The 72,089-nt window shown below is 39.6% G+C and overlaps 2 protein-coding genes across 6 annotated transcripts; one reads left to right on the top strand and one right to left on the bottom strand.

The window, feature by feature from the left end:
- Positions 1 to 2,720: 2,720 nt before the first annotated feature.
- LOC123019811 (mesotocin receptor-like) lies at positions 2,721 to 4,718 on the bottom strand. Its single transcript, XM_044422870.1, has 2 exons — positions 3,803 to 4,718; positions 2,721 to 2,920 (listed from the first exon to the last, which is right to left on the bottom strand). Exons 1-2 carry the CDS (start codon positions 4,716 to 4,718, stop codon positions 2,721 to 2,723), a joined length of 1,116 nt encoding a protein of 371 aa, XP_044278805.1.
- Positions 4,719 to 17,088: 12,370 nt separating this feature from the next.
- On the top strand, positions 17,089 to 47,989 carry PNPLA8 (patatin like phospholipase domain containing 8). Of its 5 annotated transcripts, none has more exons than XM_044422972.1 (10): positions 17,089 to 17,219; positions 19,235 to 20,402; positions 22,775 to 22,924; positions 24,867 to 25,018; positions 27,519 to 27,613; positions 28,231 to 28,402; positions 29,592 to 29,649; positions 31,301 to 31,495; positions 44,344 to 44,539; positions 46,636 to 47,989. In XM_044422972.1, the coding sequence occupies exons 2-10, from the start codon at positions 19,320 to 19,322 to the stop codon at positions 46,908 to 46,910; spliced, it is 2,376 nt and encodes a 791-aa protein (XP_044278907.1). In that variant the 5' UTR covers positions 17,089 to 17,219; positions 19,235 to 19,319; the 3' UTR covers positions 46,911 to 47,989. The 5 variants fall into 5 exon arrangements, 4 of the variants coding, with proteins under 4 accessions (XP_044278907.1, XP_044278906.1, XP_044278910.1 ...); XM_044422971.1 differs by having other exon boundaries at positions 17,099 to 17,219; positions 18,847 to 20,402; XR_006413972.1 differs by adding an exon at positions 45,611 to 45,935 and having other exon boundaries at positions 17,100 to 20,402; positions 46,636 to 46,768.
- The last annotated feature ends 24,100 nt before the right edge of the window (positions 47,990 to 72,089 follow it).

Raw genomic sequence — 72,089 nt, 5'->3', positions numbered from 1 at the left:
AGAGATCAGCCATTTTCTGCTTTAAGAGCACCCTAATTACAGACAGGACAGCAGTGGCACCAAGTTATGGTCATTTGGACCAAGATGATAAAGTATGGGTCCCTCAGGAAAAAAGAAATTTTTCCAAGCAAGAATAAGTAAAAACCCGAATAAATGCTTATTTTCTCCATGAAAAAGGTAGCCACTGAAGCGTTCTTAAAGTGTGTGTGTGTGTGTGTGTGTGTGTGTATATATATATAGTACTTTTGTGGAGATGGTACTGGTATTTAATATGTTAAAGCTTTAACAACACATGGCATTAAAACTAAATATATGATACATTAAATTTTGTAAAGATTAGAATATTATCTTTAATATAGTTGTGTATATTTAGTAAAGGTCACATTTCAAACACTAAAAGTTCATAACCCTAATTTGGTGTTGGCATAATATAGCTGGTCAGCATCCAACACTCAAAAGAAGCATCCCTCATTATATGTCCATAAGAGGAAAAGATTCATATAAGCCGAAGCCATCACCAGTTCAGGGGCCATATTTTGGCAGATGAGCATATGCTCTGTATACAGAAGCCCCCATGTTTTATCCCTAGCAACTTCAGGTAGGACTATCAGAAGCAGTCCAAAGGATTGGATTATACTGTCCTTTCTGTGAACAGAAATGATGCTTTCTTACCCTCTTGTCTCTCTGCAGTTCTTTTAATCCATGAAAACCTGTTATTACAACTCTTCACAATGTAGTTCAGCTATGTAGATTTTTTAAAGTGTGTATATGCTTCAAATGTTATAGGGTTTAATAGATATAAAACATAAATCTATAATATATCTATTAGAGCTAAAATGCAATATACATTTTCCTGAGAATACCCACTTAATTCAATGAGCTGACTTCTGAATAGACAGTGTAATTTTTACAGTGAAAAGAAATAATGGGTGATAATATATGAGGTACCCACCTCATTCTGGTCCCCCAAATAAGGTTTTTATCAACACCACACAAGGCAGAGGATTAATAACATGGATATAATTGCATACCTGGAGAGAGTTGCAGTTGCTGCACAATATATGCAAGAGAAATTGCCAACACAGCTTAGACAGATCATGAGATCAGCATGGACCATGCCAACCAGTACATATAGAATCTCAGATGGAAATGCTCAATGACTAGTATGGTCAAAGCTTGCTCCACAATTGTTGAGCCTTATGCGAGCTGGTAGAAATTAGCTCTAAGGAATGGTGCTAAGTAGTATTTATTAATATTTAAGATGTTTCTATCACATTTCTCTTTTAAAATATTATTCATTCATTCATTCATTCATTCAACTTCTGTCCCACCGGACAACTGAGCTTTCAAAATCATTCCTAAACAGGAACCATGTGATAAGTTTATCATTCTAGATTTATCTCACTACTACAGCATTAAAATCAGAGCATCTTACATATTGGCTCACATCATGGAAAATGTCTTGGATTTAACTAATAGAAGCAAAGGTGTTGCTCAGTGCTAAAGGTGTTATTCAGAAAAGGTTAATAATATTTGCTACATATACAAAGTAAATTGTAAAGTCCGATTTCCCTTGATGTAAACTGAAACAAGGAAAACAAGAGTTCCTTTTGCCCCCTTTCCTTGTTCTGTTACACCCTTGTACTCAAATGTTTTGTTTTCCCTCTTTCACTGGCATGCACACAAGGATCATACATGACAAGGTGTGCTAACTAGAATGTTTGTTGCCATGAATTTATTTCTTCAAATTTTCTTAGAAATGACTCCGAGTACTGCATTGGAATTCTTGCATTTGTTAAACTACATTCTGAAATGGTGTCTGTCTTTCCAACATAATTATCTGCAAAATGTGGTTTCAGATCTATCCAGCAATGATGTTGCACATCTGAACACTCTAAAGCAGAGATGGGAAGGTGGTAGATCTCTACAGACTATTAAGTCACCAGATGACTTACAGTAAACCAGCAGACGTTCCTGGCTCCCAGTTAACAGCAGCAAAAGTTTCCTCACCTTCACACCCCCCTCATTAATCTGTTAGAATCTCTGATGTATAGTATTCAGATGCAGATTAGAGCATTTATATATTGTACAGATATTATACAGTATCATGAATACTGTAGGTGATCATTTCCTGTAGGCACCATTTTACCTGGCTCCCCACCCCTTCCTGCTATTATCTTGCACCTGGATCAGGTTGGTAGACGTTCTTAGGCTGCCTGCACTTGCCGTTCTAGAGAAAAAATCTACAGGAGGAATTGTCTCTTACTGTCTTCCTATGGGCTTTAATTGAAGTGCAGGAAGCCCAGGAGACTGCAGGCTGTCAGAAAGACAGTTGTATAATGACAGATGGAACACTCATACACTCCTTGGCCACCTCATAAGTAAGGTTGGTACAAAAACTCTGAACTCAAATATGAGATAGTTATCTAAAATTTTTGTCTCCCTTGAACTTCTGTTCCAAAGCAGTTTCTTTTCTGTCAAATTAAATGAGAATAGTTAGAAAACTGTGGAAGAAATGTTTGGAATAGCCCTAGCTTGTCTCTTACATTTTGCTGGGATATTTTTTAAATCCACATATTTGCTTCAAAATTAAAGAAAATATGGATATACTGAAAACAACATGCACTTATTTCCCACTTCATGCACTTATCCAATTAGAAAAACTGTTCAAAGAAGTTTGCATGGTATGAATAAACATAAGCAATAAAGCTAGTTACTAGTTACACAGCTGTGATATTGTCTTCAGCTTCTTTATCTCCCATGTTAACACTGTCGGTCATTGTAGACTCTTCATGAGCTGCAGTGTTGTCCAATTTGTTTTTTGAACAATGCGGAATTTGACCACAAAAGTACATATAAATCCATGGATTTACACAACTATTAAGATTCCCTAGGAGCATAAGAATAGCTATTACTGGACCTGAAAGGAAAAGAATTTACAAGTCATTCATAGATGTATAAATACATTAAAAATACTTTCCTGATTCTATGAATCTTAAATTATTAACTGTGGGCTGGATGTTTTGCTAGTAATGGAGGGTTTTCCAAATGTCTTTAACATTTTCTCATATTTTCAAAATTCATTTAAAATATTCTAGAATCAGATCAATGTAGCTTTTCATATGCATTATACATCGTATTTTAAAATTAACTGGGACTGTCTTAAATTGTTAGTGCATTAAGACATAAGTGCTTCCATCTACTCCTGTTGTTCATAACATATAATACTTATCAGCTGTAAGATACAGCAGTTATCTAGATGTACTTCAAGGCTGGTTAATGACATGTTTTCAACAAAATACCTATTAGGTTAAAGAAAACAATACTTAAAAAAAAATAAACATAGAAATACTGTTATATTGATATAAAGTCCAGATCAAGTAGAGTGGCTCCTGTGAATTTTAAGAATGTATTCCATACATGCATTGTTTTTAAGTTTTAAACTTAATGATAGTGATCTTTTGGACTTGCATTTCCTGATTTCCTGTGTTGCTTATTAAAAACAAAATACTGTTTTTCTCTTAAGGAACACTTCTTTTGAACTCAAGTTTAAATGTTTCCCCATATAATATCATGCCCATATTATGCTCACACATACAGGAACAGTTGCAAACATATTACTTGACAAAGATAAAACAGAGTTATACAAAACAAAACACTATAGCTTGTATCACTATACATGTATTTTATTTTACTTTAAATGTATTAATGATTTCTGATATAATGTAAATTCATCCAACTGCAGAGGAGTAGCAATGTGATTACTGGGTTTGAAATAATTCAGAAAAAGGTGTTGACTTACCTTCAGTCCTAGCATCACTTGGATGCCATGCAGTCCACAACTGTGCAATGAAGAAAGGTGACCAGCAAAGTACATAAGCAACAACTATCACAACTGTCATCTTTATTGTTTTGATCACAGCCTTTGACATACATTTTGTATTGCTTATTTGAGATGGCAGCATTTGCTTTTGATTTGTTACTTCAAAATCATTGTAGCTTTTCAAATGCATATGCATGTAGATTGCTCTGCAAATCCAGACATGGCATATGATGAGGATAACTGCAGGAAGGAAGAAAATAGCTACAGAAATCCAAGTCACATAAACCTTTGTACCCCAGGGTTTGATAAAGTCAGCTTGGCAGTCAAATACACCTGGAGATATTTCATTCTTCTGAAATATAAATACTTGAGGAACGCTAAAGACTATAGAGATAAACCAGCTGGTGCAGACAGAAGCATTCCAAAGAGCGCCTTTCCTTTGAAAAGATGCCATGGGGGAGCATACGGCTTGGAATCTGTCCATTGCCATAACAACTATCATATAAGTGGAAGCAAACATGCTCAGTAACTGGAGATAACTGATGGCTCTGCACAAGATGTCTGGACCCATGAAAACATCTGTAATTTTCCAAAAGAGTTGAGGAAGCACTTGAAAGAATGCAACCATCTGGTCTGCAATGCCCAGGTGAAGCAGAAACACATATATCCTAGACAGCTTCATTCTCCTCCTCCATAACACCAGTATGAGAATAAAGTTACCTACAGATGCCGCCATAAATATTATTCCCAGGACAGCAATTTCTACTTGAGCTAATTGTTCATCTCTTGGTTGTCTTTCAGGAAAATTGGATGCATTAGTTGAGTTGAAAAAACTCTGAAAGAAAGGAATTGCAGGCTCATAGGCACCATCTTGAAAAAATGAGAAATTCTCCATAGCAGGCAGGAGTTATTTTCTGAGCGTGCTGGCTGCTGCAGAAGACAAGCTTGTAACAGACTGACAGTTAATCAAGTTCTGATATGTCTTGAAACAAATGGATTCATGCATCAGTGAACTTGAACCCTGTCTTAGCCTCCAAGTGGTGGTCATGGGAGGAACCCTCTATTCTCAACAAGTAGAGCTTTATGTAACTTGAGAGGCTGTAGCTGCTTTAGCCAAGAGGAAATTTGGGGGTGGGGGGAATAATACAGTTCAATGTATACACTTAAAGAAACTTGTTGGCTTAAAGGAATGCCCCTCCCACATTTCCATCAAAATCCAAAAATAATAGCAACAACATCCATGCTAATATATTTACTCATGGGATTGTTGCCAAGTATTTATACGTGACAACTGTGTTCTTAAAAATTTATGGCTGCCTGATGAGAAATGTTTCTACATACGTACGTGGAAAAGCTGCACCCTTGGGAATGACTTTTTCAGCATTCTTGGACCCCTGGACAATGAACATGGACTAAATTAAGGGTAGGCAAAGAGGCAACCATCGTTTCTTATCAACAGAGCTTTCCCAAAACTAAATGCATTTAAAATCAATCTTATCTCTATCCCAGTCATTCTCATTCCCAAAATACAAGTCATACTTTGGATACCTCTGTTAACACAAAGCAAATGCATGTGAAATAGATTGTATATCCTAAAGTTACGCATCTGTTCGTTATTATTTTCACACAGGAAAAGCAAAAATACAGCATTGTCCTGTCTTTTTTTTACTTAGTAGGTCTACATTAGTGAAACTGTTACTTGCTTCTGGAAGGGCACTTTAGCCACTCACATTTTCAAGATGAGCTCATCAAATATTTGAGCCATTCACATTTTCAAGATGAGCTCATCAAATATTTGAGTCATTCACATTTTCTAGATGAGCTCATAAAATATTTGAGTTTACATGTTAAGACTGTAATGTGTGAATACAAGAACAACATGCTGGCAAGTGTATATTTAATATACTTAGTCATTAGGCCTGTGTGAATTTATTTTCAGTGAAAGAGTAGTCAGGAGCAACCACTTGGCTGTTTTATAAAGCAGTCCATAACATGGCTGAAATCCTAAACATGCAGATTGATTATCAGATATCTTATCTGTAAGATTTTGGTGTATATTTCTTAGCTCCTTTTGTCTCACTGCCATGAGCGTCACACAGAATGACAGAATATACAGGGTTCCTTCTTTCTTATTTTCATCAACGTAAGTTATGCGGTGCATAGAAGCCTGACACCAATGCCTCAGATATTATTCCCATATTTATTAGAAGAGACTATAATACTTACTTATCTGCAGGTGTTGCTTTATCCAGTTGATCAGTGTGTATAACAAAAGAAGTAACCAAATTCTCATAAATAATCACACCCCCCCCCACCAGCTTAAAGCAGCATAGCAGTAACTTGGTGACAGAAAATGATTACTCCAGCTTCCACTGGGCCAGGGCCAGGAAGAAGCGGGGATGTCTTTGCACCAGTTGTCAGGATACCCCTATTTCTCTTTGGCTCTTGTTAGGCCAAAATGATTCCACAGCTAACATTTCCTTTGTATCTGTGTTATTTTTAAGAGCAATTATTAAAGTACATGGTAATCCTGCAAATTCAACAGCTTCTTTCCTTCATCATGAAGCATAGCACTGTATCTTCCACTGAAATAAAGGGTTCAGCAAATTTACCGTAAACAAGACAGTATGTTTTACACCTCTGTTTTATGGTGTGTTCTATATTAATGCTGTTTAGACAAAAAGTAAACTTGATTTCCTGTAACAGGATAAGACTGACTGCTATCCAACAGCAAACTGCTATCTGACAGGAGAATGCCACACCATATCGAGCCTTTCTACACAAGGCATTTATTGTGTGCTCCTGATGCCTCACTCCCATAGTTTGCACACACTTTATACAACATCCTCATATTTCATGGTGCCTCCCGTTCCATGCAACCATTCTAACATTCTTTTTTTCTCTAAAAAGAAAAAACTGGTATTTTGTGAATGGCAATATGAGATCGTGGTGTATTTATGCAATTCTGTGATACTACAGAGCCACCTAGTGCTTGTGTAATGAACAAATTAAGAAGGCAAGAAAGAGAAAAACACAAGGAAAGGAGTTGATCTTAATCCACAAAGAATCTAGAAGTGGGAGCCTTGGGTAAAGTGACAGGTCAAAAGCTTCATGTAGAAATGCTCATAGTATCTTAAATGGTTCATGTCTACAGATGGTGGTGCTATCAATACCTTTTAAGTAAACTTTTCCGGAAATATTCCAAGGAAGCACATCGGCCTTCCAGTTTCTGTTTCCAAGGCTTCGCAGTAATTAAAAATAAGTCTCACTTATCTATGAATTATGTAGCATTGCATCTGTTTCCAGAGTACAGACTGTTGCCTATGTACCCACAACTGCACACCCAAACACCAAAGGGAAGTATCAGAAGGCTTGGGGAACACCATGCCTTGTAGAAATGAAAAAACAAACTAACTTTGGGGGGAAAGTCCCCTTTAGGAACAATGAGGTTGTGGCCTGCTTATATTTTGCATTTTAAATTCTGTTAACAAAATGTAGTTCTGGGTGCCTAGGACCAAGGCAATCTTTGAACTTAGAAGTTAGGAGTACATCCTGAACATATATACCACACCGTTCTGATATTCCAACAGAATTGTCATGTTAAACAGAAACATACAATCAAACTAAAAATGCTAAACTGGTGTATTAGAATAAAGTCTTTATATCTTTCAACTAATAAAAAGTATAATTGGGGGCTGCTGCCATTGTGTCCCTTGATTTGTGACACAAGGCACATCTTGCACCATTATGGTGTTTTTCTTGAGGAGTTCCGCCTCCGTTTCTGGCTCTGTTAAGCAGAGTTTGTGCAGGCTCTGGGAGGCTGGAAGAAATCCAGAAGGTCTTTGCTTAGTTTGGATGGACATTTGATATTCCCTGATGGGAGAAAGGAATTCTGTTTATCTTGAGGAAAAAGAGCAAAATCTTGAAAGTTTACTTTAGAGAAGACAATAAAATTGCACATATCTGACTCCTATTTTGTGCTGTAGTGAGAGAGGGGTTATCAGCCAGTTAAAGATATTTTGAGTCAACTGCAATACATATATTGGAATCTATGGTTATTTTATTTATTTAAAACATTTTATCCTGTTTTGTATCCAAATACATATTTATTAGGTAAATTTGCTCAGTTAAGCTTTATATGGAGGGATATTTTTCTCTAATTTGATTTTGTGAACTGTCTTTTTAAAGTTATAATCTTTTTGAAATACCTTTTGTGTTATGAAAACCAAGACAGCAAAAACAGATAAAACTTCATTTCATTGTTTAACTAAAATAGGCTATGAGTTATCTGGTATTATGGTACTTATGGTAACGTACACATCAATTGAGCTTCTTTACTAACAGAATGAGGGTTAGCAGAAGGCTAAGATTTACAACCTCAGTGGGCAGAGATATGAAAAGAAAATACTGTTCTGTAACTTTTCACAGAATTATGGGTTTCTCACTTAGTAGCTACACTATCTTTGATAAAGCTAAGATAGCTTCATGATGTATTTTTGCGATTAGTTAATTTTTCATCCATTATTAAAATAGATGCTTGATATTCTTGCAGCTGCTTACCCTAAAATATGGTGTCTGTTGTAATGTTCTAAAGTTCACACATATGAAATGCAGATTGGCAAAGTAATTAACAGTGCAATATTATACATGCCTACTTAGGGTACGTCCTGTTATTGTTAATAGGACTGCATCTCAGGTAAGAGTGTATAGGATTGTAGACCAGAATCTTATTGTATATGCTTTTTCACATGGTCATGTAACTAATAGGTATATATTTCTACTGACCAATGGTGGTCTCAGGGGACATTTTAACCAAACATATGATGTTTATGCATTGTACTTTTACCAAAACAGGGAATAGTTTGGCTAATGGAACAGGTTAAAAGTCCAATAAGCAAATAAATACTACTCACATGGGGAAATTAGCTCAAATACTCATAAAAAGTCAAAACTCATCAATGTTATTTTTGTTGCATTTTGGCCTCAAAACCACACACAGAAATGCACATTCATTATAGAAAGAAAAGCTGTCTTGGTTAGTATATGCACCATACTGGCACAGGTAAGTATGAAATAGACATAATTTGAAAAGATACAGATGAGAGAAAAATCCAAAATCCACAGTTGGGCAATGAGTTTATTAGGACCAATGAAAATTCCACAGTCATATGCAAACTTTCAAATTTGCCTTCAGGCTAGATGGCACAAAAAGCAGAAGGGAGGATGGGAGAGAATCAGAAAAGTCCAGAAATGTAACCATAACTGCTAGCCATGAATTCTGGAGTTTAGATAGACCTATGACACAAACCACAGTGGTTTCTTCCACACGATAGTCCATCATTTCATCCCTGTCATGGACTTTCAACATAGTTTGGTTTTTAGAAGCCTCAGTAACAAACAATGCCCTGTTCTATGGTATCCATGCCTTATCACAGTTTCCATGGTGCTACCACAGAGACTCTTGGAAAGAGTGGCAGCTACTGCAAGAGCTGCTCCAGTCATCCAACATGGGATTGAAACTCAGGCATGGTAGCTGTGGGAATGAATACCAACAATGAGGGAACTGAGTGAGGAAGGCTAAAACCACACTAGCACAGAAACGACTTAATCATCTGTCAGGCAAATCCACCCCTCCCCCCCCCAAATCATGCAGCATGGAAACCACACAGGGTTGCTTGCGATGACATGTGAACCCAGCCCCAATCTTAAAAGGGAGAGTGCAGACTAAATGACCTGGTCTGTGTTAGATGTCGCTGGTATTAGATAACACCTAGCAATACATTTTGGGAGAAAAAAAACTGGAATGGATAATCTGCATTTCATAAAACAAAACACTTGCAATTCTGATACCTCTCATGCCTTGGATGAAACACAGTTTCCTGAAATGTATAGAGCAGGAGTGAAGAGAAACATGTCTGTCTTTATATTAACAAATATATATATTAAGTGTTTTTAAATCAACTAAGGCCTAGTTGTGAGAGTTACCTATGGGAAGAAACCTTCAATTCAAGCTCACTTTACAGGTGGCAGAAAGTGGTCTTCCTCTCACGGTTTTCCAATAAGCTATGCTGACTGAAGAATGCTGGGAGCTGTAGGAGTATTTTTCTACCTAAGCATTTCTAGCACTACCTTTAAAAAGAAAAAATAGTGTATTGTTACTATGCAGTGAGGAGAATCCAATTTCTCCATTTCCCAGTACATTATTCAGTAGGGCCAACTGAAATTCCACAAAGGTATGCAAGCTTTTAAGATCTTTAGGACTTCGTCCAGCACAAAAGCACGGTGTGTACTTCAGGTAGTGCTTTTTGACCTAACTGACCTATCTGCAGGTATACTTGCTTCTGTGCGGCACCATTTTTCTTTGACAGGCCTGTGAAAAGGCTACTTTAACATACTAATACTTCCCTTCAGAAAATTGAGGAAATGACATTCACATTCCTTTAATGAAGGAAAGGTCAACTTCTGAGGTTTGGGGAGCCACATTGTTCCCATGTACCCTACCATGCCTTGCAGCTCTGCCACACTTCCAGCTGAATTTGCTGCTTAATTTAGCAGTGAGGCAACAGGGGAAGGCTTGAAGATAGTCCTATTTAAAGGATAAAATGGCAGTTCATTGCTAAAATTCAATGGTATAGTGAAGGCAAAAGGGGGCTCTTTCCCACCATTGTGGTTGTGGGGGCGGGGAGGGTCCAAAAAAGACCATGAAAGCCACATGCAGCAGTGGGTGTATCAGGTCACAAACACAAATGCATGTGCAGAAACTGTAAAAGATAGTAATTTGGAGTTCTGGATAAGAGAGACAGAGGTAGAGAAAACTGAGTGTTTCTAGCTAGAGTTAGCAAGATCTGGAGTGCAGCTTGGGGCGGGCACAGGAGTTCTCTGGGGATTTACTGTCTACTTCAATAAGCTGTTTGCCTTCACTTATTTTCAACATGGATATTTGTAATTAAAGCAGATTTAACAAAGAAACCATATGTGTCCAGTGTTCCAAAGAAACAAAACCCTGCAGTGCTTCCCCAGGAACACACCTCCTCTCTTCTTGCAGGTCACAACCTTAAAATAGAGTCATTGAACTTGAACCTGAGTCTAATAAAGGAGAAGGGCTGACGGCACAACAGGAGATTAGTACATGCCTCCTTTTATCCCCTGGGAGATCCTATCTGTAATAGTAATCTTTTAACTTGCTTTCAGTGAACCTGCAGTGTTATTGTACATTGGGGTTATAGGTTAACGTTGGATTCTTATTTATGTGAACACTTTCCACTTCCTACAAAAGCATCACTTGCTTCAGAAGAAGCCCTGTTTGAACTGGGACTTTGCCCTGAGACTCTAACTATCCTTCCAACTGAATTCCAGTTACTGAATTTTTCAGTATCAATCTTATTCATAGGTTTTATGTGATAAATGAAAAAAAAATCTTGAAATTGCTTCTGGAAATAGAAAAAGGTGCATAGACTTCACACATGTTCTAGAAATATCCCTGTTAAACTGCCTAGGCATAAATATGTCTTCATTAAATATCATCCTTGATTTTGACATTTTCATTTCTAAAGCTAAAGTAGAAGTTTAGTTTCCTTATATATTCATGTTTTCTTCTGCTTTTCATGAATAAACTTTCCAAGCTTACCTGGATAGTCACATAAGAGATAGCTTTAAGAATAACCTAATGTTAAACTTGAATGTCATAATTATCTTCATATGAGACAATGGGCTGCGTGAACAAGACTTGCCAAACAAGTTTTCCACAGCTCATGGAGTTTTGCCTGAATTTACTAATCCGACAATCACATGATTACCCAAGTGGCACTTTCTGTGGTCCCTGCTCTCTCCATGCTTGGCAGTCCCTGTGAGCAGAATTCCCATCCTTTCCCTATTCTGGTCTATAGACCATAGCAGCCTCCTCCTGGTCGGTCCACTCCAAACCTAGACAGGTTCCCCCTTCCCCTTCCTAGGTGTACCTGCGTGTCCATGTTGCTCCCCACCCACTCCAGCCCCCACCGATTTTTATTAAATGAAAATGAACAGTTTTTCCACAATTGCTTCCTTCTCCCTCCATGTATTTCTGTACTGTCTCTGTTTCCAGAAGTAAACAGGAAGATGCACACATCACTTGGGCAACAGGGATAAAATGAACAATTATGCCTTTGTTGTTAGGAAGCTGAGAGCAATAATGATACAATGGCAATTCCAGGTATGGGTGACTGGGCAAACCACTGGAAAGCATGCAAACCTTGCAACAGACCATTGATTCTTTCCATGATTTCAGGAAACCAACCCTACCATGTAGAAATTCAGGAACTAGGCCCAGATGGCACAATAGACGCACCATAGTAAAGACTGAAATATGGATTCTCGTGTTGTGTGAATCTACTCACTAAGTGCATCATGTACACACTTACCTGGAATAAACCCTATTTAATTCAAAAGTTCTTGCTTTTGATTAAACTTATTTAAGATTTCACTGGAATCTGCCTTTAAAAAAGATCTTTTATTTACACCTACTTGTTTTCACAGGAAAAGTCAAAATCTGTGGAATTTCAAAGGCAGATTTCCATATGAACCTACTGAAGTATAATTCATCAAGAGATTCAAATATTTTCCCCTATGGTTTGAACAAAAGTTGGTTTAAAATGGTAAATGTATTAAGCAGTGCACCAAAACAAGAATGTGTAGGTTACACCCAACAATTCTTTCATAAATGGCATATATTAAGATAATTGTCACTGTTTGAACTTTCTGCATTTAGGTTTCTCACTGTTTTCTATGTGCTTTCCCCAATGATATGCATATTAATTGCCAGCTGAGAATAACACTTCACGTATATGATAAAATGGACCATGTCCACAAACATTTATGCTATAATAAATTTGTTGTTTTTGCTGCAGCAGACCAACATGGATATCCCCTCTGGAAGATGTAATACAAATGTCAAGGCATTAGTAAGCTGATTAACAGCATCTGAGATAAGTAAGTACACCCCATATACTCACCGCTGCTCTTTACTGCCACCTATGTACCCCCACTCCCTCTATCCTGTGCTGCATTTATCTCCTTCCCTCCTTTTTCTCCTGCCCTCTGTCACATTAATCTCCCCCCACCCCCACCCCACGTGTCTGTTTTTACTTTCTTCTGCCCATGTCCACCCACCTTCTCAACTATTTTTTACCATGGCCCTCTCAGAATGATCAGCAGTTAGGTGAAGAGCTGCATCAGCCAGAAAAGCTGGTCTACAGCTGATCTCCAGGGCACCCTTCCCTTGTTCTAAGAGAGGATCCCTCTTCAAAGTTTTTCTGCCCATCATTCACTCTGAAAGAATCCACAGAACAGGCAGTGATGACAGCGGGATAGGGAAGCAGTGAGAAATGTGGCGGTGGCAAAAGTCTGGGTGAGCTAATGGCATATGTGGCAGATCATCTTAGCTGGTGGGTGGAGGAGAAAATGCACATATTTGCTGCTCTTCCTGCTCTGTCACCTGAAGCAGAGAATTTACCCTGTCGTATGAGAGGAACAGCCCTATTAGTAGTTGTAAAAGTTTAGCTTATTCCTGTTGCATAATACTGGAAGTTAAGCCAGAGTTTGAACTAGGAATGAGACATACTGACTCAGCTGGATCAGCTACTACATGTATGACACCATTCTATGCTGGGAAAACAGAAGTCCTCCATTACCAAAATCAGCTGCTTGATCTCACAAGCATTCTAGCCTTAATCTGCCTGTAAGCCTTTCTTTTCTTCTTTTTTTCAAATGTCATTAACACTTGTACAAGGTTCCATAACTTCTCTCTCAGCACTGTGGCCCAGCTACTTGGTTTAGGACAGGCTCCTAACACTGGCTTAATGATGTGCTCCCAGTTGTATCACAGCCATACTTGGTTAAAGTTTCATTTCATCATTAAGCCAATGTTCATGGAAGGGCATTTGAAAGGTACATGAGTTCCTTATTTATCGACCAGCTCAGTTTATCATGCTTTGCCATATGAGGAAAACTGAACTAGTATCAGACTTGTAAGCTTTACAGAGCAGTATTGCCATCCCAAATTAATACAAGGTCCTTAGAGCTGGAAAAGGCCATCGGTCTTATACATATCTGGAGGAAGATAGAAAAACATGACAAACTGACAAGTTTTGCATGGGTAAATGGTCACGAATCTATACATACCAAGCCATGAAGTTTCTGTGATTAACATGGCCAAAGTGATGAGGCAACAGCTGAAAGTATATTTAAAATTATGGTGAAAGTATAGAGTGATACTAGTCATGAGATGCATGCATAACAAATAATGTTATTTTCTGGTTAGTACTTTTTATTCCTAAATGTTGGATATTTGGGCTGCCATCTAGTGTTTGAATGTTATAGGATTATTGTCTTCAACTGTTTCTACCACAAGGAACAAATATTTCCACACAATTTTGTAGTCATGTAGTGAGAGGATAAAAAATCTTAGCTGTATTGATTCAAAGAATAAAAAAACTCTCTTGATTTAAAAGACTTTGTAGCATATGGAGTAGTTAAGCCTTACTGATTAATTCTTTCAAAATGCAAGTTTAATGTACAGGAATGTATTTTCCATTCTGTTCACAAAATGTTTCGGCTACATATACCATGTGAAAACTTCTTGTGCTAATAGGAAACCAAAATTCAGAGTCAAGAAAGGCCAATATAAATCATGCACATCAAACAAATGCCCATAATCTTACTCATTTTGCATAATTTATTCTGCAATATTAAGTATTTTACATAATTTATTACTGTTAATCAAGGACAGGAGCAACCTACTGTGAAAGACACTGATGTCTTTTCTCCTAGAAGTTTTTTCCACCAATTCATCTTATTTCTGATATTACACAAGGTCTTGCCTTTAACCCTTTGTAGCATTTTTAACAAGCATGAAAGGAAGAAAATGGTTGTAAAAAACTGAGAGAGAGAAATGGTTTTCAGAAAACTGAAATCTGTGCTTGCAACCAGATTTTCCCCCCCTGTAGGATGTATGTATTTATTTTTCGATTTATATCCTGCCTTTTTCCTACAAAGGGCACAAGGCAGCTTACATCATCTCTTCTCCTCCATCTTATCCCCACAACAACAACCTGTGAGGTAGGTTGGGCTGAGAGTCTGTGACTGGCCCAAAGTCACCCAGTTGGATCCATGGCTGAGAAGGGGCTAGAACCCAGATCGTCTGAGTCCCAGTCCCATGCTCTTAACCACTACACCACACTGGATTAAGCAATGTTTTTCATGTAACTGGCAAGACTGTATTTAAATATTTTAGTAAAGAGCACCAGACTGCAGTACCAACCTTTAGTAGTTACTCCTTAGCCATGAAATTCAACATATAGCACAGCTCTACTCATGGTTTACACAAACAGAAGATTTGTTAGTGGCATTTATTTCCAAATAAGTACGCACAAGATTGCAACCTTGGACATATTATCAGATTTTTCATATGAGCATTGCTTACGTATTGAACAGAGGATTGGAGCTGGGAGAAAGTCTGACTGTGCAATACTGGCAACAATAAAAACATCATAAAATTTACCATACAAAATTTAAAAGCCAAATTCACACCAAATGTAAAAAAAGACAAAATAGCCTATATAAATGAAATCACAAGACCTGTTTAGCAGCTAATGTAAGCCAAATATATTATTAAAGGAATAAACTGCCCTGTGGTAGAGCACAGTCTTATGCAGGCATCCAAGGGACATTAATCCGGCACCAGTTGGGAAGTGTGACTGTAACTGTGAGACCTCCACTGAAAAGGCCTGGCTGTTGCCACCAGCCCAGCCTCCCTTGCTGTCAAGGCAGATCCCACTTCTTGGTCATAGTATCTGAACAGACTGTGGGTGGAAGAGGCATTCCAGTATGTATTGTGATCCTAAGCCACATAGAGCTTTATTAAGTTAAAACTAGAAACTTGACTTGAATATGGAAGCATGCAGGTGGCTGATGCAAAGGGCCAGAGTTGGGCTTATGTGTTTGGATTCTCTGGTTGCTGTTACTAACCTGGCCGCTGCAGGTAACAGCTACTGCTTCTGAACAATCTTCAAGAGCAGCCCCACATAAAATGCACTGCAGTAAACTTATACAGAAATATGACAAGCCCCAGCATTCCCTAGCTTACATGGGTGAAGAATCCTGAGAAGGCTTTTGCCCATCAAAATATGCAGAAGATCCCTGCTTAGCTACATTTCAGTTTTGCCTCAACCTCAGGGTGCCTGTAGGGAGGACTTCAGGTTGGAAATCCAAAAAAAAGTCTCACCTATAACCAAGAATATTAACGGTGTACTACACTGCAGGATCCCACCAAATGATTGTCTCAGTCCACCTACCACCCACCTGCAATAATATATTTAATACTGTGCAAACTACAGCTCCAATATGCAATATTAAAGGCAATCAGGAGGGTGGTTACCCAGAGGAGGGCCTTCTCTATGGAGGCAGCCCATTTATGGAATACTCTGACCAGAGAGGTTCACTTGACCCCGATACTTCTTTTCTGCATCAGGTAAAACCCTTTGTATTTCCCCATTATTTTAATATTTAATTGGTTTTTAACTGGGGTTTTTAATCTTCATTATCTTGATTGTTGGATGTAGCGTTTGTTGTGTTATTTTATTCTTATTGCAAGCCATCCCGAGATGCCAGTGGTGGATGGGGCACAAAAGTTTTAAATAGATAGATATTAGCCTGTGGAAAACGTCGCACGACTAACTCCAATATATGGGAATAAAGAAAGACATGCACTGGACTTTTCATAGGCCAGGCTGTTTTTCAAATGTTTTAAAAGCCCTCCCTGCCATCCCGCTAAAAACACACAAAATTAGTCCTGGGTTTTAAAAAGATCATCGGCTCGTTTCTTTACCACTGTCTTTGGTGCCTAAATGCAAACACTCTGGGGATATCCCAGCGAAATTACCACCTCACGTTCCTGCATTGATTTCTTCAGCTCGCTCTCACTTCAGCTCCCACCCCCAGGAAAGAAGGTGGGTGCAAACGGCGTGACCAACACGAACCCGGAAACTCCCTTCTTGGCCAAGGCTATGCGTTCCCTAATTAATTTGTTTCTCTGCATCCCTTTAAGATACATTCGAATAGCTTGAGAAGCTTAGAAGAGGCTGCCTTTCTTGTCCACCCCGCCCCTACCCCGGAGCTAAGTGGAGCGTTCCAGAGAGCACGCATGCGCTTTAACTCAACCCGTGGGGAGGTACTGTAGTTTAGAGGCTAGAGTGTCTGAATAGGTCTTTAGTAGTTTCTCAGTGCGCATGCGTGGTTCACACTCGTCTGCGCATACTCGAAAGAAAATGGCCGGTGAGAGTGACGCTCGGGGTTGTAGGCTGAACGTTGTGGCAGTCAGCCACGGGTTTAAGACGTTAGCTTTGGGGCTGCCTTGTTTGGGGTAAGTGGTAGCTCCGGCTTCCCACTGAGTTCTTGTGTCGCTTACTTGTCCAGAGCGGTCGTAGTGTGTACGGCCTGTTAGGTGTAAAGTCATTGTTTTCCTTGGTTACAGGATTGTTGCGCCTTACGTAGTTTGGGTCTCCCTCTATCGCTTTCTCCCTCGTATTACCCATTTGAGCCAAGAGTAATTTCTGGAGTCTGCTTTCAGTGGGAAAGTTTATTCTGGGACCGCGCGAGTGGTCTTTTCCTTACCTTGATTGACCTAGACCGCTTGACCTAGACATACAGTTGGCTTTTGGGGGGATAACGCCCCGTCAAAGGTGTGGTTTCCCACTATGGTCCAGCTCCATTGTCTTCCACAGAATTACTCATACTCCTGGGCCTGGTGTCTTTCTTTGTCTATTATTCTGTTTTATATTAAGAAGGATTACCGATAATTGGCCAAGCGACACTTTCCATCGACGTTTTCTCCTACTCTCAGTTTCGGCACTTCCACTGTGTTGATTTTGCAGCTGTTGTTCCTGTTGTGTGTGTATTGAAAGTGTGTTTTCCCTGAAACATTTGCTTTCAAGATGTTTCCTTCTGGATATCCAGGATTGGATGCTGTTTCATATGAAAATAGATGGTACATGTCTCAATGATTGTTATAAGCATGACTATTCAGTGTGTTTTATGAAACCATCCTTATGTACATAATATAAACTTTAACAGATGTCAATGGGCCTAAGTATGCAGTGTTCAACTAAAACAATAGCATGATAAAGACACATTCTGTTATGGGATGTTTTTGTACTTTTTTGGTTTAGTTGTGTGTTTTGAAAACGTATGTAATACTTGTCATTCTCTCAGAGTGGCATTGAACATAACATCTAGCTATGCATGACTCACTGAAGCCAATGTCTAAACAAACCCATTGCCTAGAAAATACACCTCCTAAATGCAAGCATTCTTTTTGTATGTTATGTGTGGTGCCTTGGAAGCATTAATTTTAGTTACAAGAGAATGGCACAAAGATAAGGGCAACAAATTCTTATGTGCCCTATTGTCAGCAACTTGACTTCTTTTTTATAGAATAGTTTGTATCTCAATGAACAATAAAATAATTTGATTAGGTACACATCTTTTCTATTGCTAAAATGCATGGACAACCCAAAATGTGAAATGCTATAATGGTCACTGGGACATACACTTGCATTTTTAATTGTTTACTGTACAGATTATTTCCTTCCTCTGAAGCATTTTTTTCTAGAGACATTGCTGATTACAGTACTGAATATGGAATAATGGAGATTATCATTGCCAAAATGTAATAAAAAGTTATTAAGAGCAAGTGCTTGACTTTTAGAGGAGTGGTTGGTGAGTTCAGAAGCATCGGAGTTCTTAATATTGCTAATACTCTTTAGCCTTCTATTGAGTAATTTGGGTGTAACTAATTAGATTCACCCCTGTTCTTAATCTTTTCTGCTTTTGGCAAAAGGGTGCTGCTCTAGTCTATAGCTTAATATGTGGGGATGTGGTGTATTTTACTTTGGTATCTGACACTGGACTTGAAAAACTTAAATTTTCCTATGCAGGCTCCTCTGATATTAATTTGTACTGAATTCTGCTTAACTTTTTCTCATTGACAGACTTTTAAGAAGTGACTTCTTAGGATGTCAAAACATCGATGGGTTATGTTGTAGACAGAGTTGGGCAAATTGTGATGTTCCAGATGGTTTGTCAAAAAACAGGAAAGAAAATATTCTCAGCTGCCCCAGTAAGCCCAACATGTTTAAGAAAGAGATTTTCTTCCCTAGAGACTAAGTGTCTATCTCTGTGTATTCTGAAAAATCTAATTAATACTTCCTCTGTTTCAAGCCACTGGTGAGTGATAATGGGAGTGGTAGACCACTATTTGCTACCCCATTCTAGACAAAGAACAAGTATAGACTTTTTTTAGGTGGACAGGAGGATTATTTGTGTATATGTTAAACATGCTTTAGTCAAACTAACGCTTATTATTTTTTCCTGTTTCAGATAATTTCATGAAGAGTGATATTTCTTTTTAAAATAAAGATCCTGGAGGGAAATAATTTATGGACAACCCTCGTAATTACCAGTAATGTTAGTTCAGTTGCATTTAGATGCATGTGTCTATTTAGTAATTAGTACAAAAAGTCTTTGGGGTAAGCAGAGGACCAAGCAACTGTATTATTTATGCAGACCTAAACTTTTTTGGAGGATAAGTCATGCTTTTCCTCTTAGAGTATTACACACAAGTAAGCCTTATTGTAAATGGACCAGGAACAAAACTTTGTGGTACCTCTATTGTCGTGACTTTTTCCTTTACAAAGTTTCTAAACTTAGCACTTCTAAGGAATTGACAAAAACAAGCAGTCGCATGTCACGATTTAAGAACACCCTAGAATCTGTATCAAAGGTTGTATCTGGTACTCATAGTGAACTGGTTTCACGGATAGCTCGGCTAAGGCCACATTCTAGTATATTGACTAAATCAGTTGAAAATGATGGGAAGGAAAATACTTTACTTATAAACCAAGAAAATGATGGACAAGCCACAAACAGCAGAAGTTACGAAGACTTTGATGATAGTTTAGATGACAAGAAATCAGTTTCTGTTGGTGGATCCCTGAATCCCAGTGGCATTAGCCAAGGCTCTTTGAAAGATCTTACAGATATTAAGAACAGTCTTTTTCATGTTAGTTATTTTGCTACAAACTTTGGGGAAACCTACAGCTTTCTAGCCAATCACATTAACTGGTACTTTAACACTGGTGGAATGGATCAAGAGAAGAAGAAGAATGCTTTGCCACCTAAGCCACCAAATCAAGGAGAAGAAACACTAGATTCATCAGAAGATGATATATTAAGTGATGAAAACAGAATGAATGCAGTATCTGCTCTAATACCTGCAGCACAGTCTCCAGATGCTGAAAAAGCCAGTGCTAGTCCTCCAGCTCCTAGCAAAAAGAGCATTGCAAGTTTTCTTTCTTATCCTAGTAACAGTGTACAAGCCTTTGTGGATAGTTACATTGGTGGCCTGGTGCCCAAGTTACGATCTGATGCAAAAGCTACCTTGCAAGAAAAAAGTAAAGTACAAGAACATGAGGAGATGTCAAAAGATGACAAGGAGACTAAGCGTGCAGAAGAGAAAGAAAAAAGATTATCTCTTCAAAGGGAAAAGGCAAGTCTTTTTTACCAATCATTTTATAAAGTTGCTTCATTTGGAGGAAGAGATCAAAGAAAGCCATGTTTGCCCATGAGAGAAAAACAGTCCAGTTACATAGTTGGGTAACACCTTTGTTAGGATCAAACAAAAATGTCACAAAATAATGTACAAACTTTAAAGTTCTCTAGCTGTCAGGCTGGTTGGTGGAAAAATGGGGTAGTAGTGAAGAAAAAAAATGCAAAGATAAAGCCACATGTTGTTACTACTTCCTTAGGAGGCAGGTAACAGATGAACAAGGTTGCATCTAACAGAAGTAAAGTGAACTCCCTCCCCCAGTAACTTTAAGGTGGAGTTCCAGCCATGATTTTATAGCAGGAGTCCTCAAACTTTTTGAACAGGGGGCTAGTTGAAAGGTACTGGCGATGGGCGCGGGCCGCCAAGGCAGTGCGGGCGGGGGGCACAGGCAGGGATGGGCATGCACAGAGATCTTTTTCTCTGTGCGAGTCCAAAACGATCTCCTTGCAAGCAAGCCAGTGCCTCACCATGTGCAGGGCAAGGTGCCAACTTGCTCGCAAGGAGATATTTTTCTTCGAGCGAGTCGAAAACAATCTCCTTGTGAGCAAGCCGGTGCCTCACCACAGTGCGCCCGCGGCAAGATATGGCAGGCCAGATAAATGGGCATGCCAGGCCAGATCCAGCCCACGGGCTGTAGTTTGAGGACGCATGTTTTATAGTTACCAGCATTCAAACTACTCAACATTGCAAAAGTTCAGGCACAGCTGTATGGCAATACTTAGGGAGAGGTACATATTTTTGACTTACTGTGAGATCTTGTAGTAAAAATAGAAGATAGTTTTCATGAAGTGGTTTTCTAAGTTTGGTGTATCTTTTCAATTAATTCTGCAAAAGGTGTTGTATGCCTAACACACGTCAACTGTGGCACATCAATAGAATGGGAGCTGGAGATGATCTAGTACCATTTAACTTATAAAAGTAGTTCTGCTAACCCAAAGGCACTCTTCAGTAACTACAGATGAAGGGCTGATTAAAAATCTGAATAATGTTGACCTTCAGGGATGTTGTACAATATAGTAGGATAATGTGTGAAATTTGGACACAAACACATGTAGTATGCATATACTTAGATAGTAAATGCTAAAAAGTTCTATATGAATATAATGGCTCAGATACAATGTTATCTTTCACTGATGGAAACAGTGAAACCAGCAGGGGCAATTCCTCTTTTCTCCCCCAGCCCCAGCATATTCCCTCAATTTTCTCTGGAGACCTGAAACAAACCCTCCAGAACATATTTTCAGGTGGCAGGAAGGAGAAAAGAGTTTTCTGTACTCTCAGATATTTCCTTTGTTGGGCAGAAAGGTATGTGGCCCATTATCATGCTTTTCTACCTTTGTCTTCTACCATAAAAGTTACTAGTGTGTAAATGTATTTATTATATCACCTCTGTTAGCGCCCTTCCCTGATAAACCTAGAGACAATTCATCATAGTCAACAAGTAGCTCTTTATAGGCTTGGTCTAAGAAAAATGGCTTATGTAACTAGCTGTTTGATTCAGAAATGCATGACATTTCCATGAAATTGGAAGAACAATCCTATGGTCCCTGGGGAGCATCCCATAAACCAAAAGGTTCTTCGAGGTCCCCATCCAGATAAAGACGACTCCAGAATCAAATTCTTCTCTCTACTCCCTCACAGCTGCCACAAAAAGATCTGAGTTTTCAGTATTCTGAAGTTCTAAGAGCAGCTTTGGAGAAATCTGAAAGTTGGTGCTACAGTAGGGTGGTGGGAGAGGAGATGCCAGGATATGAGAAATCTTATAACCTCTTCAGCCTCCGTCTTGCTGCTGGCAGTGTGATGACTCTAGAGGGGCTTGAGCCCATATAAAGGAAAGTGTACACAAAAGGAGAACAGGGAGGTGCTTGTTATTCCTCCCACCATAGTGGCAGCACCCTGTAAGAGCATTGGATACATGGAAGTAGCCAGGTATTCCCTGTCTTATGAGGATGCAACCTGCAGGAATGCATGCTCAGTGCTATAGCCTTATTTGGTAGAGGCAGGAAGTCTGGTCCCTTAAAGATTAAAGCTGAAATCCTATATTCAGTTACCTGAGGACAATAATACAGACTTCTGAATAAACATGTGTAGCATGGCAAAAGCTTTATGAGCTGGAACGTTATCATATTCTCAGCTTAGTTGTCTAACTGGCTAGCTGCTTATATGCTGCTCATACAGAGAAGATGACAGTGTATGTGTGGGCTTTTTCATGAAAAGTTAGTCCATGAAAAGCTTGCATCAAAGTAAATTTGTTCCTTTGCAAGCCCCCTTGATATTCATGAAATATTTAATTAAAATATCTGTTTTCTTAGATTATTGCAAAGGTGAGTATAGATAACAGAACCCGGGCATTAGTTCAAGCATTACGAAGATCATCTAACAGAAGAGTCTGTATCAACAGGGTTGAGGAATTGATGTATCATCTCTTGGAATTTCCAGACAGCAGAGGAGTTGCAGTTAAGGTACGAATCAGTTTGATCACCTGAATGTGAATAAGGAACAGAATCACAATTGTGTAAATACTTGTCCACGAATTTATTGGAAATAGCACACTATATGCCATAGCAGTATATCTAGAAGCTAACCACGCATACTACTTGATGTTAAGCCATGATATTAAGCCATGAATCCACTGGGATCAGTGGTTTATATCCACTAAAGCAGGGATGGATAATCTGTGGCTTTCTACCTGTGGCCAATAGCAAACTGAGAGTCAAATGCTTGGTAGTTCACTGGGTAAGTAGTGAAGGAAGTGGTGGAGGTGTTCTCAACCTGTTTTCACTGTGGTCTCACATATTTTCAGTCTCACACATTTTCAGTATGTAGCCCTCAAATAATTACCCTAAAGGAAATGCAGCCTCAGACTAAGATATGTTCCTCACCAGTAAACATACCTGCTGCCGATCCTGTAGTGTTACATTATATTCCAAGAACACAGGACTATGATATGTAGAAAAGTATCTGGGTCAGGTCTGGGACATAGGTAGTAGGTATCTTATGGCTAGAACACCAGAACCCAGAGGTAATTGTGAGTGGATGGAGATTCTTGGAATGATATTGTAGGGCTAGAGGCAAAGGTGAAGTCAGAAACAACAGAAGATCGGATGCCATCAGGGCATAGCAGGACTGGAAGCAAAGGCAGAATTAGAAATAAGTCAGGATCCGATAGCCAGCAGTGCAGAGCCAGGAACAAGCAAGGGTTGCTTACTGGCTGTGTTCACACGTCACAACAAGCTATGCTGCATGCTTACTGTGGTGTCAGGATCTGGGCTGCTTGGAGGCTTTACCTGATGGTCAGAACCAGATGCCTACCTCAGTATTTGCAGGATCAGTCTCAGGCCCTGATGATGAGCACCACCTAGGAGCCCTGAGAGAAGACCTGTTTAAGAGGAGGATCTTCCTTCCAAATGTAGCCTCAGCATAACAGGTCTTCCTGTTTGCAATAGTGCCTGCATCTTCTCCAACCAACATCTTAACTTTCTTTATGCACCCTACCTCTCTTTTATACTTCTTGCAACAGTTTTCTGGAAAGAGTAGAAACTGTAGAAACTGCTCCAGACTTTTAGCCTGTTTGTGTGGCCCATTGAGAAGGAGGCAGGTGACACAGGCAGGAAATGATGCACCTTGGGATTGAATTTCAGGCACAGTGGCTGATGGGATATGTGCAACAGTGGAAGTCCTTGTATGCACCCACAGGTGTACTCCTGTTCCTGCAGGTAGTTGCAAAGTGAATCTTGCTGCTTGTCACCATCAGGGGCTGTGTTAAGACTTCAAATCCTGGCAATCTGGAGATAATAATTCAGTTCATTCTGATAGCAGAGTCTGAATTGATTATGTACCAATATAACAACTACATTTTTATTATTTTACCTTTTCCTTTATTGATCTGAAATTTGAATAAATATATTTGTATTTTGAATAAGTAAGAGATTTCTAACAGCATGATCCTGAGCATGTTTACTTAGATGTGAATCCCTCTGATTTTGTTGCAATGTGTTTCTTGAAAAATGTGCTTAGGATTTTTGGCCAGTTCCCAGGTAGGAAAATTTTCTGGGTTATTTAACCTAGAAATTACCTATGCTTTATTGTTGGGTTAACTCAAGATTGTTTGCACTCCAGAATTCCTGGGTCCAGACATCAAGATGACAAACTAGTAATATCTTGATTGAAAGAAAAAGAGCAAGCTTGGTACCTGTCACACAACCACAGCAATTTCTGGCATAGTCAGTGGTACATGCAGACTGAATCCAAGTGTAGTATGTATAAGAGTTTTCATAACAGCAGTAGTTTTATTTCAATATAAAATATTTTGTATTGAATGGTTCACAGGTTTTCCTGTGAACTAAAACTGAAAATAACTAAATAAAACTGTTTCCTTCTATTTAAAATTATTTTGTTTTATAGGAAAAAATCATTCCATGCTTGTTGCGGCTAAGACAGGCAAATGATGAAGCTCTGCAGGCTGTTGCTCGGGCGGCTTTGGCTGTAGTTGGATATACAGACCCTGTAAAAGGGTGGGGTATTCGAATACTCACGATTGATGGTGGGGGAACAAGGTATTTTCTTTCTTTCAAGTATTTCTGCCCAGATTTTCAGATTCCCAGATTGATGTAACAAGTTCAAGAAAGTTTTAAATTCATGTGCAGAACTAAGTTGAGATGAGGTGGGATTATTATAGTATTTTATTAATTTCCCACTGTTCAAATACAACATTTTACCTAATAGCTGGCAGAAGTAATCCTCTGCTTATTGAAGCTCATTCTGAAAATCAAAGTAAAGGAAAATAAAAACAGAACTCTCTTGGAGATTAAAAAATAGAATTCTGCATCTTGCAGTATATTACTGGATGTTTGCATTTTATGCCTTTTGGCTGTAATATGAATCTTTCCTTTTAGAAAAGCATCAGAGTATCACATAAAAACATGATATTCAATTGGCATTATCCTGCATCATGATCCTGGTTTAGACAACTGGTGCAAACAGAGTTTAGAGAGTCAGGAAGAAGCACTGGTCTCATTAATCCTGGATCACAGATCAGTATTATCTCTCTATTCCAGTTATTTTCTAAATTTTGCAAACTTGCATATGCAGTTATCTTCCTTGTTGAAGGTCCTTCCAATGGCCTTGTTGAAGAGGTTAGATTGACAGCTGATGTCTGGCCCAAACTAAGCTTTGATCTTTGAGTGCAGATTTGAACTTAGGTTTTTTCAATCTTCATTCCACAGTCTAAACTTTTATGCAACACTAATAGTTAAATGTGAACCAACTCTAAGACATAGTTCATAATGTTTAGAGTGTATGCAAACCATGATAAATAGCACATTATTATAAAAATGGAAGATTGACAAGAATATCGGCTGGGGGTAAAAATAGATCATTGACTGGAAAGGATTTCCTTAGTACTTACTTGCCTACCTACAAGCTCTACTTACTTCATTTTCACTGTGATGTAATTTCAAGTCACATTGGTGATGGAGCGTGCAGTTACTTGAAGAAGTAGTGATACCACCCTATCCCATCTTTGACTTTTTCTCATTTGGCTGTATTGCAACCTGGAATAGACATGGATTTAATTGGCATTGTTACCACTAGATGTACACAGGATACTCCACATTGTGAAGGAGCAAAATAATTTTTTTGTAGCACCAAAAAAAAACAAAACAGAAAACCCCCCACCATTGCGCCTTAGCAGCATCCTGCTACATTATTCTGCTGGATGTTTCAGTAGTGAAATCTAGGTTTGAAGTATGTGCAAGAAGAGAATCCATCTAGTTACATATGCATGAATGTGGTTGTGCATCGTGTTTTGCATTATACTTGAACAACCCATTGTGCAACTGCTTGCAACTGTTGCAGTTATTTTTAAATAAATAAATAAATGCAGACTTGCTTGGCTACTTGAATACTCCCTGGGTGGAATCAAAAGTTCCTTTCCTATGCCCAGAATTCATGTGATGGAGAAAAGGATTTGGATCACTTTGGATCGATTATTGCCCTTTGAGAGAAAAGAGTATCTAGATCTCTAATAATAAATAGAGCTCATGTAGAATGTCCAAAGTGTTTCACATCCATTATCTTGTAATTCTGCAGGAGCAGTGTAAAGTAGGTCAGTACAGCCCCAAATTGCAGTTTGGGTCTCAGGCTGGGAGTAACTAGTGAGTTCATGGCAGGGTGAAGGTATTAACTGAGAATATCTGATTTGTAGGTCAGGCAGCACTCCTGCACAGGATTGCACTGTCATTTAAAAAAAATGTATATGCTCAGCCTTGTGTACTATTATAAGGCTGTCAGGATCATTGTGATAACTGAATCACAAGGCATCTTTTTATTGGGCTTTCTGTATTCAACATTTAGAACTGATACAGTTTTGTAACCTCTATGCTTTGAACATGAGCCTAGTAAATTTGTAAAAACTGTATGGCCTATAGCTAGAAGTATGCAGTTTTTTCTTGTAGGAGGTTGGAAGCACATGGAAGGCTTCAGTACACAAGGGAGAGATTGTTCCAGTCCTTAATTACAGAAATTGACTATACAATCTTAAGAAATGATTCCTTTCCTAGAAATCATAGTTTCTATTATTTGTAGGGTAAACCAAACCTGTTTAGAGTGTAGTGTTTGGTTTTATATTTACCACATTTTCCCTGGTATCACAGGCAAATGGTGCTAAAAGTTCTATATATCCTCACTATAGAAGTTCCTTTCAGCAGTTAAAGTATAAAATTTTAAAAGTGCTATCCAGTGGGTCTGCCTGTAACCCCTTGAACCCAGCTGTGAGGGAAGGAGGCTCCAAGGGTAGAACAGTTGTCTGACTGCATAGGTGGTATTCTGCCCATCAGTTTAATTTTGGGGCTGCTCTGAATTTTGTTTTTCTGTGCTACTTTATATTGCTTTTGATTTTATGGTTTTATTTGCATTAGTTTTTGAGAACCATGAATGAACTTTGTTAAAGGACAGTATCGAAATGTTGTAAACAAATAAATGTAATATAGTGTAGCTTAAACAATAATAAAATACTTACTTGGTTTTTTAAAATGACTTGTTTTTCATATGTTGCAGGGGTTTAGTGGCACTTCAGACACTTCGTAAACTAGAAGAGCTCACTGGAAAGCCTATTCATCATCTTTTTGATTATATTTGCGGAGTGAGTACAGGTACGTATTCCTGAAAAGAATGTGTACAAAGAATGTTTTGCATGTAAGGGTAAAACATCTGTGTGTCAAGTGGTGCTTCTGTGGTTTAATCAATACCATTTGTGGTGAGCCTTCCTCTACACACACAAACATTGATGTTACATGGCAATATGCTGTTTGTCATGGAATGTCCAACAAGGCCTCCTCAGAAATCTTAAAAATCAACTGGATGCATAGAGTGGCAGACAACATGGTTGGCGTACTCATTCTGAGTTATTTAGAGCATTGAAAGTGAACGACAAATTCTACTTAGCTAATAGGTAGCCAGTCTTTGATACACGTGCATAACTGGAGGGCCCGCAGAACACACTAGCTGCATTTAAGTAGACATTTTTAAGAAGTTTGCTGTATTGGGCATACTGCTGCTGCTTAGAAGGCAGGTACAGCACTGGTGTAGGTCCTGCACATCTTACCGCACTACTCATATTTCTGAAAATAGTTTTGGGGTACAGCAGACCATTGACTATTTCACAGTCATGTGTTCATGAACACTAGGTGGTGCTATAAATAAATGCTATCTATTCATACATTTTCAAATTTGCTCTGTTTCAAATTTATAAATACTGTTTTGTTTTCAGGTGCTATATTGGCATTTATGTTGGGGTTATTTCATATCCCTCTGGATGAGTGTGAAGAACTTTATCGCAAATTAGGAACTGATGTGTTCAAGCAAAATGTCATTGTTGGGACAGTTAAAATGGGCTGGAGTCATGCATTTTATGATAGTGAAATGTGGGAGACTATTCTTAAGTAAGTCACTCTTATCCAGATATTTAAATCTTTGCCAACTTTGCTTTCTTTAGCATGTTTAGCATGTATCAAAGTATAAAGTAGAGCTGTGATAGAGCTTTGTTCCATGCTGTGTTAGCTTTAAAGATCTGTATTGATGTAGGCATGCCAACACAGCTCCACAAAATGACACTATGTTCCAGTGACAGCAATTACAAATATATTTGACAGCACCTATTTAAGAGTTGATGTGTGAGTACACAATAGAAATTTCTTCAAATAACTCTTGTGTTTAGGCTGCCCAACTATTTAAGAGATGTTATTGTCATTTTCTGTCACTATGAAATAAATTGTGTTGAAGAGGTTTGTTTTCACAATATAAGTCCAACTGCTCTGTAGTGCTATTGATTGTAACTTGTTGTTGCTACAAATTTATTTATTTATTTATTTATTAAAACATTTTTATGCCGCCCCATTCGCCGAAGCCTTGGGGCGGCTTACAACAATAAATTAGATCCATTAGATAAATAAAAATTAAAATATATACATTAGAATAAAAAAAATACAATATAAAATAAGCCGCCCTGGCCAGATAAAATTCAATAATATTAACATTTAAAATGCTGCTTAAATAAAAAGTTCTTCACCTGGCACCGAAAAACAAATAACTACCTGAGCTATTTTGTCTTTGGAAAAAATGCTACAATGTATGATGTGTGCCTTTCCCCTAGAGTATTAAATTTTTAAATGTGCTTGTTATTTTTCATTTTGCTCAAAGTAAACAGAAATGATAAAGCAACATTGTGTAATGAGCCAAGCACTTTATAGGAGTGCTTTCCAGTGTTGGTTAAAGTGTTGGTTATTAAAGGCATGAAATGTTATTTATCAATAATAATTATCAGTAAGCTTAACAAGATGGAACTTAAACAATTGAGAAACCAGATTCAGTTTTGATCATCCACCTATTGTTCTAACCATTTGTTGCAGAAATTTTGCAGAATTCAGGGACGCTGGACTTTGTTGTTGGGATGCTTTGTCTGAATGTGTGTACATAAGCTGCTGAACTGGGCTTTGGATTGTCAATAAATACAATATGTGTTTATATATTGATTTGCATTATTAGAGAGATGGATTTCTTAAGAATACTAAAGAACAAGGAGACACAGCATATTAAAAATAAAAAATTAAGCAATTTGTCCTATTTTTCTAGAGAGAGAATGGGATTAAATATTATGATTGAAACTGCCAGAAATCCCAGATGCCCCAAGGTAACTGTACTTTATTATTCTGTTTAAAATATATTGCAAAGCATTTAGATAATTATCTTACCAAATATTTATATCAGCTTTCCTTATTCTTAATAAAGCCCTTAAATGCTTAGTTCCTTCATTTCAATAGTCCAGTACTTAATCAGTTTGGTACTTTTTTAGTTTTCTAGTTTCGTTGAACTCGAGTCCACAGCAGCCACCAACATTTATGGGAGCTACCGTTTATTTTATTGAATTTGATGTTCATAGGTAACTCTTCAGGGGTAAACTCCCAAAATACTACTTGCAGCTTTTTAAAGCACTTTTGTTTTTGTATGGCTTCCTGTTGGCCATGCTCGTTTAAGGGCAACATACAAATAAATGTGTTTTTCAGTCTTTTAGTTCAGCTACAAAGATAAACAAAATCCTTCTATATGGGATGGGAATTTTAATAAGCTTGATACTGCAAGAGGAAGAAAATAATTGGTAGATCTGCAGTAGTTAGAAGGTTAGTGCTTACTTCCCTGTACAAAGAATGCACAAATATATCCCAGATACGAAACTAAAAAATCCTTAGAAGTTGCTAATAGTGTACTCCTCCCCATGAGACCCCAATCATGCTATCCCATCCAGCTGTCTTGTCAGGTTTTTTTAAGTTATCAGAGAACCACAGTAAGTTCCTCAAACGAGAGCTATGAAAAGGGATTGTTAGAAAGGAATTTTACTTTCTGAACTAGCTGAAGGCTCAAGAAATGTCCCAAAGGTAGAGAGAAATGTGAAGTGTCAGTTCAGCACTTAAAACGCAGAGGATTGCCTTGCTAACAAGGGGATCTAGAGCGCTCATCTTTTGGTGCACTCATATTTGCATTTTTCCTATTGTTGGTGTGTTCCAGTTGATAGCAGGGAACTTATTAACCATTTGCAATGTAGTCTATGTACAGCATCAACTCCTTTGTTGTTGTTTGACAAATGTAATTGGCGTGGCAGTAGACCAGGCAAGTCAGCATTTATCAAAAAGAATGAAACAGCACATTTGTGCAAACACAAAAATTTCTTTTAAAAACCCACAAAATTTGTGTACATTTCTCTGGTGCCAAAGTAATTTCAACAAAGGTGGTGAACCGGTGACAGTCTCTCCAAAGTGATAGTTGGGCATTGGTGAAGGGGCTGTCACTAGTGGTGGCACAGGTGAGATTGCCACGAGTAACAAGGGTTGTTTGCTGCTCTTGTTGAGTGGTTTGCTGGCCATTTCCTTCAATGGGATCAGTCTGCTGCTTTCAGGTGACAAGACAATATAGGTGGGTGCATTAGCCCCTAGAACAAGCCATGGGCTGTCAAGGTGATTTGTGCCCCAAAATAAGCCACTCTCTGGGAAGCAGTCCAGATTTGGACAATGTGTCAACCCATCACAGCCAGTTATCCATGATGAGTGGTCATGTTGTGTAAACCCAATCTTTGTATATTAAAAACAGCAATACTTCAATTGAGGTGGTTTGTATTATTCCCTGAAATCCCTTAATTGTGTATAAACATGTTTTTGTGTTAGATACTTTTTTCAGTTGAATGAAATACTAAATATAGCTTACCAAAGTGAAAGGCATTTCTAAGAACTGAAATTGTAGAAAATGCTGCTGTCTGATAAATTTCAATGTTTTGCTTCCTCTTTTGTTAGGTGGCTGCAGTAAGCACCATTGTAACCAGAGGGACCCCACTGAAAGCCTTTGTATTTCGGAATTACAATCACTTTCCTGGAGTCAAGTCTCACTATCTTGGAAGTTGCCAGTATAAATTATGGCAGGCTATCAGAGCATCATCTGCAGCTCCAGGTTATTTCCAGGAATATGTATTGGATAATGAACTTCATCAGGTTAGTTAAAATGCTTTATTTTAAATAATTAGACTTCCATCTTGATCGTGACCTGAAGAAAAAGATGATGATGATGACATCACTTTTACTTCTTTCAAGAGTCAAAGGTGGCTTACAAGAGTCACCTCCCCTCCATTTTATCCTCACAACAACTCTGTGAGGTAGGCTAGGCTGAGAGTCTGTGATGGCCCAGAGTCCCTCAGTGAGCTTCATGGCTGAACGGGGACTATAATCTAGATCTCCTGATATCCTAGTGCAGTACTCTTAACCACTACAACACACTGGCTCTCAGTTGATCCATCTAGAATGATTAAATAAGGTTGTACTGTTGGCTTCTAATAGTTAATACTATCCAACATGACTACATAATAGTAAATACTATGCAACAAAACGACATAATCACTTTCCGTGGCACCAGTGTGTTTTCCATGTTTATGTTTATATGTAATTTATATTCATAAACTATAGTGGATTTATGTTTAAATAAATATATCATACATAAATAAAAATTTGTGTATAGTATGATTGCATATATAAGAGAGTCAGGATTGTTCTTGGCTCCTTCCTAGGAGTTCACACAATGGAATACTTTTTTGCGTTCATATGCCAGTATGGACTTCAGTAGTTCAAAGAAACATCTACTTTCTTGGTTTGCTTGAAACAGATTATAAGATAACAGTACTATGATCTCTAGTAAAATTCTGCATGATTTGAGATAATGTTGACAAACCTTAATGAAAGGACTCTACTTTGAGGATTGTCTGCTAATCATTGTTTCTACTGGAAAAGAACTCTTTGATACATGGCATTACAGATTCATTGTCTTTGCTTCTGCCTACTGCCTGACAAACCAGTTTATTAAATATACCAGTCTTTTGATGTATAACATTATTGAAATTCTTAGGGCTGCTTCAGGTGTTGCTAATTTGCTTGCAAGTAAAACACTTCTGTAAGTAAAAGACATAAAACCCCAAATTGTCTGTTTGGAGTTTTACTTTCTACACTGAAGGAAAAGAAAAGCTTGAAGCAGTCCTTAGAGTTTTGTTTTATTTATTTTTAAAGGGACAGAGGCATGAACCTTTGGTTAGGTAAATAACAAAAATAAAAGATTCTGCCATTAGAAGCTTCAGAAATCTTCTTTGCTTATAGAAATGGCACCCATAGAGCTAGTAATCTGCAATTTGACATCTGTAATATACCTGAGGAGGTTTGCCATCACAGAGAAATTTGAGCTAATCTGATGCCCATTGCCACAAATACAGCACAAATACAGTGCTAAAATTCATGCATTTGTACCCTTTTACTCAAATTATGACTTAGTGTAATTGTGTTGTTTTCAAATTCTGGAGGAAACTATATGTTTATTTTGGCTTGTTGAGATGCTCTGCTCTGATGGTATTCTGACTGGCAGTTTTAAAATGATCAAATTTTTTTAGCCTCATGAAATCCTATGGCGACAGCTGCCAGCAAAGTTCCATGAAGTATTCTTGCTTTCATGCTGATGCTAGAACACTGCTGTCAGTACGCAAGTGGTTTCAGTGTACTCTGAGGGATTTGGATGTTATGTCAGCATTCGGGTAGGAATGGTGGGAAAGCAAAAGTCAGGTAACTTGGATAGCTGAAGGAAACATTTTGTATGACAAATAATTGTTGGAGAGAGAGAGAAAGGAAAACAGTCGTGCTAGAATCCTGCCAGCTTACTCAGATATCAACTATTCTGAACATACAAGGATATACTGATTTATTTATACACATCTCCTCTGTTAATGACTGTACAACACACTCACTGATTATGGGGCATGCCTTTTCAGGCATCAACCTTGGCTTCCAATTTCCTGGTTTTGTGAAGCTTGAACCATCATGAGGCAGTCTTAATGCTGGTCTTAAGGTGCCAGATTTTTTTAAGATTACTGAATTAGTTATATTAACAAGTATAATATGGCTCTGATTACCCTTTGTTTTGCTTGAGATCATAAATGCCATGGTGGATCAGATTAAGGGTCCATCTAGTGCAGCATTCTGTTCAGACAGTGGTCAACAAGTTGCCCATGGCTTCTAGTTCTGTTTGCTTTAGAGGAAAGTCCACTTCACCTTGGGATACACCAGAAACATTCTGAAGGACCCTATTTTGACTTGGGCTTTAGCTACTATGCCTCAAATCATAAATTGGCATGTATATATGGAATAATCCCATGGTATTAATTTTCTATACTTCTTTTCAACAACAGGACCACAACATTGCTTACTTCTATTTCCCTCTCGGGGCTTCCTGTCCTCTCGAGGCCGGGTTTAGAGTGCCTCCACTTGGTATTGGGAGACCGAGACAGACTGGGGATTCTGTTGGTGTACCATGCACCCTTCTGCCCAACAGACTCCCTGCCTGAGCTGACGGAGATTGTCTCGGACCTGGTGTTGAGGACTCCCAGGATGTTGGTCCTGGGGGACTTCAACCTCCATGCCTAGACGGTTCTGACCGGGGCAGCTCAGGACTTCATGGCCTCCATGACGGCCATGGGGCTGTCTTAACACATCAGTGACCCGACCCATGAACGTGGACATACTCTGGACCTGGTTTTCTCGACGGGGCAGGAAGAGGGTGATCTGAGTGTGAGGAACTTATGTTTGACGCCCTTGTCATGGTCAGATCACTTCCTCGTGAGGTTTGAGCTCGAGAGCGGCCTTTCCCTCTGTAAGGGTGCAGACCTGATTGTGCTGGTCTGTCCCCAGAGTTGGATGGATCCTGATGGATTCCTGAAGGCTCTGGGGGATTTTCTGGTTGATAAGGCTGGTGCTCCTGTCGATGCCTTGGTTGAACTATGGAATGGGGAGATGGCCAGGCTATTGACACGATCGCTCCTAAGCGTCTTCTCCCACCTGGCAGAGCCCGTTCATCTCCTTGGTACACTCCTGAATTATGGGCAATGAAGTGGGTTGGGAGACGTCTAGAGAGTAGGTGGAGGAGATCACGGGATGAATCTGACCGAACACACTTAAGAGCCCACTATCGGGCCTATGCTGTGGCGGTGAGGGCAGCGAAGAAGAAATTCTTCTCCGCTTCCATTGCCTCCTCACAATGCCGTCCGGCAGAGCTCTTTCGGGTGGTGCAGGGGCTGGTAAATCAGGGCCCAAAGAAAGATCTGGTGCCACCCTCGAAGGCCCGCTGTGACAACTTTGCCAAGCATTTTAGGGAGAAAATCACTCAGATTCGTCACGAGCTGGACTCTACTATTGAATCAGATTCTATTGGGGAGGTGCCAATGACGCTGTCGAGTCCTCAATTGTTGTATGAATTTCAGTTGCTGCAGCCTGATGATGTGGACAAGGTGCTTGGACAAGTATGTCCTACCACCTGTTTACTAGACCCTTGCCCATCTTGGCTACTTAAGAATGCCAAGGACGGGATTGTGACCTGGATCCTGGAGGTGGTCAACGCCTCTTACAGAGACAGGCGGGTACCTGCCCCTTTAAAGGAGGTGGTAGTCCGGCCAGTCCTAAAGAAGGCATCCCTGGATCCAGGGGTGGTCGCCAATTATAGACTGGTGGCCAACATTCCGTTCCTGGGCAAGGTGCTAGAGCAGGTGGTGGCAGGACAAATCCAGGCACTCTTGGATGAAACTGATTATCTGGACCCATTTCAGTCTGGCTTCAGACCCGGGTACGGTACTGAATCTGCCTTGGTCGCCCTGTACAATGACCTGTGCAGGAAGAAAGACAGGGGGAGTGCGTCCCTGTTGGTTCTTCTGGACTTCTCAGCGGCTTTCAGTACCATCGACCATGGTATCCTTCTGGATAGGCTAGCGGGATTGGGAGTTGGAGGCACTGCTTTGCAGTGGTTCCGCTCCTATCTCAATGGCCAATTCCAGAAGGTGGTGCTGGGGGACTATGGCTCTGCACCATGGCAGTTATGCCATGGAGTTCCGCAGGGGTCCATTTTGTCCCCCTTGCTATTTAACATCTACATGAAACCGCTGGGAGAGGTCATCAGGAGGTGTGGACTGCGGAGTCATCAGTACGCTGATGATACCCAGCTCTACCTCTCATTCTCCACCAGTCCAGGTGAGGCAGTGGCTGTGCTGAACCGGTGCCTGGACGAGGTAATGGGCTGGATGAGGGCCAATAAACTGAAGCTCAATCCAGACAAGATGGAGGTCCTGTTGGTGGGTGGTTTGGGCTTCAGGGTGGGGGACTTGGCCCTTGTCCTAAATGGGGTTGCACTCCCTCTGAGGGACAGGGTTCGCAGCTTGGGAGTGCTCCTCAACCCTGAGCTGTCGTTAGAAGCTCAGGTGACGGCGGTGGTGAGGAGCGCCTTCCTTCAGCTCCGGCTGATCCATCAGCTGCGTCCCTATCTGGAGAACGACTGCCTGGTGACAGTGACACACGCATTGGTGACTTCCCAACTTGACTTCTGTAATGCGCTCTATGTGGGGCTGCCCTTGAAGACGGCCCGGATACTTCAGTTGGTGCAAAATAGAGCTGCCAGGTTGCTGACGGGGACTGGGCGTTGTTCTCATATAACCCTAGTTCTCCGTCAGCTTCACTGGCTCCCTATTGAAGTCCGGGCCCAATTCAAGGTGTTGGTTATGACCTATAAAGCCCTTAACAGCTTGGGACCTGGTTATCTAAAGGAACGTCTGCATCCATATATGCCCGCCCGCCCCCTACGATCGGCAGTGGATGCCCTTCTCCGGGAACCCTCCGGGAAGGATATTAGGAGGGTGAGTACCCGGAGGAGGGCCTTTTCTGCGGTGGCGCCCCACCTATGGAATGCGTTCCCCAGAGAGGTCCTCCTGGTGCCATCATTATTTGTTTTTCGGCGCCAGGCAAAAATCTTTTTATTTAAAAGTTATTTTAACTGTTAATTTATTATTATTGTATTGATAGATTTTAATATATAGCCGAGATGGTACCAGTTTTTAAATTATTGATTGTATTTTTATGTCTGTTGTGAGCCGCCCCGAGGCTTTGTTGCGATGGGGGTGGCATAGAAATGTTTTAAATAAATAAATAGTTAAGAATATTTAATAAAATTGCACCAATAAATTAATTTGGTAATAGTGCTAAAAGGAATAGGCATAACAACAATATATATGGAAACTATTATAGTACAGTTATTAGTTGGATTAACAACTAGCAGTGATAAATTTGGGAAGCACATCAAGTAAAGTTAGTTAATTTTAATTGTGATGATGTCTGGTAAAGTTCCAGTCTAGACAGCAAGGGTTTTTTTAGCATACGCAAAACAAGTTGACCAACACAGAAAATGGAATGGGAATGCATAGGGTTCAAAGGAGCTGCGGTTTATGTACAAATATTTTCAGGGTTGCAGGGATATGTGCAACTATTCCAGTGTAACTGACAATTGGCTGTGTTTTCCAACTGAAGATGTCTTTGGTAGCAGTGTCAACTTTATGAAAGGGGGAAAGACCTTTCAGAGCAGTTTTGCCTGAGTGGGTGCTTTAGAGAGCCCCACCAACTGTTTTCTGTTCCATTGTTGCTCTGTCATCATTGGGCAGATGCTGGAGGCAGAAACAGCAGTTGTTGGAAAAACAGAGCCAGTTGTTGTGGAAGGTGAACCATTGGACAGCAGATGGGGGAACACCATCCATTACTTTCCCATGATTTGCTGCCTGAAGGTCAAAACAGACATTAGTTTGAAAACATCAGTAGTAGCTAAGTACTTCATTTTAATTGTAGATTAGATATGGTGTGCCCAATCTGGATTGGGACCCTTCTGTTGGGGTTGGTGGCTTTTAACTTCTTTTTCAGTATAGTGATTAATTCACTTCATAGCTTATTAGTTTGCAATAGAAATTGTTGACATAGAGCCCCCATTCTGGACAGGGTGAACAGTGTACAGGTTCTTAATCCTCATGCTACAATCCAGATTGGGCCCCTTTCTCCTAATCTAGGATAAAAATACCTGGTTAGGTCCTGAGAAAAGTGCCTGCCTCATGGGAGAGCTGACAATTCATGTTAATATAAATCATTGATGACTGATCTTTTTTTCCTGCCCAAAAATGGTTTTGATTTGCTAGTGTTTGTTTCATTTTATTTTTGTAACTTCATTGTTGTTAATCACTTGAGTTTTTTTCATTAAGAAAAGCAGGATATTTTAGAAACATATAAAATGGCCCTTATAAAAGGAAAGGTATAGCAATTGATCCTGTAAATTCTATATTATTATTTTGTATTGTATTCTCTGTGTTGCAATATTGTATGTTCTTTTCCAATTAGTAACAATATTTAGGTAGTTCTAGATTCCTATGATTTATCTCAGTAGACATAGTTGATTAGGATGGTAAAGACTATCACAACCACAGTAGAGGGTAAGTTAAGAGAACCTGGATTGCTATAGTACATGGAGCTTGATGCAGAGTGCTGCAGACACTGCTCTTGTTACGATGCGTCAGCAGCACTATGTGATCATTGATCAACAACTCAGACAGCATAGACTGAAGTACCACCTACTATGAGGCAAGTGTAATGACAAGGGTCTCCGGATTGCCTGGTAGCATATAAAACAAGTAGATAAAAGGTGGAAAATCTTTCAGGTCAAATTGATTTTCAGGCCATGTTTCGTGCAAGTGCAAAAAACACAGAAAAATCCTGTGGCATGCAGATTTGGCTTGTGATGCCTAAATGGCAAGGGCGACTTTCCTGAGGGTGTTCTTCACTGGATCTCTGAAATGTGCAGAGATTTCAAGAGGAAACTTGGGAGAATAATCTTATAGCCAAGCAGGGTACTACAACCTCACTAACATATCAAAAGCACCAACTTACTTATTTTCTTCTCTTACTTAAAAGTGTTTTGGTGGAACACTGGGACTCTGCTCCACAACCTGTGAAGCAGCTGATTGTGGGTTGTGGGCTAAAAACTGAATAGGCAGGCCCACACCAGCAAGCATGCCCTCTTGTCGCTACTTACACATGACACTTTTAACAGTCAGTTTTCATGTGTGAACTAGAAATCTCTAATGAACATCAACCCTGTGTCAACCATTAAACTACTTTGCATATTGGTGCATATTAGTTTAAAAGTCACCTGCACAAGGAAATCAAACATTGTTTGTTTATCATGAAGTGTGCTATTAGAAATTTATATTGCAATGATGTGCAAGAGTGTATCCTAGTTTTGCATTTATCCTGAAATTTCTCTTAGTCTGACCATATAGAAATAGAGAACAGAACAGAAGCAAATGTTAGGAAGGTCAGTTTCAATGTGCTTTTATTTTCCTCATAGGAGAACATATATAAAAGAGTTGTCATCATTAATAATCATTGCATTAAAACATATGAAAGTGGTTGTGTTCATAACATTTATAAAAAGATGTATGTATTTAATTTCAGAACAAGAGAAAAATCGTAGGTTCACGTTATTTTTAAAACTTGCAAATGAAACTGAGGGAAAAGCAATTTTGAATGTAGCAAATATTTCTGTTCCATACACACAGAAGTATACATCCTGTGGATGAGTCTGTCACTTATGCTACCATGTGTTCCTGGTAACCATCCTAATGTTTGACAAGAAAATGCATCTCTAAATACACTAGAACGTGGAACAAATGCATCAGGGAGTCTCCTCCCTGTCACATACCTGCTGTGTATTTATAGATGTGTTTTTACTTTTTAGAGCATTATGGCTATTTGCTAGCAGACATTCAGTGGACAAGTGGAAAGCTACTATTCCATGTGCAATACAAATTGGCCCTTGGGAGAAAAGGTCAGTTCCTTCATACAGCAAGTCTAAATGAATTGTTGTTGCCTCTTGTCCAGCAGTTAGAAAACATGACAAGGGGATGGAGTTTGTTCAAACACTTTAAAATATTTGTAAAACTTTTTGAAAACTTTGTTAAAAGTTTTGTTCCCAGCATATATGCAATAAAATTTGGAGGGGAGGTCACTTCTCTTTCTTCCTTGGATATGAAGCATTCATATGAGTGTTTTAAAAAGCGTCTTACTATTTAAAACAGCCTTTATACAGTATGCTTTATACAGCATGCTTCAGAGCTAGGATCACTGTGTCGCATCTGTAAAGTGATTTTTAAAATATCATTACAGCTTAACAAAGCAGAAGTGGCATAAGATGGGCTTGTGTGTTTAAATCTGATGGTGATTTGGAGAGGTAACAGGATCCCCTCTATTATTTGTGGTATGGACCTTAGGGTGCTGTATTCAATCTGCTTGACTATTTGGTAGCAGAACTGAGACTAGGTATGAATTTTTGAACATGACAAATCACTTTCTTCTAGGAATGTGTCCCATGCCTTGCAAACATTGTATTGGAACAAGGCACAGTTCAGCACTGGGAACCAACGGGGAGTAGAAGTGTGTGCTGAGGGCAGCTTCTGTATGGACTTGTCAGCTGTCAAAACAGACATAGTAGTGGTACCTTTAAGATCCAGCCCACTTCCTCTTGGGCTTGTTCTGTGGTTCAGTCATCCCCCCCCCTCCCCGTAGCAAGAACTAGAATTCTGTTGCTACTGACAATGAAGGAAGTGGGAACTTGAAAGTTCAAATGTGCCAGAACTGTGTTCTAGTAATGCTAAATAACAGTGAACTCTGAATATACCTACAATATGGATGAGCCAGTTTAGTGTTGGGCTGGTTTTGCAGAATTTTAAAAGGAGTATAAAAACATGTCTATTCTACACCTGTCCTTTGATTGAACAAACCACCATTAACTTATTACCCTTCAAAATACAGTACAGTATACCCCCATGAAATCACAGTTCAGCGTTTGCAGCTTCAGTCGTTTGCGGGATTTTTCTCCAAGCGAGCCGATCTCCTTGCAAGTGAGTCAGCGCCTTGCTGTGCGGCAGCTTACTCGCAAGGAGATTGTTTCCTCCAAGTTTGGACTCCCTTGGAGAAAACGATCTCTGCCCCCCAGCCTGGCCCGGCCCATACCTCCTGCCCACACTGCCTTGGCAGCTGGCACCTATTGCCAGCACCAAATTTGCAGTTTTTCACAATTCGCGGGTGCTCTAGGAACGTAACCCCACAAATTTTGGGGGACTACTGTATTCTCCTTTTTTCCATTAGTATAATTCAAGACTAGTTTCCCATTCAGAAGGACATTCCAGTAAAATCCATTGTGCTAGAAATGATGATGGTCTATCTTAAATTAGTGCTGAGAATCTGTGGCCCAGCATCTTTGGAGTCTCAGTTCCTATCAGTTCCTGTCAGCATGGCCTATGGTCAGGAATGATAGAAGTTGTCAACATCTGGAACCCACAGGTCCCCCCCCCCCCGTTTTAAACAATGCAAAAGCACCAAGCACCCATTATTTGATAGACTGCTAATGTTCAGTTTTTTCCTCCCTTCTGAAGAGGAAAAACACAAATCCACAGAAATTACAGTAAAATGCTCATATAATCATCATACTTTTAACTATTCTTGAGCCCAATATTTATCAGACAAAAAGCAAGAAATAAAAGCAGCTATTTTAAAAACCACTTCTATATGTTGCACAATTTTAATATCCTAAAATTAAATTCAATTTTAAAATAGAAGACATCTGTAAGGGAAAATATCCATTACAGATCTTGCTTGTCTGATATTCTTCTGCTACTTTGCACCCTTTTTCATAAATACAATGAAGGTAAACAACAGAGCAAGTCTGTGAAAATGAACTAGAAATGCAAAGCATGTCTGCACAGGCATTGAGGTGAAATGGTTGCTATGGAGCCAGCAAGTGCCATGTATTGGAATTGGCTTTGCTAAATCACATCTTTCAGTACTCTGGTACTTGGTTCACATAACTTCACTGTGTTTAAGTAAAAACTGTGTTAAGGTGGACAACGGGGGGAGAGAAAGTGTCATGTGTAGTGTGACAACTATTCTTGACAATATACAATAGCTTTTAAATATACAGTACTGCTGAAAATGAGTAACAAGATTTTTTAAAATCCTAATTAGCTGCTTACATTTAGGATGAATGCATTTTCCCTTTGATTCTTGTTGACATGTATACTAATGGCCAGTTGTGCAATGCCAAACATTCTGGTAGCTGCAAAGCATTCTAAAAAGTGCTGCCATTTGTCCTAGGCCAGTCATTGAAATATCGAATTGCAGAAAGAATGAAAATAGTTTTGTTGGGCATATGATCTTGGTGAAATCTGGCAAAGGCAGCTGATGAAAGTTTCCTCCAGCAGCAGTATAAAAAGGTTTGAAAACAAGTTAGCAAAGCATGTATATTGCATTTCTTCTGTAATTGCCTCTAAGCACCCTTCATGTACATTGAAGAGGTCTGCAGCAGGGATAGTGATAGGTATGGGAAAAGATCTGAGGCTCAGGCCCACAAGACTCCCCTCCCCCAAGGCAGAAATTGTATACACTAACATATTCTGTGACGTCTTGGTAAATTAAAAATCCCTGTCTCCTAAGGAAACCCTGTTTGTCAAAAGAGTTGTTTGGAGAGGGGAGGGGAGAGAATTGTGAATCCAGAGGGGGAAAAAAACTTTCATGTAGAATGACTCAGGGGGTTTAACCAGGAGGTCAAAACCCAGCTTAATCCAAGGGTTTAGATCATCAGGCTTTACCTTTAATTCAGCAAGGGCCCATAAACAAATGGACAGGGGAAATGGCCTCCCAGAGGTTCTGTGCTCTAGTTCCGGTAAGTAAACCCCAACACCACCTCTGGTCTGTAAAGCTTTGAAAGAGGAAGTAGAGATATCCCTTGAAGGACATAATAGTCCCCCAATACAAATAATCTTTAATGGTTTAATTTCAGTGAAGAATATCTTTAAGGAAAGTTTTTGCCTCTTTTTCTCGTTACTGACATTAAAGTACAAAAATTGAATAAAAAACAAATACTTTGAGCTTGCAAGATATACTTAGAGTTGAGTTACAACTTTTCTGCCCAGTGACTTATTTTATTCATATTTTTAAAATAAGTACATTTAAAGAAAGTGACATAGATAAATTACTTTAGTAGTTGCCTGTGTGACATTTAGACGTTTCAATCCTGAATGAAGCAGATGCTTCAATACCAGAAAGGGTCTGAAGATCCAGGCTTTATGTTGAAAACCTAATAGCTGTTCAGTACTGTATTCTCTCTCTCTCCTTCTATCCCCCTCCCTCCCCCTTCCCCTCTTGGTCAAAGTGTTGAATCTGAATTTACAGTCAATGAAAGTATAGCAAAGATTGAATCTTTTCAATGTTCCCAGTGGGCTGATGGTAACAGCAGGGCATGGGATCAATGTAGGAATGCAGGAGTACAAAGAGGGGCAGAGAAGGCTCATGTACATTTGGGGAGTAGTGAAGAGGGAAACCTGCGGTTGGAGTAAGAATAAATAGAGAAGACAAAATAGAGGGCAAGGAAAGGCAACATGAGAAATGAAGGGAGAATACATGGAATGTATTCCATGTCAGTTTTGGCAAGTTGCCACACAGTTCAATGAAATTCAAGAGTTTTGCACATACTTCATAGGGATGTTTGTTAAAGGTTACTCAGTTTGGAGAGAAAGTGTTAGTGGGGTTTTCTTTCTCAGCACATGCAAAGTATGTTTTCTTGTAGCTTCAAGCATCTGAAGATACGATACATAAGGCCAGATAGATTATTATAGGATTGATTTGTGCTGTAAATTTTGAAGTTGAACTTGGATTTCTTAAAAACCCAAAGTTTTGAACATTTTTTTCATTTTAAGTTTAAATAGCTACTCAAGATTAGCAACTGTAAATAAAGCACAGTCAAAACCACAGTGCATTACATGACCAAAGGTGAGATCTGTGAATTCTGATGTGTCTATTAGGATAAATAGGTAATTTACTAAAGTTAGTCACCTGTCTTTTATTTTTTTAAACTTTAACAAACTCAAAATAGAGTAACCCTGTCTTTTTGGAGACAGTTATTATGGGAAAAAATTAAGGACAGTTTTAACAAGACAGCTTTTAAGTTTAATGAAGGGAAAAAAGCAAATAGATTGCTGCTAGAATGAATTACAGCTAAATAAGCAGAAGAAGGCTGGAGGGAAGCTGAAAGCAAGGAAATCCAGAATTCAAGTATGTTCACTGCCCAGAGTAACCAGGTACTGGAGGGTGACATGCGTTAAGTTCATCCAGTGTTATAAATTGTATGGTCTGCCATTTGCCTGTGATTTATAGTTTCGTGAATCTAGTTTACTGAAGATTGAATATGTAAACTACAAGTATATTCTGCTGCTTTCTGCTTTAAAAATTAGGGTATTAGACTCAAATCAGTAGATTTATTCATAGAGCAACAAGTGTTTACTATGTGGTGTTGGGATAAATCTGATTTTAGCCAAAATTATAAAATGGCCTAAGAGAGAGGGTACTGTCTGCCGAAGATACAATATACTAATTTGTCCAGAGAGAGTTCAGAAAGCGCTTGTAGATTGTATTGAAAACTTACTCAAAAGACTTTTTCATCGGGCCAATGATCTACATCACTACTTTATCTACTGCAGCTGTGGTAAAAAAGAGTTTCTGTTTTTAATAAAGAATTCACTTGTTGTTTGAACAATATATTAAGTATAAATGTGGTTTGAATGTTGGAATGGGATAAACTTAACAGTGTTGTTGTTGAAAAAATATTCTGTGGGACTAAAAGATACTGGCTCTATGTGCAGCTGGAGACTAAGTTGATTTTGCATATCAAAAACCACCAAGGAAGAAGTGGTCCAAATTCCAGTATAGTTTAATAAAATACAGTACCTGCAGGTGATCGTGTATTTTTCCTTGTATGCTAATCTCAATACAGATTCACATTGATGCTTCTGACCTCCTGAAAATAGTCCACAATTCAGGAAAAAAATTGATATGAAATTGTAGAAGATACATTTAATGACTACTGATAGGTTAACCATCTTGCTTTCTTTTTTATTTCACAGGATGGAGGCCTGCTTTTAAATAATCCTACAGCTTTAGCAGTACATGAGTGCAAGTGTCTTTGGCCAAATGTGCCACTGCAATGTGTGATATCTCTGGGAACTGGCCGATATGAAAATGAAGGGAAAACCAGTGTCACCTATACTAGTCTTAAAGCTAAACTGACTAATGTCATCAGCAGTGCCACTGATACCGAAGGTTAGTATTTAGTGATTAACATCTTTTTTGACGGTAGACATTTGTATCTCTTCCGGACTTCTACTATACTGATTTTTGTGACCAGGAGCAGCATAGCAGAAACCATATTGAGATATAAATAAGTGTGATTTACCAGTAAAAACATAATCGGAAGCATTCTGTTTCCATCAAGGGCATGTTTCATAACCTTTGTTCAAATTGAGATTATTTTGTTAATCCCTATCTCTTACCATCTACATGTCGGTTGGGGGGTGGAGATAGTTTTTATACAAAGTATGGATAAAAGGAGATCTGGAATATATTGCTTAAAAACAGTGTGCCTTTGTTAAATTAAGATTATGTATTTGCCTAATATGTTAGGTATTTAGTGAGCAAGGCTTGCCAGGTATGAATTTAAATTAACTGCTTGGGACTGTATATTGAGTGTGCTGTTATTCAGCTCTCTTTGATTAATGAATACGTAACATCTGAAAAGCCTGGCCATAATGCTGATGAGGTGTTAGGGATTCAAAGCTCCAGAAAGGCTGCTAGCTTTACAGTTCTGTAGGTGTACTGAAATGTGCATTATGGTTACTAGGCCAAGACTTCTGAATCTCAGGCAATGACAGCAATGGTAATGAATATATAGAATGTTAGGAATATGCTGCTTTATATATTGTATATTTTTACCAATGTAAAAGAGCTAAGACTTTTTAACCTGTTAAAGCTTCTGGTTAAAGCTTCTGAAGTTACCAGCATCAGTAATAGGAAGGAAGGCATGAACAAGCATAGGGATCAGGGTAAGGAAACAGAGATTTGAGCTCAGATGATGGTGAAACATTCCTGTGTTTTAACTAGGGTCTGTCTCAGTCATACAAAAAGTAGGGTGAGAAGTACATGATTTGATGGGAAAAGTGATAATGCTTCCTCTGGTTTACCTCCCTAACTGAACTTTTGTTTTGGATAGGCTGAATTCTAGTATCAGGACCAGTTTGAAATAAAAGTACTTGGTAGAAGGGCTACAGAGGAGAAAGCAATGGGTATAAGTAGGATTCATACCACTAATGTGCTTCTTTATTCTATTTATTTCAGCCTCCTGATTTCAACTTAAAGCAAATCCAAGTTTAAACACATTAATTGGTTCTACTGCGTTTGAACCAATCTGGAAAAAAAAATCACATTTCAAATAAGGAATTGAGAGTGAACAGAGGAGGGATGGAGGGCAAGGAAGCTAGACATGGAGAAATTAGCAAAGGTCTTTCCTCATAGAAGCAGTATATTAAATCTTAAGCATTATACTAGTATCTGAAACCAAAAATGGGAAAGAAAGTGCTGAAGTGGGAGAATGGAAATTACTATGTAGCCATTGGTCATTCTTTCGTACACAAAAGACCTCATACTCAGTTCTTGTCTTCAGGTATCTGAGATTTCTACTGTTGTTATTGCAAATGTCATTCAAGACAAAATGTCTCACTTTTCTTGGCTGGTTTATTTTAGATCACTGTTTGCCCTGTTGAGTAGGCACTGAAACCTTGACTTTTTCCACTCCGCTTTGCTCATCATTCTCACTCTGCTACAATTTGTGCCACTTATTCCCATATAGTGTTGCAAAACTTTGCCATTCTTCCTTTGCTCCCTAATCTAAAATTCTGGCTAATGTTCTGATTATCTTCCTCTTTGACTACTTACAAGTATTTTTCCCTTTGGCCTTCTTTTGCCCACACTTTGATCCTTTTACCTGTATTGAGGACTTGGACATGCAATTCATCCACCTATCTAGTTTTACAGAACATTTACCCACTTCTGCATGTCTTTGTCTTTTGCATAAAACCTCTTTTGTGGCCTTGTTTCCACCCCCAACTCTGCTGTCTTGCCCACCCCTGGGCTTCATGCATCTAACTGTATCACTTACATGCTTGTTCTTGAACAATGCTGACTATTCTCTTATGCTAGAATTCTCTACATGCTACAAGCTCTGGTGTCCAAATCCAAGCTCAGAACTGACCTCATCTAGAAATCTTTCATCTGAATGCCTTAGTTGTCAGTTAAAGGATAGCCTGAGTTCATATAATTGCACAAACTAATACTGTGGTTTTTTCCTGTTTTTTTTTATTTAGAAGTCCACACTATGTTGGATGCCCTTTTACCTCCAGACACCTACTTCAGATTTAATCCTTTGATGAATGAAGACATACCTTTGGATGAGAATCGTAAGGAAAAGCTTAATCAGTTGCAAATGGATGGCATCCAGTATTTAGAACGAAATGAAGAAAAACTGAAAAAGGCTGCCAAAATATTAATACAGGAAAAAACAACTTTACAAAGATTGAATGACTGGATGAAGTTAAAAGCTGACATGTATGAAGGGCTTCCGTTTCTTTCCAAATTGTAAACATGTTCTGTATGAAAAGTCATAGATTTAAAACACGTTTCATAGCCCATTCTGTACTACAAGGGATCAGAATTTATTAGTCATGATGTAATTACTATGGATGTAAGACTAAGTGGAGAAGAAGCACTTCAGTCAGCAGTGGCACATCCCTAGTTTCTTTAGCTGTGAAGATCTTCTTTTGCATGCAGGCTGCCAATTTCTTCTTTTTTCTTGTCTTCCTTGCTCAGTCTTCCCCAGACCTGCTGTCTTGGGTTCCATTGCCCATCCCTTTAAACCAGTTCTCTGCAGAACAGAGGTGTGGGGATTGTTAAGTCAAACAACTTTTTTTGGTGCAAAAGCAAAATTGCATGCCACTCATGCAGTGGAATTTTTGGATTCATAACTTTCCTTACAATTTTTAAGGCATTGGCTTATTGTTTCTGAGCTTTCAAAAACTCACTTTAGTACTAATTAAAATAAAATGGTTTTTTAATCTGAAATTCATTACAATCAAAATGTGTAACAATTATGAGAGACACATTTTGTTTTGAAAAAGCATGTGAAAAATCATGTTGACAACCATAATGGGATTACCCACTATATTAATATTTTGGGAATAGGAAGAAGAACCAAGCCAGTTAGACAGCTTTCTCTCCATGTACTTAAACCAAAATGAATAAAGCCAGTTCAGTCTGTTGAAATTAATGTAACTAAATCTTAAATCCACTGCTTGCTAGTCAGCTAAGTTGCAGATGGCATTGTACTGTATTACATACCTGCAGTACACTACAGACTCTTGGCACTGCCATTAAATGACATCCCTTCAGTTTAAGAAAAATGTAATTTGCCTCATGACAAGATTTGTGTATGTGAACAGATTCTTATTTTAAACTGTTGAAATGTTTGTATAATGTGTATTATTCAGCCATTTTACATCATACAGCATTTGGCTGATTACCACATGATCGACCATAGATGGTGTCTCTCCCCCCCACTCCAGAATTTTTTAAAACTCTTTTCAGAAGTCTGTCCAGAGTAATTCCCTGCTTCCTAAAAACTTGGTGTCCTATAAGGAAGAAAATAAACTTGTAAAAATATTATGTGCATATGGTCTTATTTCATTAGAAATATGTAGTTAACAGTCAAAATAAAAAAGCGTGTGTATGCCTAATATTGCCTGCATGAATTGCTCAAAGTCTTGATTTTAACCTTATGTCATTTTACTCTGTGTTTTGCTTTGGCAAAGTCAGTCTGATTTTTTGTTTCAATATTTAAAACTGCATCAGAGATATTTCATACATTCAAACTCTGATTTCTTTATAAAACAATCAAAATGTGCCTATAAAAATGCCATTCCTCAAAAACACTCAGATCAGATACTACAGTGAACAAAGACTTTGACTAAAGCAATGGCAAATCTAGTTAATAGCCTTACACAGCTTAGGATCAAAACCCCTGTTGGAGTGCCCCTGCAGCTGCAATCTACTCAGACACTACACTCAACCTCTGCAGCCTTTTTCTAAGTGCCAACTTCCTGGGAAATGCAGAGGTCTTCTTGGTGGTGGCCCCCCTCTCTATGGAATAGCTCCCCTACTGCAATTCAGCTGGTGCCAAACTCTCATCTTTTTGTCACCAAGTTAATATGGCCCTCTTTTCAAGACTTACTTGGCCACCCAGGTGCTTGAGGGGGATCACCAGGTGTTTTGCAGAATCATTCTGATGTTCCTTGTTATTGCCTGTTTTTAGCTGTTTTAGATTTTTAATGCCCTTTTCTGATTTTTCTGTTATTTTTATTGTATTTTTATAATACATTTTAATATGTGTAAACTGTCCAGGGAGCTTCGGCTGTGGCAAGGTATAGAAATCAAATAATAACAGCTCTACAGAAAGACCATGGGTGTCAGTCAGGGTTGTCAGTACCAAGTTAGAAACACAACAACCTTTGGTGTGGAGTGGGAGAATAATTAACTTAAACTAATCATACTGTGTGTTTGCTTCTTAGGTCAAGTTTTCAAGGCATGCTTACATGCTTTCTAAGAATTACATGAGATGTTACAGGCATCACAAGATGTTGCTGCCTTTTGATAGGCTTCATGCCTTAGCCATTCTCAGCAGAAGCAAGCTTTTTGATAATAGGAACTGACTAACATTCTGATTCAAGAATGTACCTTTGGATGTAGTCCATGAACTAAAGAGTTCTGCTTGCACAGTGGGTTTCCCCTCTTCCTTTTCCTCCCCTGCACCCCCACATCTGCTCTGGAGGGTCTGCCAGCCCTATCAAGCAGATTTCAGGGCTATCTGGAGCAATGAATATCCACTCTTGCATTGGTAGAGGTGTCCATCGGGCAGAAGTACATTGCATACAAATCATAATGTGTTGTCTAGATGTTTAAAAAATTGTTTTAATGATAACACTATTAATCATCCGTTACATAGATGCTCTATTGTGTTGTGGGGAGGGATGGGGAATTACTTGAGTATGCTAGAGGTGGTGTGAGTAACATGCAATTTGAGGTTTTATATTCTAATTGAATAATCTTAAGATCTAACAGCCGTTGGTATTAGGCTGGCTTATATTTGAATTTAAGGAACATGAGAAATTATTCAAACAGTTTTAGGCTGTGTGACAGAAATACACAGTTTTACTTCCAAATGTGGTATTCTTTTTCTACAATGTCCAAGGATAAAAAATTGTTTTCTTAAGGAAATGTGGTGCCTTAGTTTGCTTATCTCAAATGAACTGGCTGCTTATCCAGTCAGTTTTTGTTCAAAGCCTGATTGAATGCTGTACTTGGGCATATGCAATTAACCTTTCCAATTACCCCATCAGACACTTGTTAAGGTAGTTTGTTTGATCTCCACAAAGTCCTGCAATAAAGATATAGTGGTTGACTGTAGTAAATTTTAACTAGGTCATCTCTGACTGAACATATTCCTTAATTATTTCATTAGCTGTGGAAGAGTCTGATGAACCAATCCTATATCCTGTTTTTTCAATACACCAGGCATTTAAATAGGCACTCATTTTATCTCTGTCATTACCTAGACGTTCAAATAGTGACCAAGTTCATTTGCTTGCAAGGTATGTAAAAGTTTAGCATGCAATGGTAAAGAATTAAAGGCACTGATTCATGGCAAAAGTGGTCACTGATGCAAGGCTTGATCTGTTTTACACTTGACATGTTTTGCACTGATTTCTTTTGTAATGGTCATAACTGATGACATGTGCATGCTCTTATCTGGCAATCTCCAAGTGGTACTGAAGCATGTGCTCTGTTCAGTCTTCCCATTGTATGAAAATACAATTGCTCACCTTTTTGTCATATGTGGTTTTTCTGTTGTCATTTAAGTTCTCTTCCCATTGTGCATCAGGAATTCCCTTTGTTGGAGAATTCTGAAGAATGCTTTCTGAATATGGAGAAACACTTATGTTCCTCCCTTATAATTGTTGGCTTCTAAAGAAACAGGTTGAAGAAAACTTGTGGGTACAAAAAAGAAAAAAAAAACAGGTGACTGGTAATCTACAATTAGATTTTGATCTCAAAAAGTTGTAGTGGTTGCTAAATTTGTAAGCAGTACTGGCAGAGATAGCTTTTAAACCTTTCTCCATGTAGTTTCCCAAATGAAAACTTTCCCAAACAAAGCCACATAAAACACCTATAGTACTTTTTTTTTTTTTAAAGGCATATCAGGAAAGAGAAGGTTTTAAGATCCCCACCTGTGCCACTTCTCTGATCAAAATAATTGTAGGAAGAGTTTCACCTGTAGTTTGGTTCTCAATAATGCAATTGCAAAGTCTCAGCAAAGAAGGGCTGTCGAGATGACCATGAGTTTATCATTTATCAGGACAGTATCAGAGCCATTATGATATTTCAGCACATCTCAGGATAGTAGAACAATAAAAGTATTTGGACTTTATGATAGGGCCCATACCCTATATGCAGCTATCTTGAAATCAGTACCCCTTGCTGAATTTCAATCATTTGTGACACATAACAATTCAGCTCAGTCTTCCCCTTCTATCCCTCATCACTGGAACAACTTCATTCTACATTTTATACTCTTTGTGCATTTTTGATTATACATAGTAATGATCTGAACTGAGCAGGCTAATTGATTTGCAGTGTTTCAGATCATTACATACATGCAATCCCTTCACAAGTGTTTTCCTTCCTTTTTAAGGCCCAAGCTTCCCAAGTAGTGTATATTCCATACAGTAGTATCGGGAATTAGTTTATCCATCTGACCAGCTGAAGATATTAGCATCACATTTTTCAATGATACAAATAAGAACATTTGACAGATTGCTTGATCTCAAAAATATTTGCAGAAAAATCCAGGTAATAGTTGTATGTTTATATATGAAGTGACTCACAAACAAAGCAACCTGGCTTACTTGATAGACTTAGCTGACAGTGTGTGCTGGATGAAGGCAAATTTCATGCTTGAAAAATCGGCAGTTTCTTGTTGTAACTCCAACGTACATCAGCCACCCAACTTAGTAAATTACACAGTTTAAAAGCCAATATATTGTAATAAAACATTTGTACCAGGAAGCTGTAGAACAACATTCTGCTTTTCAAATATTGCTGCTTCTATGGATCCTGCTATTTTCCTGTTGTTAACTATCTTACCAAAGGTTTCCCAGAATGTGTGTAAAATGTGGGAGTAGATTTTCTGCAGCTTAGGAAGGTCTTCCATACTGCATGCCAGGAAATAAGATAGAGTAAGTACAGATCTTGCAGATCTTAGGTAAAATCTACAGCCTATTATTATTTTTATTATTATCTAATTCCAGACCATGTAGTAGAACACGTACATATGGCTGAGCCATTATACTAGGAAGTGTGATGGATCTGAACTGATCAAATTAAAAGACCTTTTTATAAAATTTACGGGGTGATCACAAATTATGCTGAGGTGGTGATTCATTACACAAGGTAATGAGGATAAATAGATGGTGGACGTAGGTTGATGTACACCAACAAGAGCTCCATGAACAAAAAGGATAGAAGTGTGGCAGAGCATACTTTTGCACATCTGTGCATAGTCACTTCATAAAATGAAGGCTCTTGCAAAGGATGGCATACAAATATCCTAAATAAATAAATAAAATGAACATGTGCTCTTATTTTGATGTATAAATGTGTGTACAATGAGAATTATGCATGATTTCCAAGAGTAGTGATGTCGTATATTATGGAGAATATATAAATATTATCATTGAGACTATTAATCATTTTTATTAAATTTTTCAAAAAAAATTACAATACAGCAAGAATAAGAATATCCTTAATTGTTAGCACAACAGAAGAGATAACAGAGCTGGTTTAAACTTCATGAGTTTAATTCGTAAGGGGGGTAACTAAATATCAACAATAAGGCATGGGTAGTAACTATTGCTCCTGGGAATCTCTTCTACTAACACCAAATAAGTTGTGCAGCTTTGGGAAGAACCAGATCTCACTGTTTGGCATTTTAAGAACCTAGTATATTGCTATGGAAAAAAAATTACAGTGCTACATAACATAGCAATTAGAAAGTAATTGGTGGCAGTCTTATGTTCTAATGATGCAAGCCTAATTGTGTAGTGCTAAAAGGGGGAAAGGTTAAATACCATCATTTAACTTGAATTAAATGGTAGTTTCATGCAGCTCATTCTATATTGCAAGGTTTAACCTCCTGTCTGTAATCCAGCTGTTCTCACTGAGAAAGGTTCATGTTATATTTTTGGCATCTTCTGGCTTTGACAAAGTCATTTCAAGGGGAGAATGCTTCTGTTTACAGCAGCATAAATTCAAAGTATATTTTTATTTTAGCTACTGTGGCATCCCATTCTATTTTGTAGGCAATCTTATGATTGAGCATGGGTGCAGTAGTGCTAACAAGTCTCAGGCAAGCCAATTCACTATAATTTATCTAGTTATACATCTCTTCTAGCAAGGACATTTAGTGAAAATTGTGGAGTGCAATGGTAGCTAACATATTCTAAATCTTGCTATGTTTCCTGCCTGGATTTATATGTGTTCCACTGCACCATCTGTTCTAGGTAAAGGATGGTGTGTGTATGAATACAACCTCCATCAGAGTGTTCAGTTTAGGGCATCCAGGTTTACAAAGGATAATCTGAAGAGGGTTCAGATGAGGGCAACAAAGATGATACACAACCTGGAAAACAAGTCTTATGACAAGAGTCTGAAAGAACTGGGCCTGTTTAGCCTTGAGAAAAGTTGACGATGGGGTGACAAGATGGCATTCTACAGGTACCTCAAAGGCTGTCACAAAGGAGGAGGAAAAGACCTATTCTCACTGATCCCAGATTTCAGGACACAGAACCATGAACTTAAACTTCATTACAGCAGGTGCAGGCTAGACACAAGAATTCCCTGAGAACAGTGAGAGTTGTTTGACAGTGGAGCCAGCTGCTAAGGGAGGTTATGTGCTCTTCCACACTATCTGAGTGGGATGGTATAACTGCCTCCTGCACCAGCAGGGCGTTGGACTCAATTCTACTCCTCCATGATTCTGTGGTTCCTTGCCACTGGTTATGGTGGCTAAGGTTGATGGGGATTTCAGCTTAACAACATCTTGAGAGCGGCATGTTGTTTACTTCCCTTCTAGGAGTTCAGCTTTATAAAGGAAACAGCAGCATTTGTTAATGTGATTTAGCTGTGGTTTTAAAGAAATTGTTTTATTGCAGATCTCAGGCTAGCGAGTGTTTCCTGTTATCTGGCTTAGAACTCAAACTTTCCTGTTTCATGCATATACATCAGACATTCTGATTACTGTGTTCATGTGTGTGAATGCAAACATTAATGCCTAGTTATGCTAGTGAGTTCAATTCCTCTCACATTTAATGAAAAACTCATTAGGTGCTTATTCCTCCTCCTCGCTGAATTTATCAAAATCAGTATAATAGGCAGTTTGAATGCTGACATGGAAGATAATATGTAACTAAAGAAGCAATAATTTTCTGTGCCAGGCTCAGAAGTCACAAGAATTATAGTTTACTGACCATTGGGAAATAGTGCAAATTTTATTTTAGTACAGGTTGCTGCTGATACACAAATTTTGTGCCACACTGCTTTAAACAACTTTTGGCTTGTTTTCTGAACTGAACAAATTGCACTAAGTGTAAATGAGATGGTAATTATGTTCAAGTGCACTATTTTGGACAACCCACTATAATCTTTGTGTACCTTAAAAGAAGTGTACACTGTAATTCTTATTTCAAGTTATCTTTTAAACACACACCACAATGTTATAATCCTGGATGGGATACTAGAATCCCTGTATAAGATTTTATGACCACTGTTTTAATCTATTATCTTCTTTTTAAACTGTAATATTGTATTAGTTCTGAAGTCATATGATATCCATTCATGTTTAAAATACCGAAGTGTGTGTGTTTTCTACTGACATTTAGGGCACAATCCAGTGAGGCTGCCCATAACTCTCTGAACTTGGGGGATTATGCAGGACAGAAAATGTAGAAGCAAGGGTCAGACTCTTTGGGTCCATTTTACCCATTAGGATTCTTTTTAAAATTCTAATAATTGCTATGTATAATTTATGTTTCTAAATCTGCAAGCTAAACCTGGTTTGAACTTTAATCATGGAGTTCTCATCTCTTATGCATATTGTTTGCTAATCTGTTGATTTTAAAAAGTGTGCCCACTGAGATCATCTGTGAATTTTTCCTGAACAGCTGAATCCACTTCAGTGAGTCAAGTTACTTTTGTATGATGGATTATCATTGTAGTCCAATCCTATGCATATACATGGAAATGGGTTTTACTGAGTTCAATGAGATTTGCTAAATAAGTAGGTGTAGAATTGCAGCCTTAGAAATTGTGCCTTCCTGTAACTTAATCACTAGTCCTTATAGAAATACAAGGCAGAAGGAAAGCTACCAAAACAATCTGGATTTAGCAGGTGCACTAATTCCTATAGTCAATAGTACCAAGTCTCTTAAAGCTGCTTCTCTGATGGGACACTTCCACTGCCCTTACTGTTTTACGTCTTATGGTTCAGTACTTGGCAAGCCTTCGACTGCCTGTGAACTCCCTACAACAGGTAAAAGCATTTCTATTATGATGATTGGCTTGATTGCAATATAGCTCTTGTACTAACATTCATTTTAGTACAGGAATTTCTGAGTCCTTCCTGTACGGATACACATACGAATTTTCAAATACAGTACAATAAAGTATTTAAAAGCGGATCAAACGTTTATTTCCTCTGCATCTCTACAGCATCGTTAAGCTCAGTTTGCTTTCCAAGAGTGCTCTGTGCAGTAGCACAGGGAAGGAACTCCGCTATCAAAGAAAGCTCACGCCCTAAGATGCTTCGGCCTATATCTCCCATTACTTAGGCAGCGCATCCCAAGGCGGGGAGTGATGCGAGCCGGTTGCTACGGGCACAGGTTGCCCACCCACTGGCCTAGCTTGCAGTTCTGCTGCCATCAAGCCATATGCTTCGGCAACCGTGATGCGTTTGTCTCGTCCACAAATCGGGTGACACGCACGCAGCGGTCCTGCCTCATGCCTCCACCCAGGCCAGTAAGCAAGCCACATGGGCGCGCCGGGCAGGGATGCGAGCGCTCGCCCGTCGCCCTCGCAGGCCGGAGCCTCCGCGGGGCACGACAAGGCGGGAGCGCGCTGCGGCGCTGCGAGGGCGGTGCTCCTGGGTAGGCGCTGTGCAGAGCAGCCGAGACAGGGCGCTGCGAGCGAGCGCGCGCGCGCGCGGTCCTCAGAGGCAGGAAGGGGGCTCCGCCGCACGCGCTCATCCCACTCCTCCCTCCCTTTTCGGGCGGCAGCGCGCGCCGGGCTCGTTCAACCAGAATGGGAAGGCGGTAGGCGCGGGAGCGCACGCGCGCCAGCTCGCGTTGCTTTGCCTGAGTGAGCCCTCCTCGACTAGCTTGTTGGAGCCTGCACAAGAACGGGCGGCTTCCCCCGAGGAGGAAAGAGGTGAGCTCTCCGCGGCGCCCCGCCTTGACACCGGAGGCTGCCGCGGCTACCTGTGCGCCCCGAGGATGGGAGGGCGAGGAGGAGTTCCTCAGCAGCAGCCTTCGCGCGGGTGGATTGGGGTGGAGGGGGGGGGCTGTCACCTTGCGCGAGCCACCCACCCAGGGTGAAGGCGCTGGCTTGCTCCTCCGCGGCGAGCCTTTGCTGCTCGTCTTTCCTCGCCGCTCCCCATGGCAACCGGCAGCCGCTGTTTCGCGGGCATAGCCTGGCTGGCGGGATCCACCCTCCGGAGTCTAGGAAAGCAGCCCGGCGGGGAGGGCCATTTTTTCAACTCCCCAACCCACGGTGCCTTTCCTTTTCTGCCATGCGCAGAGCCTCCCTGAGACCCCTTCCCCGGAAAAAAAAACCAGAAATCGGAGCGTCTAGGCGAATTATGTAATAATTTGTGCTCCGCCAGAGGAGCCTTTAATGAGGTCAGCCAGGGAAGTGGAGCAGCGGGCGACCCCGTGCAAGCTCGCCCTGTGCAAGCACAGATGAGAACTTGCCCTGCGTGTTGCGTTGCGATCCCGCTGCAAACAAGGACCCGGTGCGCAGCCAGGAATGCCTGTGCCTCTCCTCTCTCCCGCTCCTCGCCCTCTGCCCCCCCCCCGCCCCCGGCGCGCCTGCCTTGTTGGTTTGCAAACATAAAGTCTGAGGTGCCTCGGATGATCCGTTGCCTTTACCCTCCATAGGCTGTTGAGTCAGGCCGTAAGCTCGGGCGAAGGCATGGCAACAGCTGTGGCTCGCCGAGGCCCGGCGCTGCTTTGATGGGCTGGAAGTGTGGTAGCAGAGGGGGACCTGTCTCGCTCTTGCTCGCTGTGTGGGTGTGCCTCCGCCCTGCACATCCACCGTGTGTGACAGCCAGCCTCGATGCAGCAGCAGCCGCCCACCCGATTTGGCTTTCGAGACTGGAGTTGGTGGTGGTGTCTGTCAGAGGCTGCAGCTGGGGCCGAGGCTGGGAGCGCCTGCTCCGGAGGAGACCTTTGTGTGCCACAGGTGTCGCTTCCTTTGCGGGGGGATCCTTCATTCATTTTCCGCGCGGAGAGGGTCGGGGCTGGATAATGTGTTGATGGCTCACGAGAGCTGGCATTGTCGGTAGGGGACTGTCTGCTCCGCTGTCCACGCCTCTGGAGAGCCCGGGTGCATAGCTACCGGTTCGTGGGTAGCAGGAAATCATGGCTGGTCAGGTTCCCCTCCTGGCCATCACCCACTTGCTCTGGTACGGGGTGACGGTCAGGAGGCGAATCCCGCTGGCCGCGATTTCCCGACATGGAGTTCAAACGCTCCCACGTCTCCTGCCAGGCGGAGGTTGACAGCAGTCGCCATTTCAGACACCCTGAAGGGGGCAACAGGCGGCCTGCTTTGCAGAGCTCTCCCGGCTGCTGCAAGCAAGCAGAGCAGGCTTCCACGCGCTCTTGGAGGAAACCCTCCTGATTTGGCTCAGCCGCCTGCAGCCGCCGCGATTGCATGCATGGAGAAAGGAGCTGTCTGTGCTGAACCAAGCAAACTCATCCGCGGATTAGGGTGTTAAGAGGCCCGTGTAGGCTACAGAGTTGTTTTTTTTCTCCTCCATCTGTGCGAGGCAGATTTGTGGAGTCTTGATTTGTATTGGTTTGGGAAAGGGTCAGAGAAAAGGGAAAGAAAGACAAGCTGGTTTATGTGATATTAGAATCAAGCTGTGGCAGAAGACTAAGCACTTGAATCATGAAGGAAAAGCTGGGGTTCTAGGCAAGATTGACAGGCTGCAGACTGAATAAAATGTGTGAGACAATGCTGTTTTTCAAAAAAATGTGATTCCATCAACATTATTTATTTATTTTATTTTTCTTTCACGCATTTCTTTTTCATTCTTAAATGTTTGGGTATGGCTGTGTGAGTTTGTCTAACAGGGTGGAATAGAATATTTACATTTATTATTAAAAAGGAAAAGAAGGCAAGTAAGGTGTAGATGAATGTCTTGGCATTTAGAATTCCTGAGCATAATAGCTGTTTGTAAACCTACCTTGAAGCAAAGGGGCTTGTATATATACAGCTAGATTTGGATTTGTGAAACAGTAAAATATACAGTGAATGCTGAAATGACTTGTTTACACACGTTTGAGTTTTATGCAAGAAATTATGATGAATGCAAGCAATCACCTTTCAAGTGTTAATTAACTTCCTTATTGGAGTTCATATTCCTGTGGCTTACTCAAAAACACAAGTAGGCTGATTATGAAGATAAATGTTTTCTTTGCTGCCATTTCAATAAAACACCAGTGCTTCGGGTGATGGTATACACTGTTTTTTAATAGAAGATTGGTCATCTTGTAAATGATGGTTAGGACCTAAGCAAGTCTGCAGTTAGTTTGGAGTACCCAACAGGACTTTGATGTGTTTGTCTTGAACAAGAGATTCTTTTCTTCATGCTTGTTCTTAAATCTGAAAGTAGTTCCAAAAAGTTTGTTGTGGAACTTGAATGACATGAAAGACAGTTCTTTAGATTTTTTTTTTTTTAAATCTACTAGATGCACCTAAATGTACTGTTGATTTCATCACATGTATTGGGCCCAGGAATGCAACAACCTGACTACAATCTAGCTCTTTTGCACTCACTGGACTTCTTTTGCATTCTTGGCCTTGGCCAGGAAGCAAGCCAAGCTGAAATCAAGTGCACAAGTGCTTGGGAACACTGGTGAACCACTTCCTTACACAAAGTATGCAGAGCTCATAAGGCATATATTGAGAAGCAGAACTTTGCTTGCATAGTGGGCATGTGGGCGGCAGGTGGTCTGCTCACAAGCTGGCCTTGTGGACTTACGTATTTGGACTTGCTTCTTGCTAGATTCACATATTAATGTTCAGCCCAGAGTGGACTTAGGGCAGAGAAAAGGTAGACCAGAGTCTCAGGAGCTGAGCCAAGGAAATCCGACAGATTCCCATCTCCAAACCAGTTTCCTCACATGCCGACAATAAAACCCTGATTTGTTTGTGTGTGCTTGTTTTTGTTTTTGTTTTTTTCCTACATATTTTCCAGTGATACAGAGTGACAATTTCATTCCAGGATTTTGTATTTCTCTGTTACTTGCTAATGTGGCTAGTTCAGTCTGTATCTTTCATATGCCATGGGAGGATTTATATATGTTCGTGGCATTTAAAAGAAAAAGTATAGGAGTGTGTGTGTGTGAGATGAAAGCTGCACAGGAACAGCATGTGGCACATATGGCCACTGGGCCCCATTTTGCCCATCAATGCTGTATAAAACTAGTTTTGCTGAAATAAAGGAAATCCTTCTGTGGATATCTGTGATAGAGAATGAAATCCCTATATTATTGACCTAATTCTAAGTCCCATTGAATTCATTGTAACTAGTTTTTGAATAAACAGGATTGCCCTGTGAATTAATAGTTATGTTATTTATTTGGTTTTTGTGGCCACTTTTTATATAATAGAAATAAACGGGGCTTGATACTACAAGGTGATAAAAATGAAATGCTCTCTTTCTTTTCTTTCCTTTCCTTTCCTTTCCTTTCCTTTCCTTTCCTTTCCTTTCCTTTCTTTCTTTTAACATTACATAGCTTTAACAGAGGAATAGGATTTCTCCATCAGATCTAATCTGCTAAAAGAGGTTCCCCATCGGATCCATGGTGCCCCCTGCTCTTATCTGTGGTTGGAGATAACAGGGAGGGAATCCTGCCTGTTAGCTCTGATGGAGAGATTGGCGATAATAGCAGCAGTGAGGTTTCACATGAAGCTGGAGACCTGGCCAATACTGGTAGGAGTGTCTTCTCCCAACAGCAGTCACATCTATCCCCTGTCCCCTCTGGGGCAACCATTTGTGTCTAAAGAAGCACCCAGCAGGCAGAAGGAACTCTGCCCAGTATAAGCCAAATTTTCTATCATGCACATCTTTGAAAAGTCTCAATAGGCATCAGGGGAAAACTGCTCTTCCCAGAATCAAGTCCTCTCTGTATACTGAGACAGGTATGGAATTCTGTCAGTGCTGAGAAAGGCAAAATGGGCAGGACAGAGTTCATGATGACACAAGGTGTGGTCATACCTGCCACCATTTTCCAGCCCAGACAGCCTGGTGGGGGTAGCATTTTGACCACCCCCACCCCCGCTTAAAATAGTTCCCCAACACTGGCTTAAAAGTTAACTGGCTAACAGATTTTTACTGTGCCTTCATTTTAAAATACTATTACTGTGAGAAAGGAATTTGTGCAATATGATTTCCAAACCTCACGTATCCCAAACTTTTCACAAACAGTGTTTGTGCAAACAGCTTGTAGGTCAAGAGAGCCATTGGACAGCAAAAATTGCTTAAGATGCTTTTCTAAACTTGGAATTATTGGGAATTCATTTGTTACTACAGTGTGAATGTTACATTTAAAGCAAATGAATCTATTATTTGTTTGCAGGAAATTAAGACATTTTTGCAATTGATGTAAATGTATTTCATGGAGCAGTTCATTCACCTATGTTAAAGTGACCTCCTCTCAATAACAGTTAATGCATAACATAGATTATAGAACAGGTCATGATATAATGCTGTGACATAATGCTGATAAACCGTAACAGAGATTGTTTTCTCATAACTAAGCAATTGAACTCTATAAATAAACTCGCCAGTCAATCTAGAATCTCTAGGACTAAACCTTATTTCCTGGCACATAGTGGTTATCTGATTGACTTCAGAAAGACTGCATGTGGAAATAGCGCTTAATGATCCGTCTGTTAAGAACTGGGGCATCACGCAACATGAAGCAGGCACTTCAAAAAGGGTTCCAAAGGGAGAACGACTTTCTTTTTGTCTCAGACTTCCGCTCTGTGTGTCATTTTTCAAAATGAGCAGGGATGATCCTTCATATGTGGAAAATGGTTATGCTTTGTGATCTGTGGCTGACTCTGCTCACAAAGCTTAACCATTTTCCAGTCTTCACAATTATAGTTGCATTGGTACTTATTTTAAAGAGAGAGAGCCTGATCCATAGACTCTATATCCATGGAGCAACCCCAGCGAGCACCTGGACTTTTGAGGGAAGCATGTAAGTGGTCTTGCACTTAGGTCTTGCACATCTCAGTGTTTTGTGTGTAACATTGGAGCACAAAATGAAACCATTTCTGAGCCAGGGATTGTGAGGAAGTATAAACTTGAAAAGTATGTTTATGCATAGGCAAATATATATTTCCAGCATAGATGGAGTTGGATTCTGATTGAAAACAAACTGGCAGAAATGGATTTCCCTACCATATCCTCTTCACAGTGGACACACCACCCCTTGAAAATGCGACACAGAAAGTCTGGGGATGCTGCAGGTTGGAGTGAGTTGGAGTGAGCTGTGGTGTGAGGGCTTGAAAGGAGCCCCTAACATTGGTTAGATGCATCTGTGAGTAACGTCCTTCTCTTAATGTAACCTAAATCTTGTATCCAACCCAGAGTGCTTAAGTCTGTGATGGTTCATTAATACACACTTGTTGCATCATGGGCACAAGAGCTTAAGTGAGCTTTTTGAATCATAACTGTAACAGAATGAGTGGAACTAATGTAGTGTGATCTTCAGCCTATTTCATTGGTCTTCAAGGCGAAAGTCAAAACTCAATGGATGCAATTACACACACACACACACACACACACACAGAGTCTATTTAAGTATAGAGAAGCATCAGATTGCCAAAACTTAGCTTAATGTGGCTATTAAGCAGTTCAAATTGCACATTCAGAAGAGAAATCAATAGTAAATAAATCCATGTTGAATACTCACTAATGTGTCATTTCCTTAATTGGTCTAAAGGACTCTATAAATTAGCATATTGTGCTCATATTTTCAATAGTAAAATTGACAAATATTACATGAAGGGTGGGGGAGTGTGGCAATAAAACTTGATGCTAAAATCCGGCATCATTATGCATTATGAACAATGAAATCCACATAATATGTGTGTTCTTCAGCAAGGAAAGCTGAGGGAATAATGTATGAGGTCATATACAATATGCACTGAGTTTGCTTCTTGAGTGGGCAGATAGAATTCAAAACATTTAGGACATGTAATATAAAACAACCCTGAATCAGTTTTATCATGTGTAATATTTAAAATATTGTTACCTTGTTTCTATGGTTAGAATATGTGAATAAATATGTATTCACTCTGTCAATTAACCTTCAAAACATTCTTTTGCAAGCCTAACATGATGTCCCACAAGCTTCATAATGCTGTTATATGTTGATCAGTAGGCGTAGTTTCAGGCAAGCTGTATTGCTTTCTTCAGAAGCACTGAGGGCTGGCTGAGCTTTTCAGTTATTTACCTCAATAGAAAACTGAAAGGGAAAAAGTGAACAAAGGAGGTCTGTTTTGCCTGGCCCACTTGCTGGGCTGTTGTCTTTGCCCTTTTCAGTGAAGGAGGGGGTAGTGCTGGGTCAGAGTTGAAGAACACTGAAAAGGAATTTAAGTCTCATGTCTAAATTTGAAAGATAGCTTAGTTGGAGTGCTGAGTGCATTTATTGAATTGAAATTTTTGTATCTGCAGTAGCTATAAGTGACAGATGGTGATGAACCAACACATAGAGAGACAGATAGATAGAAATGTGTTCAGCTTCTGATTAAGATGTGCAATAAAAATCTAGTTATTTGACAAGGTTTTAAAAAATATGGTAGGGAGTGAGACACTTGAATGTGATTTAAGGGCAAGGCATTATATCTATCACATAGTTGGATTTTCTTGTCTTGTTAAATTGTATTGCCTGTATTCGTCTTATCCATTCTGCCTTTGACATATGATTAGGCATTGAGTATAACATTAGGAATTAATCTGTTTCATCAATGAATCAATAGAAAAGCATTTAAATGTCTTGATTTGGTGTTTTGTTCAGCTGTTCTTTACCTAAGAATTTATAAGATTGCAATATGGTGTTTTTTCTTCATAATTTCAATCACACTGTGATTTCAATATTTTTCTTAATAACATTTCATCAAAAATATAAATTCTTGTACACTTTTTTGTTAGTACTCAAATGTTCTTTATGTATAAGGGTTGTTATTTTGGATATGAAAAGAGCATCTGAGTCATACAACTTGGTAACTTCTCCAAATGACCTCAGAAAAGCATTAGCAATTTAAATTGTCAATTTAACAAGCTATAATTAAGTTGGGACAACTTGTAGCTCTTCTTAGGCTTAGAACCCATGCAGGAGGTCTCTAATTTGAAGCCTGAGGGGGTTTACACTTTTATTATGTGATGTTTTAACTGGAAAATCCTGGCAGTCCTGCTGACAAATGTGCTAGGAGGATAAGAGCTGATATCTTTAAATATTTATTCCTTAAATTATTTAAAATGTCCTAGAGATAGGTTGGGAAGGATCTGTATAATTAGCATGCATAATCAACTTGCAATATGTGCCCCACCCTATCATTAACCCCCCCCCCCCCCCCCGTTGTACTACTATGCTTGTTGTAGATCTCTGTGAGCCCAAAAACTACTCTGGGCACGTGGAGATTCTTCGTGTCAAAAAAAAGTCAACCCATGAGTTTATTTTCCCTTAAAGTAGGAATACCCATTTACACTATCTTGCATTTTTATGCTAATTTTATGGTAGTAATATTTAAGGATACATTGGAATGGAGATTATAAAGTTATTTAAGTTTCCTTTTAGAACCTATGAAAAACATATTCTCTTTTTGCATGCTGCTTCATAAAATTATTTAAGCTGTAATCCAAGGGATACTTATCTGGAAGTACCAATCAACTCCATAAGGCTTTCAAGTGGACATGTACATAAAAATAGGTCAAGTGTTTGTTCTGGTACTTTTTCACTGTTATCTAGAAAATTTACTGAGCATTTAGATGAAATACTGTCCATATCTATATAAATGAATGAATTTACTTTTTTTGATGAAAGCTGAAAATTCATGAAAGGGTCCCGAAATATCCTTAAGGCAACTCATCCTGCATAGTTTTTTCTTCACTGTGGCTATGACATCTTTTTATAAGCTAAAGTATTGGTGTAGTAGTCTGTTCAGTTTAAAAGCTCAGTTTATCATTCTGCTTAAAGACTTAAGAGTGTAGGCTGTGAGCATATCATGAGATAGGTATATAATAACTTGGTTTGCATTGCACAATGGCTTATCATGGCTTCATTTGTGAGCCGCCCCGAGGCTTCGGCGAATGGGGCGGCATAGAAATGTTTTAATAAATAAATAAATTTATCGGTGGCCATGGTTGGATCATGCTTGAACCTGCAGACACCATTTTTGGTGGGAGTTCAACTTGCTGCACCACAGCTTGTTGCACCCTGTAAACTCAGGCAGCAGGAGCCATTTGAGGGTTAAACGATCCTTTTGAAGACAACCATTTCTTGGGAGACATATAGATATCCTCTTATACCAAAGATATTATAAAACTCTCATGGCTTATTTCTTAAGTTATTTGTGGTTTTTCCAGCCCCCACACTACCCCTACTGCCTAGATTCATGCAATACAAGAAGCACAGCAAGACCCAGTGCAATACAACAACCTCTGCTGTTAAATGAAGTGATGGTAGGTTGTTAGGACATGTGGACCAGAATTCAGACCTTGGAATTCCCAGAAAAGCTCCAGCTGCCCACATTATCTCATTTATCATTACCTATTGACTACTCTCCACTTAGAATGTGGATGTGGAACCTCTGGCTCTCAGGGAGTAGGTTCATTCTTTTGACAGAAACTGAGAAATGCAGAGATAATTATAGACGAAACTTGCAGGAATGTGATAGCTGAATCCCATTGAAGTTCATCTGTTATGGAGAAAGAGGACTGTCACTTTGAGGAAGAAGAAAATGATCCCTCTGAAAGCAACTTTTTTTTTTTTTTTTTTGCCAATGATATCAGGGGGCAGCAGTGGGCGAGTTGACCAGTAGAAGCACAGAAAGCTACTTGCAATAAATAGGTTTGTTGACTGCACGGTAACTTGCCTCCATTGGGCAAAGTTATCACATGTGGCACCTGAGGCACCCCCATCTGAGGGTGCGCAGACTGGTGCAGCAGGGCCCACATGTACCGGCTGATACCACATAGAGCAAAACAAACCCAGTTTCCTCAGTTCCCAAGTGCTCTCAAGTATAGTCAGTATAGTCATCCTTTGTAGCCCACCTGTGTCCTTAGGGAAGCAGAGCTAGCTTGTAGGTTGCACTCAGCATGTTGCATGCAACCTGGGTGTTGCCACAGCATCATGCATCCAAAAGAAGTGGTAGGCCTCTTGTGAACCTCCTCCTGTTCACCCCCAAAGCACACAATCTGTATTTTGGCGAAAACAGGGTAAAAATATTTATTAAAGATGCAAAGATCATATAAAATGGTGAAAAGTTTGGTTAGATTCTGAACACATACCAGTGACCTGTTTAAAGAGGCAAATGAGTTTCAGTGCATAAAAGAATAAAGAGTTCAAAAGCAGCAAGTTGCTGACGAAGAACCAATTAAAAAGAAAGTTTAGCTGGCATAGCACTATGCTAAGCTGCTCACTTGGTTCCTTTTCCTGTGGCAAAGTTTTCCTGGTGCTCGTATCAGGTCTTTCCTGCTTTGGCTGAGGAAAAACCACACCTGGCTGCCGGTATCAGGAGAACTTTGGTCAATCTCTCTTGGGCCTGCTTGAAGTTCTCGGACTTCCTGGGGCACCTGCTCCTGATACTGTGCTGGAAGAGAAAGACCCTTCTCCTCGTGGATTATATTTTCTCTGGTCCCATCCCCCTTGCCTCGGTAGAGATTTCAGAGAAGTCTCTTGTCTCCTGTCTGCTGACTGTCCAGTAAATGCTCATCCCCAGTGCTGAGATGGATGTTGGAAGATTCTTATTGTTTAGGCACTTAGGAAGTTTACTACCGAATAGATTGGCTAAATGACAGCACTTGGCCTACACATAACCTCAGAAAGGTCATTGCACTGGAAAAGGGAGGTTTCTATCTTTTGGACTTGGATAAGATAGAATTAGTATGGTTTGGCTGACTGGACTACTTCAGGCCCGCCATAACAATGTGTCACACTTTATTTATTTACTCAACTTACATTCAAAAGTTTGTCCCAAGAACTTCCTAAGCAATTACAAAGAAATAATGAAAACAACATATCATAATAAAAATGTATAAATGCATAACAACAATGAATAGTAACAGTATACAATAAGATATACAATGTGCAGCTGAGGGATCAGATATAAATGGATTAAATAGTATATTAAAATTAAAAAATATAAAACTATATGCCTTACAATTGAGCAGTATTAAATCAATTATTTAAATGTCTGAAGAATAGCATTGTTTTTACTGGGTGCCGCAAAGATTGTAATGATGGTGCTAAGCTAACTACTCTCAGATGGCTGTTCCATAGATGGGGCGCAACCAATGAGAAGGCCCCTCTTCTCTTTGCCATCCCCCTTACCTCCTTGTAGGATGGCTCTCTCAGAAGGGCCTCCTCACCAGATCTTAGAGACCAGTTAGATACATAGGGGAGCAGGTGGCCCTTCAGGTATCCCAAGCCATTTAGGGCTTTATATGCCAAAACATGCATCTTAAATTGGGCCCAGAGCTCAACTGGTAACCAATGCAAGTGAAATAATATTGGGTGCGTAGACTTGCTTGCAGCTGCAGTCATGCTACTCTATTCTGTACCAGTTGAAGTTTCCAGTTTAGATAGTAGGGTAGGTGGTGCTAGGGAGGAGTCAGTGTCTGTTCTACACATTGCCACCAGTGACATGGAGAAATGTAATCATATAATCATGGAAGCAAAATTAAATTGATTAGTAGGTATTTGAAATCCAGGACTGTCAAGGTGGATTTCTCCGGAATTTTTTCTGTGCTCTGCTAGACAGGCAGAGCTTGAGGGTCTCAATGCTTGGTTGAGTCAGTGGTGTTGGGAGGAAAGATCGGGATTTGTTAGACAATGGGAAACATTTTGGAAGAAGTTAGATCTGCACTGATAGAAATGGAGCTGAAATGGATTTCAATTTTTTTGGCACTTAAAGTTTAAAAGTTTGCAGAGAAGCTTTTAAACTCACCTCTGAGAAGCATCTGGTTTGGGATAAACTAACTTTGGGACCAAAGATACAATGTTTCTGATTGTCCCCAGCCAAATTTAGCATATAAAGCTTTGCTATTAAAATCAGAAACAGGAAAACCACTAATCCCAAAAAGCAGAGTGTTTGTGTAGTATGAGCTGAAGACACCTTGTATTTTATAGTTTAAGATTTAATTTTCTCTAAAAATGCCACTATAAAAGCAGTGCAATTGCAAATGCTATTTGCACATCCATTCAGCAACAGAACTATCTATTTGACTTATTAAAACCTATGTATAGACTGCCCTACATTAAGCTTCGAATTTCAGAGACACTAGCATGACCTTGCATGGTATGCACAATATATGTTTGTGTGTGAGAGAGAGATAAGTAAATGGACAAAGACTTTAGATGGGGATTAGCAAATATATTGCAAGAACAGAGCAGCTTAACTCTATGGCAAGGATGTTTGGCACATACAGGTTTAACTCATTAGTCCATCTCTGGAATATTTTCCCAGCTTCAGAAACAAGTAAGCCTTCAAAGTGCTTATGAGGGAGTAAGGTCTGTGGAGTACAGTTGAGCTTAGACCTGGATAACTCAGTTTCAAACTGCATGTCAATGTCGGATGCATTTTTAAATAGTGTATTCAAGACTTTCCATGCCTTTTTAACAAAATGTCATAATACAGGACAGGAGGCAACCCAGGTTGGTGTTTTCAATGTGTTGTCCACCTGTGCTCTTTTCTCCCTGAAGATCCCTCTCCTAGCTGGTTCTCTTTTATGAACAGGGAGGGGGGATTTTAGCAGGAAAATGGCCCAAGGTGAGATGATTAGATCCCCTCTCTTCTGTGCCTCAGTTCTGAGGCAGAGGTTGGGATTTCTGATTATGTGCCTCCAACCTTTATTTCACAGCCCATTTATGGCTGCTTTTAGTTAAGAAAGAGAAAAAGTTCTAAGCAAGTTACAAATGTGATTAATCTGATGTGAATGTTGGCACTGACAGTGTGCAAAGATTAATTTATTTGGTCCTGCACAGTATCTTGTTTTCAGTATAAACAGTGCAAATCAAATGGGATAAGATGGCCCCCAGGTGACTGAGGTGAGACAACCCACATGCCACTTCCATGCAATCTTTGTCCTCACCTTACTGCTGTTGTCATACCTTTCTGGGGCTCTCACCCCCTCACTGCTATGTCATTCACCTGCCCACTGGATCCTCTCAGCATGACCCTGAAAGCCAGGATTTCTGGACAGCTGGTTGCAATGCCTGGCTTAGAGGGACTCCTTCCCTGGAGCCAAGCATGGGAGGGATGTCCCAGGAGATTTCTTCAGAGCCAGATATTTAGTTCCAGTCAGCTTTCTGAAAAGCCCGCCTTCCGGCTTGCTCTGTGAGGATTCTCAGTGTGACCCAGACAGCTGTGAGAAGCCGCATGCCTTCTATTTCATTCAGAGTAGCTCTTGTAAGTGGGTAGCTGGACCAGACAGCTCAGCTGGCTGCTCTTCCACTGCAAAATTCATCAGAGCGGGAGTGTGAGGCAATGGGACCCACTAATGTTGCTGAGTGAGTGGTTGCTTTGGGGAGAGAGCCCTGCTGACACCTCCCTGTCATTGCAGCAAATGTCATGGTGAGTGTGTGACGGAAAGGGATGTCCAGAGGAGGGGATGGGCTCCCCTGGCGTGTGTGGGAAGGAGTGCACATTTCACTGCTCCTCCCACTCTGCTGCCTGAGGCAGGGATTCACCCCGGGTCATGGGAGGGCTGGACCTGGCTCTTGCGCTAGTGGCAAACAGAATGCATTGTGCAACTGTGCTTTATCTTCCTCTTTGATGCATTTTCAGCATTCAGAAATAGATGGAAGAATTAGTGGGAAAAGATGGGAGGGTTAAGAGTAGAAGATGACTTGATTGTGGCTAGATCCCCAATTCCTTGGGTGAAGCAAAAAGAAGGTGTCATAAAAGCTTACATACAAGTATACATAAAAACATACATTAGAGGTATGTCTGCTATTCACCCAAAGTGACTGCAAAATTTCTAGCACATATTCATATTGTGAGGCTGAATTGGGTCTAATGCATCATTGGTGTTGGAAGATAACCCAATACTTTTGCTCCTAAAACAAATCATAATCTCTAACAAGCCATAAGATTCAAAAGACAATGTAATGGAGCAGAATTTGTGGCAATGTAACTGCAACTTTTATTTCACAGTTCATTTAATTCTGATACTTTCATGCCCTGTTAGAGTATTAAGTAAAAGAAATGACCTTTCCACATTTCTTAAAAGCAAGTGTTGCGTGTCTAAGTAGATCTTTTGAATTTTCTGCCTAGCTTGTTTAAAACTGAAGTTTCATTCATCAGAAGGTTAAGAACCTAAAGTACTACAACTGTATGAAGAAGGGAAGAATTATTGAAATTTTATAAATACATGGTGTTGTATTAATTTATGCAGAGTGGGTTATTCCCATGGAAGAATGGTTGGTTAACAGAAATCTGGTATTAAGACATCAGCAGATTCCTTCAACTGCTTCAAATGCCTGTTTCCCATCAATATGAAATGATTTACATAGTTTTAATTTGTTAGTATTCAGGCTCTGCTCCCTCCCCCAGCTTCAGGGCATATCTACATCAAATACATACTAATTTAACAGTAATTTCTTCTCTCAAAGGAACACTGGGAATTGTAGTGGTTTGTGTGACAACATGAATATTTGGAGGACCAAGAAAGTTAAACTTGTTTAGCACTAGTGTATAAAGCAGCTTTATATTTAACAACTTGTTTGGTCAGCATAGGCAACCAGGAATTTGATGTAAACCAGTGTATGGAATTCCACAAATGAAAACCAGTTAATAGGCTGGTAGGGGAGGGATAAATTATTCTAGCAACTCATTTGATTTCTCTGCAGCTGCAGGGGAAAGAAAGTCTCTTCCTTCTCAACCAGTATGGAAATGCTGTAAGCTGAGGGGAAACACTTCATCCCTTCTCTGCCTTGGTAAACGGCAATTATTTTATTAGCCTGCTCTAGCATCTCCATGCTGGCCATAAAAGAAGAAATCTACTTTCCTCCACAGCCAGCATGGTAATGCAAGCTTTTAATTTGTTGTCAGGAAACTAATTTTCATTGGACTCTTTACAAGGCTAGTATAAAGCTAATTTCTCTCCTTTCCTTGCCAAAGTCTGTATTTCTTTTCCTTTTTTAAAAAATGTGTTGACTCACTGCTTAACAATGACTGGTTCAAACAACACAGCAATATGCATTGTTACTTTTGTTGAAGCTTTGATTACAAGTATACCATTTATATAAAATGGTGCTCTGAACATACTTATTGGTTCACAAGAGCTGCTTGCTACTTTGAACTTCATGCATAGAAAGATATACATATATCCAAATCAGCTTGGCTGGCATCATGAAAAGTTGCCCAACTTTCTTTGTTCTGCTTGTTGGACATGGCAAGAGGCTTGTAGGTGACATGGCCAGAGCTGGACCTACCATGGCTGGTTGAGTCCCCATCTTCTCATGCACCTGCAACCTGTCTCTGATCACACATGAAAGGCAACAGCAAGGATTCTTCCTAGGCATGGGATGTGACAGCTCAGTCCTACTCTTTGTAGAAATCCTAGGGGACTCTGTGGTCCAGATGGGGAACCTTTATATGCTGAATAAGGCCCACAGGTCAGAGGTTCCTCATACCTATGCTAAATGCTCTGCAATGCAGAAAACATAGAGAGAAAACTCTTCCTCCAAGAACAGTTTCAGTGTCTTTCTGTGGTGTGCGTATATGCATGGTGTAGGTTTTTGTGCATTGTTTCAGCAAAAGCATCAGGGCTGCAAGCAAACAGTGGGGGAAGGGAGGACTTTGCTGGACCTGCCAACTTTGAACTGTAGTCCTCAACATACTGGCCTGCAGCTAATGTGCCCTAGGACACATTGAAAAAACTCCCATCTGAGAAACCCTCCAACCTTAAACTATGCCACACAGCACCAGAGGCTATAAGATTCCCCTTGGGCTGATAATCTTGGCTAGAGATAATTTGTTAGAGGGATTGCTATCTGATGGGGATGTGAGCTGTATTACAGCATCCATACATTTGGAAGTTGGAGATCCTTATCAAAATACTAGATATGTTGAAAGCAAATCTCTTCCAGTATCATTGCTGAATAGCTACTTTCAGAATTTTGAATTATTTTTCTTTGTAGCTGAATAAATAGAAAATGTGTAGGAATATCCACTGATTTTGAGAACACAGAAACACTCCCCTCCGCATAGAAATAGATTTACAGGACTGCTCTAAAGGGTTTCCAAAACAATATTCCAGCAGCCCAAATGTATTGGGCTCTGCACAGGAGAATGCACAGAGAAAATGACTTTCAGCAAATAAGATCAGTGAAATGTTAGTTTTGGACGGAAGTACATAGTAAATGTCATGAGTAATTAGGCTTCCGAAAATGTCTGCAAAGTCTCAGATAGTTCCAGTACTTTGAGTTCCTGACCTTTTTTAATGAATGAAATTTTTGGAAGTATACAGCTGGCACACAAGGCTTGTTTTATGTGACTCTGCTTTGTTGGTAGTGATTTATTTTATGAATGCTTAAAATTCTGCTGTGCTCTGAATCTCTCTCTCTTTCTGTCTCTGTCTGACACACAGCACATGTTTGTATTATTTGAATATTGATCAGAGCAAGGAATTTTTTTCTATGAGTCACAATTTACTGTCTAGTCTATATATCTCATTTTTATCTTTTCCCCAAAGTCCACATCAGATATGTCCTTTATGCTATATGTTCACAAATAGCCATAGTCAAAACAGGTGCTTCTGTCCATACAGGAGGTTCCTTACTCAGCAACAAGAGAACACCAGCTCACGTTAGGGATTTTCAGCCAGTTGTATGTAACCACTCACATTCTTCTACCAGTATCATAAATGTAGAAACAAATATCATCTTGGAAATATACTTCAGAATAGGTGGGGTTATGGCATAAAGATGTACAGCTCTCCAGCACTTTGGCAAAAATGCAAATAGTTTTATCTTGGGTCTATCTCTCTTTCTTATTTGTTCCACAGAGTTTATATAAGTTGATACAAAGAATGCTTAATAGAACTTGATTATGTGCTGTGAAAGACATAGTTGGATAAATGGGCTGTTATGGTAGTTGCAAAATGTAATGAAATGTTATGCTTGACTCATATTTTTCA

Source organism: Varanus komodoensis, unplaced genomic scaffold (assembly GCF_004798865.1).
Source record: "Varanus komodoensis strain SLA01 unplaced genomic scaffold, ASM479886v1 scaffold13_1, whole genome shotgun sequence".
In the NCBI taxonomy this organism is placed as follows: Eukaryota; Metazoa; Chordata; class Lepidosauria; order Squamata; family Varanidae; genus Varanus; species Varanus komodoensis.
Note: the sequence above shows the minus strand (reverse complement) of the source record. Positions and strands in the feature narration are given on the sequence as shown.

Coding starts and splice junctions, on each gene's coding strand:
- LOC123019811 (XM_044422870.1), bottom strand. CDS start 4,718: ATGGAGAATTTCTCATTTTTTCAAGATGGTGCCTATGAGCCTGCAATT. Junction 2,921..3,802: donor AAGTGATGCTAGGACTGAAG/GTAAGTCAACAC, acceptor TTTTCCTTTCAG/GTCCAGTAATAGCTATTCTT.
- PNPLA8 (XM_044422972.1), top strand. CDS start 19,320: ATGTTAGTTCAGTTGCATTTAGATGCATGTGTCTATTTAGTAATTAGT. Junction 25,019..27,518: donor ATTGATGGTGGGGGAACAAG/GTATTTTCTTTC, acceptor CATATGTTGCAG/GGGTTTAGTGGCACTTCAGA. Junction 31,496..44,343: donor TGGATAATGAACTTCATCAG/GTTAGTTAAAAT, acceptor TTTATTTCACAG/GATGGAGGCCTGCTTTTAAA.